Source organism: Triticum aestivum, chromosome 1B (assembly GCF_018294505.1).
Source record: "Triticum aestivum cultivar Chinese Spring chromosome 1B, IWGSC CS RefSeq v2.1, whole genome shotgun sequence".
Classification (NCBI taxonomy): domain Eukaryota; kingdom Viridiplantae; phylum Streptophyta; class Magnoliopsida; order Poales; family Poaceae; genus Triticum; species Triticum aestivum.
Genome location: NC_057795.1, coordinates 456,657,443 through 456,729,531, shown reverse-complemented (window position 1 = coordinate 456,729,531; position 72,089 = coordinate 456,657,443).

The window sequence follows — 72,089 nt, the reverse complement described above, 5'->3', positions numbered from 1 at the left end:
GCTAAACATGTTATGTGTCTGCTTGTTTCTTCTTTTAGAATGCTGACAGAATATTGGGGAATAGTGCCTTTTTAAGTAATGGTAAAGAAAGTAATGCAAATAAGGTTCAGGATAGTGAGACATCCTTGTTGGTCTCCAACAAAGCTGATAAAACAGCTAAGGAAGACTATCTTGAAGACAGTGAGACAACCCCAAAGTCCTGTCTTGGTTTAGTGTTCGAGTTACTGGCCACTACCGCTTGCACAAGCTATTCAAACTCGCTGTCTGGATCAATTTGGTTTCTTGAGTCTCAACTACAAGCTGAAAGACATCGATCAATTGTGCTGCGACAAGAAGCGGAAGGACTGCGGAAGTCCCTGGAGCATTCAGATGCATACTTTCGGGTACAGCAGCAAGCGTTGGAGGATTTTAGCGCCAAACAGGACAAAGATAATAAGCTTGCTAAGCTTATCTCCAGCATGGTGGATACCCAGGATAACGTTTCTTGAGCTCTTCTGAAGTTGTTTCAGTTATGAACTTGTTTTGCTGCCTCGTTTATTTGCACTGGTGGCCAATTTTGATGGCCAGTGTATGTAATATGTTGCTTTGTTCCCCATATTTGCACTGGTGGCGAACTTTGATGCCCAGTGGATGTAATATGTGAAATAGCTGTAATAGGCTAGCGTTAGTTGCTTGCTTATTTATCTCCTTATTTTCTTGTTTAGTTGTTTGATTGTAGTCACTGCAGTTCTTTTTCCGCGTTTTTCTAGTGGCCACAATAACCTATTTTTGGTAACTAGGTCACAATAATCATGGCAACACATGTACTGTTGTAACCATGGGCCTCTTGCGGGCCATAGGATCCATGGTCCTTCTACGGGCTGTAGGATCCATGGGCCTTCTATGGGCCATAGGATCCATGGACTTTCTACACGCCGTATCATCCATGGGCCTTCTACGGGCCATAGGATCCATTGTTATTCTATGGGATGTAGGATCCATGGGCCTTCTACGGGGTGTATAATCATTTCGCAAAACATGGGCGTACTATTCGTGTACCATAACGGGCCATTAATAGGCCGCATTTGATATCGCTATGAAAACAGCCCAACGGGTTAACGGGCCACAAACGGGCCGAATGTAACCACAGGCTGAATTTTGCCCACAAACGGAATAGGCCAGTAACGGACTATAACTAACCGAATTATAGAAATGAGCCTAAGAATAAATGGGCCCTTAGAAGGCCGAAAGTTAACACGTGCTGGAAACGGCCGACGGAATAATGGGCCATTAATGGGTATAAAGCGATACACTATGCATTATGGGCCAGTTTCATCTCGGGCCTTTAATGGGCCAAGAGTTACAGAGGGCCTCATATGGGCCAAAAGACATCATGGGACATACATGGTCCGGAAGTTACAACGGGCTGGAATCATATTGGATGGCCGAGATGAAGGTACTGGGCTTAATTCCGATAGGCCGTAACGGGCCGGGAGTTAGCGAGCCCTAAATGGGCTATATACGAATATGCGTTAACAGGATTTTCATGGGCCGGGCCGTTACCTTTTGACCAAGTCAAGCGGGCTAGCCTTTTCACCGAAATGGGCCTCTATTGGGCCATGCCACGTGTCGACATATCATAGGCGCCTCCTGTCCAATGAGTGGATGACATCTGTCCCAACGGTGAGGCAACACGTGTTTCCTCTGGCCAATGAGAATTTTATACGTGGAAAATCCCAATTGGTCCTGGCTGTTAACGGGTTATCGGATCCAAAATCGGACCCGATTGCTTAACAGCATCCCATTACGGTGGATGCCACGTGTTGGTCACCCTTGACAAAAGCACTTTTGTGATGCGTGATTTATCGTCAGGGAAGTGGACACTTCCCTGATGATAATTTTGGTAATGTCATGGAACACTTCTACGACAGCACAAGCATGACTATCTTGACCCTGTCATAAAATTGTCATGGATGTACATGCATGACAAAAAACGCGACCTATTGTGACCAACATGTATCATCACAGAAATGTATTTTTTGTAGTGTATGGACTTTTTATATAACTCAAAGCAATAGTATAGTTTTGACATGAAGACTTTGATACTCAAGCATACCAACAATTAACCATGTCTTTCAAAATATCAACATGTCGGTGTACAAAAGTAGGGGCTCTCCTTTTGACCCCTTTACTTGTGCACGGGCAGTCAGAGCCAAGCGCCACGACCACGCATATCAGGGCAAAGAAGGGAAGCCGGAGAGAAGCAGAAGGCACAAGACAAACAAAGCAACATCAAGGACCAAGGCCACAAAGATCGGATGGACGAAGCAGGTTTCCCCGGGAAGGATCCTTGCCGGGGTAGCCCCAGCAGCCCCGGCAAGACCCTTGCCGAGGCAGCTCGCCCGCACCAACAGAGCAGGCCACCCTCGAGCCCACGGTCTCCGACACCAACAACCACGTTGAGACAGGGTTCGGGAGGCACCTCCATGGTGGCATGCAGATCTTTGTGAAGACAAAGAATATTCAAGATCAGATGAGGATTGGAAGGCAATGATCCTCGGCAAGGTTCCTGCCGAGGAAGCCCACGAGACCCCTGGCAAGGCCCTTGCCAGGGATAATAGCACACCACGGCAAGACCCTTGCCATGGGCGCCAGCGGGGCCACTGCCAGGCCCATGCCAGCCATGTCTCCACTGCGATCCACATGCAACTGCCGACCCAACCAGCTGGGCTGGCACCTGTGTGGCAGCATGCAACCCTTCGTGGAGGCTCCACCACCACGCCACCTCAGCTCCTTGCCTTCCTACATGGCACCACATCCATTGCTGGCCAGGGCGCATGTCGAAGCGAGGAGGAGCGGCGACGGACAGGACGGGCCTCGCCCCCGCCCTCTATAAAGTGAAGGGACACCTAAGCCACACATTTAATGCGTCTTGTCCTGTAATACGAGCGATAAGATCGCAGCACTGTAGAACTTTCCACCTCCTGTGTGCCACTGTGGCAGCCCCTTTCGCCTATAAAAGGAGGCCCATGGCGCACTGGAAAAGGATTTGGCTCTTTGGAACCAGGCAGCACCCATAGCTAGTTCGGGAGCTCAAGAACACTGAATACAATCACCAAAGCAGGACTGTAGGGTTTTACGCATCCTTGCAGCCCGAACCTAGGTAAATCACCTTTGTGCTGATTACTAATCCTGCTCTTCTCACGATCCCGCGCCCCGCAACCATAGTAGGGATTCTTGTGATCCCATAGGTGTCGTTTCCCACCGACACAACACTAAAGCAAGTTATCCCTATCCCATCATGCTCAATCATTGATCCATTCATGAAACACACTCGAATATTAGCTAAACCCAATGCTCAAATACAATCATAGTGCCCCTTAGTTGGTGCTTTATAAGAGAAGATGGAGACTCAAATTCAAAATGAAAATTGCATAAGTAAAAGAAAGGCCCTTCGCGAAGGGAAGTAGTGATTTGTAGAGGTGCCAGAGCTCAAAGCTTAAATTGAGAGATAAAACTATTTTTGAGAGGCATACTTTTCCTATCAACGAAAATGACTTGGAGCATCCCAACACTTTCCATGCTAGATACATCATAAGCGGTTCCCAAACAGAAAATAAAGTTTATTCCTTTTTCCTCCATAACTTCCAGTTTCCATGGCTAGCAGTATCCATGGGTACCTTCCATACCAACACTTTCCAAGGAATTTATTGTTTGACAACATAAATTAAATTCATTTTTCATTTCGAGACTCTCGTGCAATGACAAGTGAATAAATACTCATCGCGAGAATAACACATCTAGCATGGAAAATATTGGCTACCCTTTACCGCCTCGCGAGTAGTCGAGCACACAAAAGAGAAATTTATTTTGAACATTAGAGATGGCACATGCAAATTTGCTTAGAACGGCATAGCAATACTGCATATAGGTAGGTATAGTGGACTCATATGGAAAAACTGGTTTACAGGGTTTTGGATGCGCAAGTAGTGATCATACTTAGTGCAAATGAAGTCTAGCAAAAAGATTTAGAAGCGACCAACCAAAAAGCGAAAAATCTCGTACCCAAGAATTAAGCATAAGTAACACCGAATAATGCACCATAAGTAGGATATAAATTTCATTGCATAACTATTTGACTTTCGTGCTTGCATAGGGAATCACAAACCTTAACATCAATATTCTTACTAAAGCACAATTACTCATCAACATGACTCACACATCATATCGTCATATCTCAAAACCATTACTAAGAATCAAGTTTATTTTGTCCAATGATATTCATGAAAGTTTTTATTATATCCTCCTTGGATATCTATCACTTTGAAACTATTTTCATATGTTGCTTTTGGTAAGCTCAAACAAATATAAGTGAAGATCATGAGCATAATTTCTTAATTTATCTCAAAATAATCTAAGTGAAGCAAGAGAGAATTTCTTCAAAATTAACAAAGCACACCGTGCTCAAAAAGATATAAGTGAAGCACTAGAGCAAGTCCATGGCTCTAAAAATTTAAGTGAAGCATAGGAGCAAGCATCGCATAATTTTTGCCTCTCTAAAAAGGGTGTGTCCAGCAAGGATTCAACACTAAAAACAAAAAGCAAAACAAGCAAAGGCTCACATCATACAAGACGCTCCAAGCAAAACTCATATCAACTGACGAATAAAAATATAGTTTCAAGTAAAATACCGATTGTCGTTAGAAGAAAGCGGGGATGCCACTCGGGGGCATCCCAAAGCTTAGTTGCTTGCTACTTATTTGAATATTATCTTGGGGTTCCTCGGGAATCCCCAAGCTTAGCCTTTTGCTTATCCTTATTCCTTCATCCATCATAAGATAACCCATAACTTGAAAACTTCAATCACACAAAACTCAAACAAAACCTTCGTGAGGTCCGATAGTATAAGAAACCAAACCACTACTATAAGTACTGTATCAAACTTATTCTTATTTTGTTTTTTCATTCCATCTACTGTATTCCAACTTTTCTATTGCAAAAACTTATCAAAGAAAACCATAGAATCATCAAAACAAGCACACAACGCAAAGAAAACAGAATCTGTCAAAAACAGAACAGTATGTAGCATTCTGAAAATTTCAAATACTTATGTTACTCCAAAAATTTCGAAACAAATTGTTGGACGTGTGGAATTTGTATATCAATCCTCCTCAAAAATAATCAACTAAAATCACTCTTCCGTAAAAAATGACAACGAGTCTCGTGAGTGCAAAATTTCTGTTTTTCAGCAAGATCAAATAAACTTTCACCCAAGTCTTCCCAAAGGCATTGCTTGGCAACACTAATTGAAACACAAGAAACACAATCATAATAGTAGCATAATTGTTCTAACACTCAAAAACATAAAGCAAAAAGCAAAAATAAATTTTATTCATTGGGTTGCCTCCCAACAAGCGCTATCGTTTTACGCCCCTAGCTAGGCATAAGATTTCAACGATGCTCATACGAAAGATAAGAATTGAAACACAAAGAGAGCAACATGAAACATATGACAAACACATTTAATTCTAACATACTTCCTATGCATAAGAATTTTATAAGCAAACGAACAAATTATCAAGACAAGAAACATCTAACATATGCAAAGAAGAGGAATAAAACATTGACGATCTCAACATAACGATAGCTAATTTAGTAGCATGAAAATTTCTACAACCATATTTTCCTCTATCATAATAATTACATGTAGGATCATAAGCAAATTCAACAAAATAGCTATCACATAACATATTCTCAACATGATCCACATGCACGCGAAGTTGACACTCTTCCAAAATAGTGGGATTAACATTAACTAAAGTCATGACCTCTCCAAACCCACTTTTATCAAAATATTCATAAGATTGAACATTCTCCAAATACGTGGAATCTAAAGTTGACACTCTTCCAAACCCACTTACAATAATATTGCAAACATTATTACCAATCTCATATTCATCATGGGGCTTAAATAAATTTTCAAGATCATATGAAGAAGCACGCCAATCATGATCATTGCAATAAGTAATGGACAAAGTAAAATTAGCATCCCCAAGATTGGGGTTTTGCATACTATTAGCACAATTGACATTAATAGAATTTATATTAAAATCATTGCAATCATGCTTTTCATTCAAAGAGCTATCATGAATCACTTCATAAATTTCTTCATCACCATTTTCAGATTCACGAATCTCAAGCAAAACTTCATAAAGATAATCTAGTGTACTCAAATCACTAGCAATTTGTTCATGATAATTGGATCTCTTAAAAAGATTAGCAACTAGATGAGGATACATATCAAGAGATATTTAGCAAGCAAATATGCAAGCAAATAGAAGACACATGGAACACAAGCAAAGAAGAGATCTGATGAGAAAACGGCGAACGAAAAAGAGGGCGAATAAAATGGCAAATTTTTGTGAAGTGGACGAGAGGAAAACGAGAGGCAAATGGCAAATTATGTAAATTGCAAGGAGATGAGATTTGTGATTAGGAACTTGGTTATGTTGAAGATCCTCCCTGGCAACGGCGCCAAAAATTCCTTTTGATGTCGCTTGAAGCTATGTTGGTATTTCCCCAAAGAGGAAGGGGTGATGCAGCACAGCGGTGGTAGGTATTTCCCTCCGATATGAAACCAAGGTTATCGAACCAGTAGGAGAACCAAGAAACACAATGTAAACAGCCCCTGCACACAAATAACAACACCTCGCAACCCGACGTGTTAAAGGGGTTGTCAATACCTATCAGGGTATGGCGCCTCAAGGTAGGCAAAGGGCGTGAGGTAAATTTGTGGATAGGATAAATAGATCATTGAACAAATAAATTGCAGCAAGGTATTTTTGTATTTTTGGTTTAATACATCTGAAAATAAATGCAAGAGAAAATAGATCGCAAAGGCAAATATGATGAAAAGAGACCCGGGGGTCGTAGGTTTCACTAGTGGCTTCTCTCGAGAAAAATAGCAAACGGTGGGAAAACAATTACTGTTGGGCAATTGATAGAACATCAAATAATCATGATGATATCCAGACTATGATCACTATATAGGCATCACGTCCAAGATTAGTAGACCGACTCCTGCCTGCATCTAGTACTATTATTCCACACATCGACCGCTATCCAGCATGCATCTAGTGTATTAAGTTCATGAGAAAATGGAGTAATGCAATAAGAACGATGACATGATGTAGACAAGATCCCTTTATCTATTGCGGCAGATATGGATCTCATCTTTTTATCCTTAGTAGCAACGATACATACATGTCGGTTCCCTTCTTGTCACTGGGATCAAGCATTGTAAGATCAAACCCACTACCGGGCACCTCTTCCCATTGCAAGATAAATAGATCAAGTTGGCCAAAAAAACAAATATCAGAGAAAAATACGAGGCTATAAGCAATCATGCATATAAGAGATCAAAGAAGTCTCAAATAACTTTCATGGATAAAAACATAGATCTGATCATAAACTCAAAGTTCATTGAATCCCAAGAAACACACCACCAAAAGACTTACATCATATGGATCTCCAGGAGACCATTGTATTGATAATCAAGAGAGAGAGAGAGAGAGAGGAAGCCATATAGCTACTAACTACGGATTCGAAGGTCTACAAAGAACTACTCACGCATCATCGGAGAAGCACCAATGGAAGTGGTGAACCCCTCTATGATGGTGTCTAGATTGGATCTAGTGGTTCTGGAATCTACGGCGGCTGGATGAATATTTCGTCGACTCCCCTAGGGTTTATAAAATATTGGGGTATTTATAGAGCAAAGAGGCGGTCCGGGGGGGCACCCGAGGTGAGCACAACCCACCAGGGCGCACATGGGCCTCCTAGCGCGTCCTGGTGGGTTGTCCCCTCCTAGGGACTCCCCCCAGGTGCAACCAGGGCCCAATATCTTCCTTTTGGTCCATAAAAAATCATCTGAAGTGGCCTGGCATTTGGACTCCATCTAATTATGATTTATTGCAATGTAAGAAACATGCAGAAAACAACAATTGGCACTTGGCACTATGTCAATAGGTTAGTACCAAAAAATGATATAAAATGACAATAAAATGATTGTAAAACATCCAAGAATGATAATATAACATCATGGAACAATCAAAAATTATAGACACGTTGGAGACGTATCAACTTCCCATTTTCCTTCTGGACCACCACTGGGTTTGCTAGCCAAGTAGGATGTAGCGCCCCTCTGACCAAACCAGCTGCCTCAAGCTTCTTGATCTCTTCTGCAATAAACTGTTACCTCTCCATGGCCTACTTCTGGACTTTTTGTTTAACATGTCTGGCGTGTGGGCAGACAGCAAGGTGGTTCTCGATTACCTCCCTGGGAACACTGGGGATATCAGATGGTTGCCATGCAAACACATCAATATTCGCCCACAGGAGGCAATGAGAGCGCTTTCCTGTTTGTCATCGAGGGTGGCATTGATAGTGAAAGTTCCATCAACGTAAGCCAGCCCTGCCGGGACCTTTTGCACTTCTGGAGCAGCAACCTTGGACCTCTTGCTGATGGAACACTCCGGCACATCATCAACGGGTGTCATGCACTCCGTGGGGGCACGCTTCCTTGACTGTTTGTCGGAGGTCCTACAATCCTTCTTCTTTCCTTTCCTTTCCTTGGCGAGAACTGCTGCCGTCGCTGCCTCTACCACGACCGCGTCCCGGTACATCTTGACCACACAAATGATGGCATCCTTCTCATCTCATGGGATGGTGATAACCCCCAGTGGCCCAGGCATCTTCAGGGTGTTGTAGGCATAGTGGGATGCCGCCATGAATTTAGCCAAAGTCGAGCATCCAAGAATCCCAATGTACGGCAGGGGGAGATCAACCACGTCAAACACAATCTTCACAGTCCGGAAGTTCAGTTCTCCCCCAAACTTTACCGGCAGCGTGATCTTCCCCTTAGAGGACTCCTACGAGGATTAACTCCTTGAAACGTGTCGATAACCTCTAGCTCTTCCTCTGCTATCTGGAGCTTGCTGATAACTGTTGGGGAAAGCAGATTCAGTCTGGCCGCACCGTCCACCAACATCTTCGTGACCTTGAGGTTGCGAATTGTTGGAGAGACCAACAATGGCAGGCACCCTACCGCAGTGGTACGGCTAGGATGACCCTCCTCATCAAATATGATGGGCGTATGGGACCATTTGAGCGGCTTCCGGGCTTCTGGCGCTAATTCCATGTCATTGACTTGTCAGGCCCACCGCTTGAGATGGCGGTGAGAGGTGTGCAAAGATGCACCCACATCAACGCACAGGGAGTCAATGGCCTTCTGACACTCTTGCTCACTAGTTTCCTCTTCATCCTCTCCATTAGTCTCATTATCACAGGCTTCCTTCTCTTGACCCCTGGCGGGTTTTCCTTTGCTATAAAAGGGTTTGTCGGGGCGACTTGCTTCACCGCCTCGGCCGTTGCCGCCAGCGGCATTCTGACCTTTGTCCTTGTCACGCTTCTCGTACTCAGCTCTCTGTCCCTTGACCAACTGCTCAACCTGATAACACTCTTGAAGGTCGTGGCCCTTGGCCCGATGGATTTTGCAGTATGGACCATCGCCCTTCCCGGCCTTCTCGTCAGCAGCAGCTTCCCGACAATCAGTGCACACGTTAGCCTCCTTGTCGGGGACCTCAGCCTTGGCGATCTTGCCAGTACTTGGGTGCCTGATCCTTCAACAGTCATTACTGCCTTATCCCTACGCTTCTTACTGCGCTTCTTGCTCTTCTTATTGGTTGATTCATTGTCATCCTCTGAATCAACATTGATGCAATCTTCCTCTCCGGGCAATTTCCTTCCCTCCTCCATCCGAGCACACTTATCCACCAGAGTGTACAACTCCTTCACAGTCTTGGGCAACCGCACATTCATCTTAGAACAAATCTGGCGGTTGCGCACATTGGATTGGAAGGCAGCTATCACAGTTGTTGGATGGATATTTGGAATATTTCTATGAACTTTGTTGAATCTCTATAAATACTTACGGAGGGTTTCTCCTTCCTTTTGTTGGAGAAGTTGCAGGTCACTGGGATGGCCCGGCTCCTGGTGGCCACCGGTGAAGGCACCGATGGACTCGTGGCATAGGTCTGCCCCCATGACGAAATAGAGTTCTCCAGCAGGTGCATTAGCCAAGACCTCACATTGTCCTTGAGGGACAAAGGGAAGTACTTGGTGAACACCCTCTCATCTCTTCCCCCGACAGCCTGAACATCGATGGTGTAGATGCTCAGGAACTCTACCGGGTTCAGCCTCCTGTCGTACTTCTCAGGTATCTCTGGCTTGAACATTCGAACGGACGACCAATGGACTTGCCGCAGCTCACAGGTGAAGGCGGGGCAGCCAACCTCGAAAGGTAGGGGGTCACCAATACCGAGCGTGGGCTCACCGACGTCGGGGCCGTCGCACCCGTTGGTCCAGAGGAGGTCATTGTGGTGCTGCTCGACGACACACACGTCTCCTCTCCACCTATCCTCCGTGTTCGTCGTTGGTCTCGACGTGCTCGAGGGTCAGAGGAGGCCATCAAGATGTCGTCGGGGTCTTGATTTGGTCGCGCTCGAGCTAGCTGCCATGGCGGGGACTACACCATGGAGACGGCTCCCTCCGTACAAGAAGCAGCATAAGCCGTCCCCATTGCTTGGGGAGGCCGTGGCGGGTCAGTTCATCATGAGTCCTCGGCTTCGGCGAATTTGAGCATATTTTGGACGGTGGCATGCCATTCGTCTATTTGCTCGTCCGCCGACGGAAACCTCAACAGTACCTGAGCCCACGACATGGACTCCGAGGTTGTGCTTGGCATAGACGATGATGAAGTCGATCACGACGTCACTTGGCTCCTGACGGAGCCAGCAGCGGCATCATTGCACCCACGTTGTTGCGGTGCAACCACCTAGATGGCAGGGTGGTGAGGCAGAGGCGCTCAAGGGCTAGTGGCTGCATTGGGCACAGCAGCTCGGTTGACCCGCCAAGGGGAGAGCGCACGCGCAATGGTCGTGCATGTGGTAGGGGCAACCTGTGACACTCCAAAATTTTTACTTTGGTTTTCAGCAAAAACTTTGTGGTTTTTGAAAAGAGGCCATTTAAAATTTTCCAGAAAACCTTCCTCTTAAGAAACTTTCTTTTCTTTGGCAAGGTTTTTATTCTGGCTTCAAACTTTGGTGTTTGACCTTTTGAAACTTCTTCTCTGTTGGTTCTCTCTCAAAATTATTTTTGGGAGTTTAATCTTTTTCTTTTAAAAAGAAACTCCAGGAAATTTGGGATTTTCATATCTTGGAACCACCATGACTTGGCATTCTTGCCCATGTGGTAAAACCCCTCCAAAACCTCCCCTACAACTTGTGATCAACCTAAATTCTCTGTCCCAACTAATCCAAACTGGTTTTGGATTTTTATTCCAATTATTTTTCCCTCAATTCAATTCTGAAAATTATTTGGAGCCTGAGAGATTTTCAAAGCAAGTGCCCTATTGCATTTGAGTTTTGACCTCAAACCAATTCTCCTGGATTGTCCTTTGAACCCACAACCCAGAACCATCTTGATCCACTCCTCCTCTTTTCAAATTTTTCAAAATTCAGTCTCTGCAAGTTTGGACCAGATTTGCCAAATTTGGTGAAATTCATATCTACACTCCTCCAAAAATTCCACCAAAATTCAGGCAGCCTATTTGAGCAAGGAGAAGCCACTCCACCAAAAATCAGCTCAAGGAAAAATCACCAGAGGCCAATTTCATTCGGTCGAACACCTTGTGGGCACTGTTACTCCTCATAGTTCAGAAAATTCAGTTTTCAGTGTCATCTTCAGTCCGTCAGTTTCAGTCACGCGGCCACAGTGCCCTTGGCACGTTCCTCGCCGCCTCTTCCTCTTGTCCGAAGCTGCACACGCGTGCGTGGAGCCTTCCTGGCGTCGGTAGCGCGCTGGCTCGCCCTCGCCGGCGTCTTCTGCGGCGTCGGGACCTCCCATGGCGGCCGACAGGAGGCACACCACGGCAGAACGCCGTTCCGCGCCGCCCATCGCTCCCTGGCTCTCCGCGTGGCCTCATGCACGCCAGCGCACGCCCGTAGCACAGCCACCGTGGCCGGCAAGCACGGAACGCGCTCTCCGCCGCCGACGGGCCCGCACCATCACCGTTCCGTCGAGCTCGCCCTTAACACCCAAACCCCGGCCAGTTCAACACCAAAACGGACCCGTTGGACCTCCGTGATGATGCTCGACCCCCTAACCACCCCGACCGAGCACTGCGCCACCGTAATCACTCGCCGGTGATCCTCGTTCACGGCAACCGCCTCGGACCGCCTATATAAAGGGGTCCCGAGCTCACTCTCGTGCACGCAGCACCTCCACTACTCACCAACACCCCGCCAGGCCACTAGGGGGACCTCGAGGAGGTCTCCTCCCCCAGCTCCGGCCGCCTCGCCCCGCCTCGGCCTCCAGCTCGATTCACTTCGGTGAGGCCACCTCCGGCGCCCAAACCTCGTCCGTAGCCCTCTCTTGCACCCAGTAGTCTAACCCCCACCTCAATTTAATCTTTGCAGCCCTCTCCGACGAGCTCCATCCACGCCCGAACCACCGTCCGCCGGAGTTGAGACCGCCGTCGACGTGCTGCTCACCGGCGACCAACACCACCACCCACCGTTGCGGAAGGACACGGTGAGCACATTGGTAACCTCTAATCCCCATGCCTCGCCATGGATCGCCGCCGGCGACCACAGCAGCTCTCGGGTGCCGACGAGCCTCGTCCCTCCCATTTGAAATTTAAACATGACAAGTGGGACCCGCTGTCAGCCTCTCTGTCCTTTCTAAACGAAGCGTTATCTGAAAACGCCTTCTGCCAAATACGTTTTCTCTTCGGGCTGGCGTAATCGCTACCGAAGCGTTTTCTGCTTTTATAAACTAGCCCCTGGAAATCCTCTGTTTCATTACAGATAAGTCCCTGGACAAAAACCCTTATAACTTTTAATCAGAAAAGTATTTTTGATTGATTCTTTTTCTGTTCTCTTTAAAATTTTGTCTAGTTTTTTATCAGATTTATTTGAAAAATATTTGGTTTACCTTATGTGCTCTCCTTGGTATTTACGTTAGCGCATATATCTTCTTTAAACGTAGATACCGAAGGAGGTGACGGAGCCGCGAACTTCACCGAGCTAGGCTCCGACTACTCTGAACCAGGCAAGCATGTTTGAACTTTTGATATGATGAGTGTCTTGGCATGTTTTGCATTTAGTTAGTTTCATGGCATGCCGGTGAGCATACCGATGAACGTTATTTTATGTGATAATGAGGTAAGAGAGTTCGATGATCCATACGTGGATGAATGTGAATTTGAATGGCCATGTGTTGGCATGAGGATGGGTACGGTGGCAGTGCTGTAGCATGCCAGTCGTACACCAGACCATGTGACTTTAGTGTCAAAACCATATCGGTCCAGTACCTATCATTTCCTTCCTTGTACTACCACATGTTTTCCGCAAGGAATATGGTTTAGTAAGTTCCAAACCGCTTTCATGGTACACACCAAAGAGGAGAGGCCGTGATGATGGTTCCATGGCCCTGGATTAAAGCCAGTCATCCGGTCAGGGGGCATGGGTGTTTCCGGTTGGGACCGAGAGGGGGGCACCCCTTAGAGCGCGCGTATATAAATTTGATCCCATGCTATTCGAGATTGTGATCTCCCCGTCTCAAAAGTTTTTCTTGGACGATGACTAGGGTGATTCCTAGCATCGAGAGGTAGGATGGGTGTGTACCGGTTAGCTGTGTTTTCTTCTGAAATACCGTAAACGGAACTAGTCCTTTGTGACTACGGAAATCCGTTGACTGTGGGAAAAATTTTGTACAAACTCTGCAGAGTCATATATTCCTCCAAATCATCTCTTCCATGTCAAGTTTCGTTCCATCTTATCCTAATCAATTGTCAGCTTTGATGACAGAGACTCCGGTGAATCGCATGAGTGCTAAGTCCGGTTAAATGATTATTCCTGTGGATGGACTAACCCATTTGTTTTCATGAATTGAATGTTTATTATGAGTATTATTTACTTGTGAATAAAAGCCCTTTATGTGATGTCGCTCAGATGTCCGACTGTGGCATTTCTTTTAAAGCCCTTTATGTAATGTCGCTCAGACGTCCGACTGTGGCATTTCTTTTAAAGCCCTTTATGTGATGTCGCTCAGACGTCCGACTGTGGCATTTCTTTTGAAGCCCTTTCTGCGATGTCGCTCAGACGTCCGACTGTGGCATTTCTTTTAAAGCCCTTTCTGTGATGTCGCTCAGACGTCCGACTGTGGCATCTCTTTTAAAGCCCTTTCTGCGATGTCGCTCAGACGTCCGACTGTGGCATTTCTTTTAAAGCCCTTTCTGCAATGTCGCTCAGACGTCCGACTGTGGCATTTCTTTTAAAGCCCTTTCTGTGATGTCGCTCAGACGTCCGACTGTGGCATTTCTTTTAAAAGCCCTTTATGTGGTGTCGCTAAGATGCCCGATTGTGGCATCATTTTCCTTATTTTTATTTGTTCACCTTTCGAGGCGTCGCTTCAGACACCCGATCGGTCCTTATTTATGTTCTGTGGAATTTCAGGCGGACTACCGCCGTTTTCCCATTTTACTTACCCATTATGCCAATTTTATTTATTGTGCATTAAGGAATTAATCATGTTGCAATCATGCATGCATTTGTTATATCTTACGTCCGAACTGTCTTGCGAGTACTTTCAAAGTACTCACTGGCTTGTTGATTTGGCCAGATGCTGACGAAGGCGATCTCATGGATGAAGAGTTCGATAGCGAGTCCGACACTTAGAGGAGTCCCAGTCAGTCTCGTGCGACCCTGGATTTGGCCACTGTTTTATATCCGCTTCCGCTACCAAATAAATTTATCGAGCCTCACCTTGACGTTCGATGAAATGATATTCTTAGAGTCTTGTATTTCCCTTCCCGCTGTGCTTTTCCACCACCAACCTATCCATGAGTCAGTAGCATGTCTCCACACCACCGTATCCTGTCCGCCATTATGTATGATTATTGGCGTGCTTGTAATAATTTGGTTGAGCGACCGCAGTTCAACCCTGTAATATATTTTATGCTACTGGCTTATTGTATCAAGAAATTGTCTACCAGTGAGGAGGATTTCTCTCATACTGGACTCAAAAGACGGGTTTATCAATAAATATTTTTATTGGAAAACCGGTCGTGACAAGCTTGGTACCAGAGCCAGGCTGACTGTAGGAAGCCACTAGGTGCGATCGCTAATTGGTTATTAGCCTGATAGAGCTAATTTATATTTTTGCAATGGTAGTCATTTTCTGTCAGTCAGCATAAATTTATGATCTGACCCTGCAGAATTTTGCCTACTTTTGTAGATGGCCGACGTCAGCTGCGAGTCTCAGACCTTCGCCAACGTACCCGATGGGTTCGTCAAGCTTCTTTCTTCCATCGTTCAGGTCGCGATGGGGCCATCCGTGCGCCCAGTCTTCACACTCTACCAGCACCGAGTCAACGACAGTCTGACTATGCACCAGGCCGCGGTGCAGTTCAGGGGAGGGCGTGGTGAGTTACGCCGCTTCCGGTTCGTGGGAAGAGCCATGCCTACGGAGAGGCATGCTATGCATATGGCAGCCCGCGAGGTGATAGCTCGTCTCAGGGATGTCCTTCCTGTGATGAAGACTCGTCGTTACCGTTATCTTCCGTGCCATGTGCCTTACACCTGTCACTACGCATACTCCTGCCCCAGAGGAGAACGAGACGAGGCTTTTGAGATGCTCATTGAGTATCTCCGGGCCCTGGAGGCAGCCTTCGACAACCTGGTGGACGACTTCGTAGCTACCCGCATGGACTCAGTCCATGGCTGTGCTGCCAACAGGAGGGAGCTCCTACCCATCGCTCCGCCACCGACTTTTGTCTCGTCATCAGCATCTTTTACGCCTACTCGTCGCCTGCCTTCTACCGAAGAATTTAACCAAGTCATTGCACCCACTCCAGCGCGCACTACACCAACCTTCGCGCCCACTCCTGTACGTGTTGCTCCGCCCCTGGCGACCGCTCCGCCCGCTCTACGCAACACTACACGTATGGAGCCCATTAGCGAGGAGGAGGTCGAGTCCCCAACCTCGCTACGCCTCGCCCTCGGCAGGGCGAGGGAGGTCGTCAACATTTCTGCCTGAGTACGCTTAGCTGCCGTGTGTTGTACCGCTTTGTAAGATATGTGCATAGGCTGGGAGTAGTAGCCTGTTTGCGCATCATGTAGGATCTGGAGAAGTGCACTAGCCTTAATAACATGTCAGGTTTAGGTACGCATATCCTGAGTGATGTACTGTATAATTACCGCCCGCGTGTAAGATGTGTAATGAGCAGTCCTTCTCCGTGCGCAAGTCGTTTTATTTTTCTTAAGTAAGCTGAGTTACTTAATTCTATTTGCCAGCTTTATGCATTTTATGGATTTATTTTTGCGACTCTTTCCGCTTTTCTTATGGGTTTTACAAAATATATCCCCAGAGTGAAAAATGTCTCGTCCTTGGACTCGCTCCATGCCAATTCCATCAGAGGAAAATTATGATGCACAACCCAGCAACGAGTTCACTCAGGGACAGACAAGCCAACCGGGAAATGAATCGGCACTTTCACAAATGTGCCGCCTTTATGAACAGAGTCAGCAACAACATCGTGAAATAATGAACCAAGTCATCAACATGGGAAATCACCATGGACAGTATCAGCAACATTCCAAGTTATCTGAGCTACAGAAGACACGTCCTCAAACATTTTCTCACACTGACAAGCCTCTTGAAGCCGAGGACTGGCTTCGAGATATGGAGAGGAAATTAATTATTGCAAAGTGTTCAGATCTCGAGAAAGTACTATATGCTCCACACTATCTCACAGGAGCAGCCGCATCGTGGTGGGAGAATTTTCTGCACATGCATCCCAACGAAAATGACATAACCTGGGATGATTTCAAGGAAGGTTTCCGTGGTGCACATATTCCTAAGAGTATTATGAAAATCAAGAAGAGAGAATTTGATGACCTCAAACAAAGGAACATGACAGTGTCAGATTACAACAGTCAATTTACCCTATTATCCCGCTACGCCAATGAGGAGCGTATGACTGAAATCAAGAAGATGGAGAAATTCCTTGACGGTCTGGCGCCCGCACTTAAATGCCAACTGGTCGTGCACACTTTTCCTGATTTTAAAACGCTGGTGGACAAGGCCATTACTCTGGAAAATGAGAGACGCAGTCTGGAAGATATCCGCAAGCGAAAAAGGGACCAGACTAACCACACTCGCAATCACCGAAGCAAGATAGATTTTAAAAAGGGTGGGACACCCAAATTCTCATCCAATGTCTCACGCCCAATCAAGAATTTTCATGCAAGGGACAAGGAATTCACCTATCGCCCCGGCGTTACTTGTTACGCTTGTGGAGAAGAAGGGCACTATGCCAAACAGTGCCCCAAGCCAAGGAATTCAACCCCAAAGCCGAACAACGACAGCAATAATTCAGCGCCCAAACGAAACAATTTCAATCCCAACAATAACCACAGGAAGGGTCATCTGAACCACGTAACCAAAGAGGAGGCACAAAATGCTTCGGATATCGTACTCGGTACGTTTCCTGTCAACACAATACCTACAATGGTTTTGTTTGATTCTGGAGCTTCTCACTCTTTCATCTCGAAAAGTTTTGCTTTGCAAAATAATTTTTCGATGCTTCCTTTGGAGAAATCCATAACAATCAAGTCCCCCGGGATTCAGCAAGTTTCTCAGAATTACTGTCAGAATGTGGTCATTGAGTTTGAAGGATTGGAGTTTTACGCAAATCTTATTGTATTGGAAAATAAAGGACTGGATGTCATCCTAGGGATGGATTGGCTAACCACCAATAAAGGTTTTATAGACTGTTTCAACAGGACCGTGATTCTCACACACCACCAAGGGAAGACAATAAGAGTATCAGCCAAGGAAGGAAAAAGTCCCAGGCAACCGAGATTAAATAAGGTGGACGTTCCTGAGCTAAACAAGGTTCCAGTAGTGTGTGAATTTCCAGATGTATTCCCTGAAGAGCTGCCAGGCATGCCACCGGATCGAGAAATAGAATTCCGCATTGAACTAGCACCAGGAACCACCCCCATATACAAGAAACCATACAGAATGGCACCATCCGAGTTGATCGAATTGAAGAAGCAGATAAAGGAATTACTGGATAAAGGATACATTCGGGCCAGCTCCTCACCTTGGGGATCACCAATTTTATTTGCCAAGAAGAAGGATGGAACGCTGAGATTGTGTATCGACTATCGAGCACTTAACATGGTCACAGTCAAAAACAAATACCCGATGCCAAGGATAAATGATTTGTTTGATCAACTTGCTCAGGCCAAGGTATTCTCAAAGATTGACTTAAGGTCAGGATACCATCAATTGAAGGTACGAACGGAAGATATCCCCAAAACAGCCTTCACCTCCAGATATGGACTGTACGAGTTCACAGTGATGCCATTTGGATTAACTAACGCCCCGGCATATTTTGTTCACCTCATGAACAAAGTATTTATGAAGTTTATGGACAAATTCGTCGTAGTATTCATCGACGATATTCTGGTATACTCCAAAACACCAGAAGAGCACGCAGAACATCTCAGGATTGTACTAGGAGAGCTAAGGAAACACCAATTGTATGCCAAGTTCAGCAAGTGCGAATTTTGGCTAAGACAAGTAGGTTTTCTAGGCCACGTGCTGACTCAAGACGGTATAGCAGTGGACCCAGAGAAAGTCAAGGCCGTACTTGACTGGAAGTCACCAGCCAGCGTAACAGACATACGAAGTTTGTTGGGAATGGCAGGGTATTACCGCAGATTTATTGAAGGATTTTCCACCATATCCAAGCCTATGACACAGTTACTCAAGAAAGATAAGAAGTTTGAATGGACAGAAGCCTGCGAGAAAAGCTTCCAAGAGCTAAAGCGGAAATTAACAACAGCACCAGTATTAATTGTACCCGATATACACAAGAATTTTGAAGTATTTTGTGACGCATCCAGAAAGGGTCTCGGATGCGTGTTGATGCAAGAAGGCAAGGTTGTCGCCTACGCTTCAAGGCAACTTCGCAAACACGAGGAAAATTATCCCACTCATGATTTAGAAATGGCAGCAGTTATTCATGCACTCAAGGAATGGATGCATTTTCTACTTGGGAATCGATGTGAGATATATACGGATCAAAAAAGCCTCAAATACATTTTTACGCAGCCAGAACTAAATTTACGGCAACGCCGCTGGTTAGAATTGGTAAAGGATTATGATGTTGGTATCCATTACCATCCAGGGAAAGCAAACGTAGTGGCCGATGCCCTGAGTCGGAACCCCAGCTCCGACGGGAACTATCTGCACAGCTTGAGGCCCGAATTCCATCAAGAATTTGTCAAGCTCAACTTGATAATGGTAGCAGAAGGCACCATATCAAACTTGGTTATACAACCACACCTTGTGGAGAAAATTAAAGAGGCTCAGTCCGGTCACCCCAGCATTGAAGGAATTAAAAGGAAGTTGAGTATGGGCAAGGCCTCGGAATTCGTCATAGACAATGAAGGAATATTATGGTACGGAGAAAGGCTATGCGTGCCAAACATAGAAGACCTTAAACAGCAAGTTTTAACTGAAGCACACACCACACCATATTCGATCCACCCTGGAGGAACCAAAATGTATAAGGATATTCAGGAAAGATTTTGGTGGCACGGTATGAAGAGGGACATAGCCGCTTTCATTGCATGCTGTGACTCGTGTCAACGCATAAAAGCTGAACATCAGAGACCAGCTGGACTACTGCAACCTAACAAAATACCTGAGTGGAAATGGGATGAAATAGGGATGGATTTTATTGTCGGATTACCTCGGTCACGACACGGGAATGATGCCATATGGGTCATCACTGACAGGTTAACCAAAGTAGGACACTTTATTCCAGTAAAGACAACCTACACCACTCAGAGGCTTGCCAGGATTTATCTTTCCCGCATAGTCTGTCTGCACGGTGTCCCGAAGACTATAATTTCCGACAGAGGCACTCAGTTCGTCTCAAGATTTTGGGTGCAATTACAACAGGCTCTGGGAACCCAACTAGCCTTCAGTACCGCATACCGTCCTCAGACTGATGGACAAACAGAACGCGTAAACCAAGTTTTAGAAGACATGCTGAGAGCACGTGTCCTCACCTATGGAACCAGTTGGGAGGACAGCCTGCCATATGCCGAGTTGGCATACAACAACAGTTACCAGGCCAGCCTGCAAATGGCTCCTTTCGAAGCCCTATACGGAAGGAGATGTCGTACCCCGTTAAATTGGTCAGAGACCGGAGACAGCCGCATCTTCGGACCAGATATGCTCAGAGAAGCCGAGGAAAAAGTCAAGCTAATCAGGGACCGACTTAAGACCGCTCAAAGTCGACAGAAAAGTTATTATGATCAGAAACATCATAGGGTCAGCTTCGAACCCGGTGAATTCGTATACTTGAGAGTATCCCCGATGAGAGGATTGCAACGGTTTAAGATTAAAGGAAAATTAGCACCAAGATTCATTGGACCATTTTGCATAGTGGCACGAAGAGGCACTGTAGCGTACCAGCTAGACTTACCCGAAGACTTGTCCGACATTCACGACGTGTTCCACGTCTCTCAATTAAGGAAGTGCGTAAGCAACCCAGAGAAACAAGTATCTCATGAGAACATTGACATACAGCCAGACCTCACTTATCGAGAACGTCCCATAAGAATATTAGAGGAGTCTGAAAGGAGGACCCGACAGAAAACCATCAAGTTTTTCAAAGTCCAGTGGAGCAATCACACCGACAGTGAAGCAACCTGGGAAAGCGAGGATTTTCTTCAGACAGAGCATCCACACTTATTTAAGGATCAGCTGAAATCTCGGGGACGAGATTTTTCCTAAGGGGGTAGGTGTTGTGACACTCCAAAATTTTTACTTTGGTTTTCAGCAAAAACTTTGTGGTTTTTGAAAAGAGGCCATTTAAAATTTTCCAGAAAACCTTCCTCTTAAGAAACTTTCTTTTCTTTGGCAAGGTTTTTATTCTGGCTTCAAACTTTGGTGTTTGACCTTTTGAAACTTCTTCTCTGTTGGTTCTCTCTCAAAATTATTTTTGGGAGTTTAATCTTTTTCTTTTAAAAAGAAACTCCAGGAAATTTGGGATTTTCATATCTTGGAACCACCATGACTTGGCATTCTTGCCCATGTGGTAAAACCCCTCCAAAACCTCCCCTACAACTTGTGATCAACCTAAATTCTCTGTCCCAACTAATCCAAACTGGTTTTGGATTTTTATTCCAATTATTTTTCCCTCAATTCAATTCTGAAAATTATTTGGAGCCTGAGAGATTTTCAAAGCAAGTGCCCTATTGCATTTGAGTTTTGACCTCAAACCAATTCTCCTGGATTGTCCTTTGAACCCACAACCCAGAACCATCTTGATCCACTCCTCCTCTTTTCAAATTTTTCAAAATTCAGTCTCTGCAAGTTTGGACCAGATTTGCCAAATTTGGTGAAATTCATATCTACACTCCTCCAAAAATTCCACCAAAATTCAGGCAGCCTATTTGAGCAAGGAGAAGCCACTCCACCAAAAATCAGCTCAAGGAAAAATCACCAGAGGCCAATTTCATTCGGTCGAACACCTTGTGGGCACTGTTACTGCTCATAGTTCAGAAAATTCAGTTTTCAGTGTCATCTTCAGTCCGTCAGTTTCAGTCACGCGGCCACAGTGCCCTTGGCACGTTCCTCGCCGCCTCTTCCTCTTGTCCGAAGCTGCACACGCGTGCGTGGAGCCTTCCTGGCGTCGGTAGCGCGCTGGCTCGCCCTCGCCGGCGTCTTCTGCGGCGTCGGGACCTCCCGTGGCGGCCGACAGGAGGCACACCACGGCAGAACACCGTTCTGCGCCGCACATCGCTCCCTGGCTCTCCGCGTGGCCTCATGCACGCCAGCGCACGCCCGTAGCGCAGCCATCGTGGCCGGCAAGCACGGAACGCGCTCTCCGCCGCCGACGGGCCCGCACCATCACCGTTCCGTCGAGCTCGCCCTTAACACCCAAACCCCGGCCAGTTCAACACCAAAACGGACCCGTTGGACCTCCATGATGATGCTCGACCCCCTAACCACCCCGACCGAGCACTGCGCCACCGTAATCACTCGCCGGTGATCCTCGTTCACGGCAACCGCCTCGGACCGCCTATATAAAGGGGTCCCGAGCTCACTCTCGTGCACGCAGCACCTCCACTACTCACCAACACCCCGCCAGGCCACTAGGGGGACCTCGAGGAGGTCTCCTCCCCCAGCTCCGGCCGCCTCGCCCCGCCTCGGCCTCCAGCTCGATTCACTTCGGTGAGGCCACCTCCGGCGCCCAAACCTCGTCCGTAGCCCTCTCTTGCACCCAGTAGTCTAACCCCCACCTCAATTTAATCTTTGCAGCCCTCTCCGACGAGCTCCATCCACGCCCGAACCACCGTCCGCCGGAGTTGAGACCGCCATCGACGTGCTGCTCACCGGCGACCAACACCACCACCCACCGTTGCGGAAGGACACGGTGAGCACATTGGTAACCTCTGATCCCCATGCCTCGCCGTGGATCGCCGCCGGCGACCACAGCAGCTCTCGGGCGCCGACGAGCCTCGTCCCTCCCATTTGAAATTTAAACATGACAAGTGGGACCCGCTGTCAGCCTCTCTGTCCTTTCTAAACGAAGCGTTATCTGAAAACGCCTTCTGCCAAATACGTTTTCTCTTCGGGCTGGCGTAATCGCTACCGAAGCGTTTTCTGCTTTTATAAACTAGCCCCTGGAAATCCTCTGTTTCATTACAGATAAGTCCCTGGACAAAAACCCTTATAACTTTTAATCAGAAAAGTATTTTTGATTGATTCTTTTTCTGTTCTCTTTAAAATTTTGTCTAGTTTTTTATCAGATTTATTTGAAAAATATTTGGTTTACCTTCTGTGCTCTCCTTGGTATTTACGTTAGCGCATATATCTTCTTTAAACGTAGATACCGAAGGAGGTGACGGAGCCGCGAACTTCACCGAGCTAGGCTCCGACTACTCTGAACCAGGCAAGCATGTTTGAACTTTTGATATGATGAGTGTCTTGGCATGTTTTGCATTTAGTTAGTTTCATGGCATGCCGGTGAGCATACCGATGAACGTTATTTTATGTGATAATGAGGTAAGAGAGTTCGATGATCCATACGTGGATGAATGTGAATTTGAATGGCCATGTGTTGGCATGAGGATGGGTACGGTGGCAGTGTTGTAGCATGCCAGTCGTACACCAGACCATGTGACTTTAGTGTCAAAACCATATCGGTCCAGTACCTATCATTTCCTTCCTTGTACTACCACATGTTTTCCGCAAGGAATATGGTTTAGTAAGTTCCAAACCGCTTTCATGGTACACACCAAAGAGGAGAGGCCGTGATGATGGTTCCATGGCCCTGGATTAAAGCCAGTCATCCGGTCAGGGGGCATGGGTGTTTCCGGTTGGGACCGAGAGGGGGGCACCCCTTAGAGCACGCGTATATAAATTTGATCCCATGCTATTCGAGATTGTGATCTCCCCGTCTCAAAAGTTTTTCTTGGACGATGACTAGGGTGATTCCTAGCATCGAGAGGTAGGATGGGTGTGTACCGGTTAGCTGTGTTTTCTTCTGAAATACCGTAAACGGAACTAGTCCTTCGTGACTACGGAAATCCGTTGACTGTGGGAAAAATTTTGTACAAACTCTACAGAGTCATATATTCCTCCAAATCATCTCTTCCATGTCAAGTTTCGTTCCATCTTATCCTAATCAATTGTCAGCTTTGATGACAGAGACTCCGGTGAATCGCATGAGTGCTAAGTCCGGTTAAATGATTATTCCTGTGGATGGACTAACCCGTTTGTTTTCATGAATTGAATGTTTATTATGAGTATTATTTACTTGTGAATAAAAGCCCTTTATGTGATGTCGCTCAGACGTCCGACTGTGGCATTTCTTTTAAAGCCCTTTATGTAATGTCGCTCAGACGTCCGAATGTGGCATTTCTTTTAAAGCCCTTTATGTGATGTCGCTCAGACGTCCGACTGTGGCATTTCTTTTAAAGCCCTTTCTGCGATGTCGCTTAGACGTTCGACTGTGGCATTTCTTTTAAAGCCCTTTCTGTGATGTCGCTCAGATGTCCGACTGTGGCATCTCTTTTAAAGCCCTTTCTGCGATGTCGCTCAGACGTCCGACTGTGGCATTTCTTTTAAAGCCCTTTCTGCGATGTCGCTCAGACGTCCGACTGTGGCATTTCTTTTAAAGCCCTTTCTGTGATGTCGCTCAGACGTCCGACTGTGGCATTTCTTTTAAAAGCCCTTTATGTGGTGTCGCTAAGATGCCCGACTGTGGCATCATTTTCCTTATTTTTATTTGTTCACCTTTCGAGGCGTCGCTTCAGAGACCCGATCGGTCCTTATTTATGTTCTGTGGAATTTCAGGCGGACTACCGCCGTTTTCCCATTTTACTTACCCGTTATGCCAATTTTATTTATTGTGCATTAAGGAATTAATCATGTTGCAATCATGCATGCATTTGTTATATCTTACGTCTGAACTGTCTTGCGAGTACTTTCAAAGTACTCACTGGCTTGTTGATTTGGCCAGATGCTGACGAAGGCGATCTCATGGATGAAGAGTTCGATAGCGAGTCCGACACTTAGAGGAGTCCCTGTCAGTCTCGTGCGACCCTGGATTTGGCCACTGTTTTATATCCGCTTCCGCTACCAAATAAATTTATCGAGCCTCACCTCGACGTTCGATGAAATGATATTCTTAGAGTCTTGTATTTCCCTTCCCGCTGTGCTTTTCCACCACCAACCTATCCATGAGTCAGTAGCATGTCTCCTCACCACCGTATCCTGTCCGCCATTATGTATGATTATTGGCGTGCTTGTAATAATTTGGTTGAGCGACCGCAGTTCAACCCTGTAATATATTTTATGCTACTGGCTTATTGTATCAAGAAATTGTCTACCAGTGAGCAGGATTTCTCTCATACTGGACTCAAAAGACTGGTTTATCAATAAATATTTTTATTGGAAAACCGATTGTGACACAACCGGAGGGCGGCGGTTCGCCCCAGACCGAGCATCATCATTGCGGCTGTGCCCGTCGGCGAGCGGAGTGTGGCCATCGAGGTGTTGCTGGTGCTGCTCTCCTCTGGCGCCTCCCGCTCCTGCGTCGACCGCGGGGGAAGTGGTGCGGTGCCGCCTGCTCCAACCATGTCCCCAACAACGTCCTCATTCTCGCACGGCTCTGTGCCCCTGCATTGCTGGAGGCCATGGGTGGCAGAGCCTTCAAGGTGGATGGATGAGCCTAAGAAGCGGGCTTCTTCTTATGCGCCATGGTCGGTGGCGCCGTCAAAGAAGCAGATGGCGATGAAGGTGACGCGCTGCTCACGTTTTCAGGTTTGCGCAAATGCTCCCCCTACCTGGCACGCCAAAGATGTCTCGGGAAACCACAACCACCTATGGGACTAGGATGGCCCCTTGCTGGTTCGACAGGTCGACGTCGCATCGCACAAAGAGCAGACCAACATGGGGCAGCACGGCAGAGATCACACGGGCAGTTATACCCAGGTGCAGGCCGCCGCAAGGCGTAAAACCCTACTCCTTCTTTGTAGATTGATGGTGGAAATGTGGTGGCGGGGCATAGTACGCTTGCCCGTCAAGGGTTGCCTCAGGGTGGTAGCGACTATGTGCATATGGGGGTGAGTTCTCCAACTTTCCAACCCCGCGAATTGTTGCCATGGGCCTCCCTTTATAGGTTAAAGGGGTCACCACTGTTGCGGAACGTAGTAATAATTCAAAAAAAACTCCTACATGTCACCAGGATCAATCTAGGAGATGCTATCAATGAGAGAGAGGAGTGCATCTTCATACCCTTGAAGATCGCCAAGCGGAAGTGTTACAAGAACGCGGTTGATGGAGTCGTACTCGCGGCAATTAAAATCATGGAAGATCCGATCCAAGCGCCGAACGGATGCCGCCTCCGTGTTCAACACAGATACAGCCCGGGGTTGTCTCCTCCTTCGTGTTCCAGCAAGGGGGAAGGAGAAGTTGAGGGAGAACTCCGGTAGCACGGCGGCGTGGTGGTGGTGGAGCTCGTGGTTCTCCGGAGGGCTTCGCCAAGCACTACTACTACGAAGGAGGCGTAGGAGGGGGGAGGGCTGCGCCTGGGGAAGGCTGCGGCTGCCCTCCCACCCCCTCTATTTAGAGGGTGAAGGGGAGAGGGGGCCGGCTCCCTAGATGCATCTACAGGGGGGCGGCGGCCAAGGGGGGAGCTTGCCCCCCCTCCCCAAGTTGGTGGGGAGAGTGCCCCCACCCCTAGAGTTTTAACCCTGGGCGCCTTGGGCCCTTTGGGCGGTACACCAGCCCACTAAGGGGCTACCTCCCACCCATATTCAGCCTACTTGGTCCCCCGGGGCTGGTGGCCCCACCCGATGGACCCCCGGACACCCTTCGGTGGTCCCCGTACAATACCGATAACCCCCGAAACCTTTCTGGTGACTGAAACTGGACTTCCTATATATAAATATTCACCTCCAGACCATTCTGGAACTTCTCATGACGTCCGAGATCTCATCCGGGACTCCGGACAACTTTCGGTAACCACATACAATTTCCCATTACAACTCTAGCGTCACCGAACCTTAAGTGTGTAGACCATATGGGTTCGGGATCCATGCAGACGTGACCGAGACATCTCTCCCGTCAATAACCAATAGCGGGATCTGCATACCCATATTGTCTCCCACTTGTTCCATGATGATCTCATCGGATGAACCACGATGTCGGGGATTCAATCAATCCCGTATTCAATTCCCTTTGTCAATCGGTATGTTACTTGCTCGAGATTTGATCGTCTGTATCCCCGTACCTCGTTCAATGTCGTTACCGGCAGATCTCTTTACTCATTCCGTAACGCATGATCCCATGGCTAACTCCTTAGTCACATTGAGCTCATTATGATGATGCATTACTGAGTGGGCCCACAGATACCTCTCTGTTATACAGAGTGACAAATCCCAGTCTCGATTTGTGCCAACCCAACCACTACAAAAAATACACTTCCATGATGATATGTGTTTGTCACAGTAGGTCGCGTTTTCTGTCATGCATGTACATCCATGACGAGTTTATGACAGCATCAAGATAATCATACCTGTGCTGTCGTATAAGTGTTCCATGACATTACCAAAATTATCATCACGGAAGTGTCCACTTCCCTGATGATAAATCACGTGTCGTAGAAGTGCTTTCGTCAAGGGTGACCGACGCGTGGCATCCACCGTAACGGAATGCCGTTAAGCTATCAGGTCCGGTTCTGGATCCGATAACCCGTTAATAGCCCCGACCAATGGGGATTTTCCACGTGTAAAATCATCATTAGCTGGAGGAAACACGTGTCGGCTCATCATTGGGACAGATGTCATCCACTCATTCGACCGAAGGCGCCTATGATACGTCGACACGTGGCACGGCCCAACAGAGGCCCACTCCTGTGAAAAGGCCGACCCATTTGACTTGGTCAAAAGGTGGCGGGTCGGCCCACGAAAAGCCTGTTAATGGCTTGTTCGCATATATCGTATTTACAGCCCGCTAACCCAGGGCCCATTACGACCTATCCGAATTAGGCCCAGTAGCATCATCTGGGCCGTCCAATATGATTCCAACCCATTTTAACTTCCGGCCAATGTATGGCCCATGACGTCTTTTGGCCCATATGAGGCCCTTTGTAACTCCTGGCCCGTTAACGGCCCGTGGTGAAACTGGCCCGTAATAAACAGTGTATCACTTTATACCCATTAATGGCCCATTATTCCATTGGGCCGTTTCCAGCCCACGTTATCTTTCGGCCTTCTCAGGGCCCATTTATTCTGGGGCTCATTTCCAGCATTCGGTTCCTTATGGCCGTTACTGTAATTTTTTGCTTGTGGGCCAAATTTAGCCCGTGGTTATAGTCGGCCCGTTTGTGGCCCGTTATTACGTTGGGCCCTTTTCATAGCGTCATCAAATATGGCCGATTAACGACGGCCCATTATGGTCGGCCCATGAACGAACGATTCCAACTATAGCCCGTTTACGGCCATAATGCGGTCTGTTATTGGCCAATGTTTGGCCAATAAATCATACGGCCCATAGAAGGCCCATTGATGATATGGCCCATAGAAGGCCCATTGTGTCTATGGCCCGAAGAAGGCCCATTGTGTCTACGGCCGGTAGATGGCCCATTGTTTCTACGGCCCGTAGAAGGCCCATTGTTTCTACGCCCCGTACGAGGCCCGTTGTTTCTATGGCCCGTAGAAGGCCCATTGTTTCTACGACCCGTAGGAGGCCCAGTGTCACTACAGTAAATATGTAGCCCATGGTTATTGTGGCCTAGTTTTAAAAAATAGGTTATTGTGGCTGCTAGCAAACCGCGGAAAAAGAACTACACTCACTACAAGTAAACAAATAAACAAGACAACAAGGAAATAAATAAGCAAGCAACTTATGCTAGGCTAACACGGCTATTACACATATTACATCCACTGGGCATCAAAGCTCGCCACCACTGCAAATATAGGGAACAAAGCAGCATATCATATACACTGGTTGTCAAAGTTGGCGACCAGCGAAAATAAATGCCGCAGCAGAACAAGTCCAGAACTGAAAACACTTTAGAAGATCTCAAGAAACAATATCCTGGGTACCCATAATGGTGGCAAGATGTTTAGCAAGCTTATTAACTTTCTCTTGTTTGGCGCTTAAATCCTCCAGCGCTTGCTATTGCACCAAAAAGTATGCATCTGAATTCTACAGGGACTTCCTCAGCCCTCCAGCTTCCCGTCACAGCACATCTGATCGATGTCTTTCAACTTGAAGTTGAGACTCAAGAAGACGAACTGATTCAGGCAGCGAGTTTGAAGATCTTGTGCTAGCAGTAGTGGCCAGTAACTTGAACACTACATCAAGACAGGACTTTTGGGTTCTCTCACTATCATCAAGATAGTTTTTATCAGCTTTCTTGGAGACCAACAGGGATGTCTCACTATCTAGAACCTTATATGCATTACTTCCTTTACCATTGCATAACGGGGTACTGTTCTCCAATATTTTGTCCGCATTCTAAAAGAGAAACAAGCAGACACATCACAGGTTTACCATGTTGTATATGAAACTCATTTTGGTAAATGAGTTCAGTAGTAAAGTGCACAGGATAACATCATGAAACAAACATATATCTATGTACCATGGTCACTTTATGGTCTATATCATTCTAGTTTTTGTTGCCAAATCAAGATAGAGACACTATTCAAATAATATTTGTTCAAGACAAAGCAGAATAGACAGAATATAAGTGTGGAAACTATAGAGCAATAACAACACTTGTAATGTGCATGACATGAGAACATAACTGTTTATTCAATTGGAACTGAAATCAACATAGAGAAACTTACAACAGCAAACTAGTTAAAGAAATAGGTTTAAAAAATACCTGTTGTGCCATTGGAGTTTCAATTCCATCCTTCAAATTTGAAAATAGTTGGTATGAGTAAATACAGTGATGCAAGAGCAAAGGAGTATGAACCATAGCTACAGAACCTCACCTGAGAACAAATTTTCTTCTCCTTTAAGTGTTGAGTTGGGATTCGGGGTGGTGGTCCTCTTGCTTTGGGCACTGCAGTTCCCTTACTAACTTCTCGTGTTTGGGTGCTCTACGGTGGAGACGGTGCTGTGTCAACTAGAACTGGGTTACTATCTACCGGGGTTGGGGTTAGAAGGGGTGTAGCTGGTTCTCTGTCCAACTGGGTAGGGCTACAATCTGTGAGAGTCTGGGTTATGTGTGGTGGGGCTGGTTCTTGGGCAAGTACAATCGTGGTTCTATCTGCATCAACTGGTAGCACTATCTTTTCTGAAGACCGTGTTGTTACATCACCCTCTCCAATTCAAATGGCTGATAAACAAGAAAAGTAATTGAAAGTACAGACATTGTATGATAGACAGGTGCAATGGATAGTGGGTAATAAAAGAGGGCATGAAATAATTAACATTTATCTTGTCTAACCAAACAGGATAGCATGACACAATTTCACATATATGATAGCTAACTAAACAGGATAGCATGACACAATTTCACATTATGATGGCTAACTAAAAAAGATGGAAAGACATAGTTCAAAATATGATGACTATGCAAACAGGATGACATGATATAACTATATAATGTGTCTGTTAAATAGGTTGTCATGCCATAATTCACATACATTACGGATAGAATGACATAATTCAAAATATGATGACGTAAACACTAAACAGGATGAGATGATATAACTGTATGATGTCTTTATTAAATGGGTTGCCATGCCATAATTCAGATAGATGCAGTGTATGTAAACATGATGGAATGATATAATTCAAATATATGATTTATATAGTAAGAAAGTAAACAGATGTGTCGAGGATATACCCCGTGGTATGACCCGGCCGGACTTGGCGTTTCATTGGTAACCCGCCGGAGGATTGGCGACTCACGGATGGCCCTGAAGGCAGGTATAGAAGACTAGGCCCAAGGCCCAGAAGGCCGGCTCATGTTATGGTGGGCCGGATTAAGAGGAAAGCATAAGGAATATTTCCTTATAAAGGAAGCAAGACTAGGACTCCACTTGTAATAGAGTAATCCTAATCCTACTAGGACTTGTCAAGTAACCCGCCCCTTCAACTTATATAAGGAGGGGTAGGGCACCCCAAGAGGGATAATAAGAAAATAATTGTTAAGGCTAGACACAACTAGGGGAGAGCCGGAGATACGACGTCTCCCTCATGAGCATAATGAGACCTAGCCTCAAACAACATGTAGGGTTGTTACCGGAGGATGTTTCCCGGGGCCAGAAGCTGTCTAAATCCTTGTCTTGTGTTGCGTCTCTCGATTATTCTCAAACCCTCTCAAGCTACCACATAGATGCGTTGGCCTCGCGACTAAGTCCTCACGCTAAGGACATCTGCCGTGACAATTCCACGACAGTTGGTGCCCACCGTGGGGCTCGTGCATGGTGGTGTTGAGTTCTTAGAGGGATCTATTCAGTGATCTGAGGAGCTAGCGATCGCCGGATTACCGCACTGGCTTGCGCCCCTAACTGGCCGGCTCCGGCCTCCCCATTGCCAAATTCGCTCCGGCCCCATGCTCCCCTGACCCGCGCCTGCTACTCCCGGCGATGGCTTCACGCCTCGGCCGGCTGCTCCCCGTGTCGGCTTATTGTTCCGCCCGCCTCTCTACTCGTGCGCGGCAACGCCTCAACATGCATGCGTCTAGGTATGTGCCCGTGCTAGCCGGCTGCAGCTCCGGCCGCCTCGCACCAGCTCCACGCGACCCGGCTCGTCCGGCGTCCCACTCGTACGGCTTCCTTCCACGCCTTCACAACGGCCGGTTCTGGACCCCGCTGTCGTGCGCCTCCACAGCCGTAACTCGCCATAACCGGCTTCGAGCCATCCCGCCTCATTGCCAGGAGCTCGCCTCTGCTGCAGAGTCGGCCCTGCCATGTCCGCGGCGGTGCGTTGAGCCGGCCACACTTCCTGAGCTAGCCACAGCTCCACTCCTGTGGCCTTGGTAACCCGCCGGTCTTGAATTGCCATCTCCGATCGGTCTTGGATGGAGTCACCACCACAACACTGAGTTGCCATGATCGATACAACCCACCGGCCTTGAATCGCCGCCTCCACCGTCGGTTCAGTCGCGCCTTGCTTCCTCCGCCGCGCCAACGGTTCTGCCATGAGCGCCCTTGCCGGCTCCGTTTCCCCGTGTGTTCGACCTGCCTTCGGCCGTCTATGACTCGGGCCAGTTCATCACTGCACGAGGCTACGCCCGCGTGTCTCTGCTCCGATTTACGTGATGCTGCCCTGCTCTGCATCATCCGCCCGTGGCCCGGCTCCTGCGTCGCCCTGGCTGCCTTGCACCGCACCTCACCAGCGCGCCTGCGCGGTCAAGCCGCATCCGCTGGTCACCTCTGACCCGGCTGCGGCCCGCTGAACCGCCCAGAGCAGTTGCCTCTCCAACCTACCAGCCTCCGCAAAGAGCTATTGCCTCGCGAGAACCGCCGTATCTTCTACACCGGGTCACCCTCGCTGGTGTGGTCTCGAGCCAGACTTGCTCACACTACGACCTGCCTCCGCCAGGCGCCCCTTTGACGCGGCTCGGCCTCACCCGCGCACCTCCAAGTCGCCCTTGTTGCGCCAAGAGCCGCCGCTCCGAGCAGCAGGCCTCATCTCCGCCCGCTCACCTCACTACCTTCACGCCTCTGCGTGCCTCAACGGCGCCTGCAGCCGGTTGCTCCTGTACGCTGCTCTGTTGGCAAGGAGAGAAATAAGAAAGAGAAGAAGAGTGTGTCGGAAACAGGAATATGATGCGACGAGATAAGTCTCCGTGGATGAATGGATGGAAGGAAAGCCGTGCATCTGTCCAGTTATTTTTTGGTCAAAGCACGTTCAGCGTCCGTGATCGTCCAACGAAAAATACCAGGTGCTATCTTGTCTATTTATTTTTTGTGCATATTATTTTTATCAAAGAAAAATTACTCTGGTCTTTGCTATTTTTGGACAGGACTATTATTTGTTACAAAGGTGTAGCAAAGGGGCGTGTGCTAAGATTATCGCGCTAGGGATGGTCCGTGCCATGCTGCTAGACGGCTATATGGGTGACTCATCCGTGGTTGATTTTAGCTTCACAGCGGTGGATAAATTTCGGCCTAACATATCAGGTGACATCTATCTAAGTCTATTTTTTGCCACATATTGTTTTTTGTTAAAAGAACAATTACTTTGGACTGTATATTTTGATATGCAGGACAACTATTCATTGTAAACGTGGTCTATACCATGGGTACGGAGCACGTGTTAGCAATGTTCTGCACTGGCGTTTCGTCCATGTCATACCACCCGGTGAATGAACGTGAGCAAGTCGCCGCCCCTGTGGCCCAGTTTGCATCAGCTTGCCGGGACCACACCTGCGATTACTTCACCCGTCCGTGCCGGTTTACAATGATGCGGCCGACTCTACCGTCCGCACCGTCGTACAATGCCGCGGCCGACTTATCTGTCTGAGCCGTCTCTGATGTTGCGGTCTCTCACGGCCTGGTCTACATCAACATACCGGGCCGCACCTGTCTGCACGAGCTGTTTATTGAGTATGAGCAAGTCACAGCTTGGGTAGCTCGGTTTTTCTTCCAACAAATTGGAGGCAAATTCTCATTCAGCCACCATCTGCGCTAGAGGACTCGATGAACATGCGCACAAGTCGCTGCCATTACAGTTGGTGAAGTTCAAACAACCAGTTGGAAGGAACCATTGGCCGAGTTGCTGACACGGTTCATACGGGATCATCTATAACCTGCTCTGTGGATTCACATTTATCAACACCAATGACATATATATTTTTGCTATGGTCAAGTACGAAGAATCTCAAGACAACTCCCTGAGTCATCTTAAGACCCGGGGGCTACGATGATATGATTCAGCAAGTCTTGCCAGTTTAAACAAATTCAAGTGCCCCAGGATGATGGAGGGAAAGATAACCCGGTCTCGGAGGCTACTGCTATATTGATGATAATTTAAAGGCCGTCAGAGAATTTCCGGCTCAAAAAGTATATGACAAAATCCTGGCTCAATGAATAAGTTCTGGGTCATCAGAAAGGATTCTGGTTCAGAATCTGGTTACAGAGACATCTCTCTCCCATAAAGTATTGAAGGTCTCAAATATTTGGTTTAAAAATCCGGCTCAAAGAAAGCTCTAAATATCCGGTTTACAATCTGGTTCAAAGGAAATTTATCTATCACGAAGCTTTGAAGATCTCAAATCCGGTTCAAAATCCGGTTCAAGGGGAAATCTATCTCCCACAAATCTCTGAAACTGTCAATATCCGGTTTAAAGTTCCGGTTCAAAAAGAATTAATCTCTCGCAAGTTTGAGTTCTAAGAAAAATTAAAGATTTCCAAAAAGAACTTCCTGCCATGATGCGCGGTTCAAACATAGGAATCCTGCCTTACGGCTTATCTTATTATGATCACTTGGGTGCTTCCTGTTCAAACATAGGTCGTATTCGAACCAAAGAGAACATAGCTGTCGAAACCCTTTTGATTGGCAGACTGCCAAATTCACTAGGGGGCTTCTTGATCGTATCCGAATCATAGCTTAACCTCTTTTGGGTCCGACGTGGATCGTATTTGAATCAGCGTCATTAAACAACACTCAAGGTCATTTGGGGGCTTCATGTTCAAACATAGGTCGTATTCGAACCAAAGAGAACATAGCTATCGGTACCCTCTTGATCGGCAATGCCAAAGCCACTGGGGGCTATATGATCGTATTCGAATCTTAGCTCAACCCCTTTGGAACGGTTTTCTGATCGTATATGAATCAGAAGCCTTAAATTTTTTAAAGTCTTTTTTGTGAACAATTTTGGGTTTGACTTGAGACCTTTTTTGGATTATATCTCAAATGTATATAAGTGTTTTATGCTTAACCCGGCTTGACTTTTGACTATAAGTCGCCAGCTTATGACAATCATCATCTATGTGGAAGCATTGGCTTCTAAGGATTGGGTTATCACCCTTACTGCACAGGTTAGGTAAACCGGCAGTACAAATTCAATATCACAGTGGTTATATGTGAGGTATTATGACCCGCCCTGCGGCAAACCGCCAAGGGTTCTTGTGATCTACTTGTGTGCATGGTAAGACTACATTTGGGTGGTTACCCGCCCTGGCTCTTGACGTTAAGTCGCCAGGGCATATGTTGTTTAAACTCTGTGCAGGATTTGCAGAACTATGATTTATATAAATGCTTCAGTCCAAGCTCATCACTGAAATTGGTGTCTCAAAAGGGTTATCAATTATTGATTTTCTCAAGGGCTATAGGCCACCGGGTTATAAAAATTTCGGCTTACAATGAATGCGTATTAAGTCGCCATCGGCCAAGAGCCGCCAAGTATTTAAACTTCGGATCTACTTGTCAACCGATAAGGTATTCAAATTTCTAATAGCCAAACTTGGTTGGATTTTCATGATGATATTAAATACTTGGTAGTTCTGTCTCCTAAATTTTGGGTTATCACCTTTACTACATTGATATGGTTTTCAAAGTCGCTTTAGCACAAAGGCTATTATTTATCAATGGATATGATTATTTCTAAAATAAAAGGAATAGTCCCGAGTCGCCGTAGGCTTACGACCCGGCACTTGGGGGCTACATTATTCAAATTGAGATTACATCAAATATGCAAGTCCCACGTCACTACTAGAATGCACCATGGCACTTGGGGGCTAATACAAAGTCAATTTTTTGCTCACTTTATTGAAGTTCCGACTCATCACATTATAATGAGCCGGCCCTTGCCAGCTACCAATTGCTCCTATCAAAACCTCAAGGTACACAAGCCTTAATCCATTATATTGAAAAGGTCCACTACTCAGTTGGTAGAGTACAAAGCTCTTAACCTTGTGGACGTGGGTTCAGGCCCAATGGTGGAGATCACATCATATGATGTTATTATCAATGAATTATATACAAAAGTCCCTGATCATTTTTGCATAATGACCTGGCCCTCGGGGGCTACACTGGTTGAAGTTTTTATGAGCATAAGGTAATTACAAGTCCCAGGTTGCTGCAAGCATGACAACCCGACACTTGGGGGCTACAGGTGATATACAGATAAGGGAGGGATAACTTCAAATTCTTAGTTTTGAGCAAAACAGATCTACATCTTTAAGCCGGCTGAATATCAGTTGAATATTTCAAGACCAATATTTTTGTCGAGTCAGAGCATTGAAGGCCGACTCAAATGGATTATTTCTAATAATATTTCTCCACAAGAGCCAATGTCAGCAAATTGGTTATGAAGCTGGCCTATTAACCCGGATTTTTCAGAAGAAGTGCCCGGATTTTTTGCATTGGTAATGTTTGAACACATCTGCTAAAGGAGATTTGATATGAGATCATGAATGCGCAGCCAGGAGGAAATGACAAGGACTTAAGGATGATCAGGTGCCGGTTCAGGAAAATATTTAACCCGGAGCACAACCTATCAAGTTTGTTCTTGTGTTTATTTTACAAGATCAGTTTAACATGGATAAATCCAAATTAAACTGGGGGCTAATGTCGAGGATATACCCCGTGGTATGACCCGGCCGGACTTGGCGTTTCATTGGTAACCCGCCAGAGGATTGGCGACTCACGGATGGCCCTGACAGCGGGTCAGATAGAAGACTAGGCCCAAGGCCCAGAAGGCCGGCTCATGTTGTGGTGGGCCGGCTTAAGAGGAAAGCATAAGGAATATTCCCTTATAAAGGAAGCAAGACTAGGACTCCACTTGTAATAGAGTAATCCTAATCCTACTAGGACTAGTCAAGTAACCTGCCCCTTCAACTTATATAAGGAGGGGCAACGCACCCCAAGAGGGAGAATAAGAAAATAATTGTTAAGGCTAGACACAACTAGGGGAGAGCCGGAGATACGACGTCTCCCTCATGAGCATAATGAGACCTAGCCTCAAACAACATGTAGGGTTGTTACCGGATGATGTTTCCCGGGGCCCAAAGCTGTCTAAATCCTTGTCTTGTGTTGCGTCTCTCGATTCCGCTCGACCCCTCTCAAGCTACCACATAGATGCGTTGGCCTCGCGACTAAGTCCTCACGCTAAGGACATCTGCCATGACAATTCCACGACAAGATGGCAATCCATATATATGATGTAAGGACTAAGCAATGCAAGACAACATGCATGACATGGGTAATATAACCCTGCCAAGTTTGAGCATAGACCTCAGGGGGGGAAATAGGACTGGTCATCAGTCTCTGAATCCTCCTCTGAGGAGCTCTCTGTAACCAGCAAGATGTCTGCTTCAGCGGGTAGCATTGTCTGCTCCCAATACCTTGTTTTCACTCCAGATACTTCCATCACCGCTTCAAATGGCTGATGCATAAGAAGAGTAGTTGAATATACAAATGTTGTCGACAAATGGAATACGTAATACAAAAAAATGATAGCATGATATAATTCACATACATGATGATTGGCTAAACAGCATGGCATTGCATAATTCACATATATAATGCCTTTGCAACAAGATAGCATTGCATAATTCACATATATAATGTCTTGCAACAAGATGGCAATGCATAATTCACATATATGGTAATTAGACACTAAACAGGTGGCATTCACACAAAGCATGTCTAAACTAATCAAATGACATAGCAATGCAAGACACCATACGCATGATATGAGCAACATAACCCTGCCAAGTTAGAGCATACACCTTGGGGGTGGGGCGGGTATGACTGGTCATCTGTATCTAAATCCTCCTCTGAGGAGCTATCCGTAACCAGCGAGGTATGCGCTTCGTCAGATAGCATATCTGCTCTGAAGACCTTGTTTTCACTCCAGAATTTTTCATCACCGTGTCAAACGGCTGATGCACATGAAGAGTAGTTGAATGTACTAACATTGTTGACAAATGTAATACATAACGAAAGAAGGATGGCCTAATATAATTCACATATAAGATGACTAGCTAAGCAGGATGGTATTGCAAAATTCACATATATGATGCCTGGCTAAACAAGATGGCATTGCATAATTCACATAAACGATGAATAAACTAAACAGATGGCATTCGCACAAAGGATGTCTAAACTAAGTAGATGACATATTTGATGTATAAAGTAAGCAATGCAAGGCACCCTATGCACGATATAACCAACATCAGCATGCCAAGTTAGAGAAAAGACCTCAGGGGGTAAATAAGAGTGGTCTTCTCCTTCTGAATCCCCCTCAGAACAGATACCTTCCTCTCGATTACAATCCGAAATGGGTGGAGGGGGGCTGCCTTTGCGCCTACCATGGAGTGACGTCTACATGAAATTTTATTGCCATGCAAGGCTCGTCTCTTTTGCTCTACATGTGCAGTTCCATTGTTTATAATAACCATCATGCATAGGAATAAAACATAGTGAGATTATGTAAGGAGTGCATGCAGAAATCCAGAGTGATGGTAGCAACATGTGGATAGACCCAAAACCAGTAATAGCAGGTAGATAATGGCTTCAGTTAAAAAATACAGATAATGGCTTCTTTACTATTTGTTTCCCACCCAACATGAAACTCATAGTAGACAATAGAGATTAACCAGATAGTAGATAGATACTATTGATTATGGCCCCGATATGTACCCCACAACCATAAACTCAAGTTTCAGCATTAGTTTGGACCTGACTCGAAGTCTAATAGGTGAACGTGAACACGATGATAAAGTAGCATGTCATCATATTAAGCGATGCATAACATAAGCAGACACGGAAGAATGTGACCTCTCTTGCGGACCCGTGTAGTCGTCAAGGTCATCTGCTCATTTGATGATGGTAATGCGGTTATCGTGGCTGCCGACAGCGGGGAAGAAGATCTGAGGCAGCGAAAGACAGACTGGGGAATGGATCCCTGCTGTGGTGAACCCTTCCGTCGTTGGTGCAACTGAGCTGGGGTGGAACACAACGCCGCAGGAGCAGGAAAAACCACACAAGGTTTTCTTTGACATATCTGTAACATAAGTAATTGTGTAAGGGCTTGTTTGAATTTGAGGACTCCAACGATGCAGGGATAGGAAATAGACGGGAATAGGATAGGAAAGCACGTGCAAAATAGAGAATTTAAAAACACAAGATTTCTGCCAATCTAGGTGTTTGGTTCACAAGAATTAAAGATCACAGGATGCAAAGAAGCATGGTGAGATTAATTCAAATCACAAGAAAATGTACGGTTATAATGCTATTATGCTACTATCTCTTAGTCTTGTGCTTCATTAATAGGAATTTGAAAAGGAGGACAAGTGGAAATTAAAATTCCTATGGTTTTTCTTTCAAGGAGACACTAAAGGAATAAATCCTACAGTTTTCCTTTGCTCCATTCCTTTGAATCAAATTCATGAATAGTAGTACCATAGGAAACTTTCCAATTCCTATGTTTTTCATTCACTTTTCCTTTCAAGCACTGGTGATTCTGGTAGGCAGGCTTGAGCAAGGAAAATCCTACACTAAAAAAATGTTTTTGTGCTACTTCTATTACTTTGGACCCATGCCACTGCCCTACTAGCTCAACTCCCAGGCCCATCGACAAATGCACAGCTCAAACGCGTAGAGATAAATAATCATGGCGTTCAAGAGAGTACATCACAGATAGCTAAGTTGCCTGGTACCTCCCGGCTTGTCATATAGTAGGATAAAGTAATCGTATTTCACGTTACTACGTGTGCTCAGTGGACAATATATATAACATGTAGAGTAAAAAAGAGATGCAACAAGTGTACAACCTCTTTGGCGAAGCCATGTCGATCTCAGCGTGATTGGGTTGGCTGGTGAAGATGCTCCGACTGACTTGGATGTCGGAGGAGGGGAAGAAGATCTTAGGCATCTGGAGATGGAGCCCGAGGTACTGCTGCGCTGTGATGGAGGGTTTTGTTGTTGGAGCAGCTCCAGTGAGTTGTACGACGCCGAGGCTGAAGCAGGACAAGAGAGACAATGTTAACCTGAGTGGAATTCTAATAGCATCTCCAATAGATGACGTAAAATACAAAACCACAAAGTGCGAGATGTAAAATACATCAGCCGCTCATCTCTGAACTTAACTGTCGAAACTGAATTTCACTGTCGAAACTGAACTTAACTATCGAAATTGAATTTTGCTGTCGAAACTGAATTTTATTGTTGAAACTGAACGCACTAGAGGTGAGGCTACACGTCAGTCTACTGACTTTTTCATCTCTGGTCAGTCGATTTTGTAGCTGTTGGATATGAAATCAAGGGCCTGCAGTTCATCTTCAACCTCCACCCCCTTGAGACGCCATCCACCGCCGGCCAAACAGCCGCCCCCCACCACCCGCGGCCAGCGGTGCGCCACCCTGCCCGTCCCGAAAACACTCCCCACCGCTGGTCCACCGCCGCCCCGGCCATCCCTCTAGGCCCCCCCATGCCAAGCTTTTTCTCCGGTGATCCCCACGCCACAGCTGGCGACCACCGCCCCCACCCTGAACCCTAAGATAGATAGTGGGGTACCTCTCCCTCCCCGCTGCGGCTGGTTCTTCCTTAACTCCGGCAAGCCCCCCCCCCCCCCCCACCCCCTAAAAATCGACTGACCAAAAATTCAATTCAATCGACTAAAGTGTAGCTAAATCGGAGCAGCATCGCAAGCAAGAGCAAGAGCGAGAGCAGCAGCGCGAGCAAGAGAAATAGCAAGAGTAGACCAGGCAGGGGACCAAGAACAAGAGAAGAGCAGCAGCGCGAGCGAGAGCTAAAGCAGCAGTAGCTCCTACTGATGTGGACGTCGCCGCCAAGGGAGCTACGTCGTGGAGGGAGTGGTCGATGACGTCGCCGTGGATGGAGTCGCGCCGTGTCGGCTCGGGACCGAGCGCCGGCAGCATCAAGAGATTGAATCAAGAAGAAAATGCGGCGATTAGTGTACAACCTCTTTGGTGGTGCCGATTAGGCCACAACTTCATCCGAGGAAACAGTGATGATGATGCTCTTTTGGTGGTGCAGGTGAAGACGGTTGTGTGGGAATGGAGGTGGCGCGAAAGACGAGGGAAACATCGGGGCAGCTCCTTGGAGGTGGAGGACGAGGTGGCTGAACCAGCGGGATGACGAGATCGATGACGGATCCTCATCTGGTACGGTGGATGAGGAACGTCGAGGTGTTGTTGTGGACGATGTCGTCGGGGAAGAGGCTCCGGCTGGTTGGCGGATGTAGGAGGGTGTGGGGCTTCGCGGGTTTTTGCGGCCTCGGTGTACGAATGAGTGGGTGGATGGGATGGGAGTGGGGAACCATGGCTTAGGGACGCGCTTGTCCGAATTGTGGGGCAAGTTATGAAAGTACCCCCACCGATTTGAGGCGATTGTTTCGGTTCAGGGGTATCACGGGAATTTTGCATGTCGGGATTTCATAGGAGGTGCGAGTTTTCACGAGTGTTGTAATTTTGGAATAGCAAGGCATGGGTTGAGATGGAGGGAGTTGTCGGAGCACAACAAGACAAAGATATATATTAAATATTTTGGGCTAACAAGGCGCGGGTTGAAATTTCCGAACAAACCTAACGTGTACTGTACCAAATCAATTCACTGTACCAAATCAATTCGCACTACAAATGTCATCCAAAACTTTGAATTCATGTTATGTTCAATTAAAATATTTCTCTACGTGTATAATGCATGCAACCTACTACTCAAATGAACATTTTAGTGCATTCCAAACGTATATACTACCGCTTCAATATGAACTAAATTTGAATTTGTTTCTCTATTTGAATAAGATCTACAATAATGATTGTTGTGAAGTCAAACCATTTGAATTCGTTAATCTGTTTTAATAAGATCTACAATCATCATTATTGTCAAGTTAAACCATCGCTTGTGTATTATCATCACAGCACACCACATGATTAGTCTCGAGTTACATAGGAACTATGTGTACTATATGAACTCGAACTCGATTTTTTGAATCCACTTTATGTTGATTTCAAATCACAGTACATTTCAAGCTCTAGCTAGAGCTTCATAATCTAAACCATGTCTCATATGTATAATGTGTTTATCACATAATGTATGGTGCCCCGCCCCCTACGCCTACAAGTATTTAGATGTGAGTTGCAAACACCACACATTACCACAAATTCAAATAAAATGTGAGAATGTTCGACATACAGTATTGTTTAGATTGTTCGATATTTAGTTGTAAGCTGCAAACGCCACACATTATCACAAATTCAAAGAAAATGTGAGATTGTTCGATGTATAGTATGGTTTAGATTATTCGACATTTAGCTGTGAGTTGCAAACGCCATGCATTATCACAATATGGTATAACATGTGCAAAACCACAACACGCGTATCACCGGTATATTCATGCATGCATATGTTTATAACACTATGATCTCCTATTCAAATATATGAATCCACTTTCATATCAAATTATGATCTTTGTTAGTCTCTTACACCCACACAATCCTCTAACCTTTGTAGCTACCACTAACTTTCTCTCGTGCATGCACACGCCCTCCTCGCCCTCCCCCTCCCTCAGCATTCTATCCATCACGCACATTCATTCTTTTTATTTAGGTCTTTCTCCCACAGTCTCCACAAGTCCTTTCCGACACACACCGATCGATAAACCTCTCCAGCAATGTCTGCCTACAACATACACACGCACCTTCCATCTCCTCCTTTATGTGTCCATGCCTCGTGTCTCTCATACGGTCCCACACACATGTAAACTATTGCCCCTCTTTTCATCGATCTCACAACCGCACACTCCTCCCCCTATCTAGCTAGTAGCTCGGCCTCTCGCACCGCCTCCTAGCTGCATTCTCTCTGTCTATCCGTCTCGCTGGGCCTTATTTGCCTCTAACAAATGGATGTACACCGACTGATCTCCCGCTATACATATAGCTAGCTAAGTCCTTATAACTCGTTTTATCCCACGCGTCGATCGATCTACCTCATTAGTTATGTCTCTCTCTTCCTCTGACAAACAACAATTGATGTACTGATCTAGTTAGGTTTGCTTACCAAACACATGGTTCCCCTTCATCATCCATGGATGCGCCCCGACAGATCTATCATGCACAGGCACACACAGAAACACATCCCCACTCTTATCGATAATATTGCAGTTCCACCCTCAGTTTGTCTAGTAGGCCTCTCCCACCATCTTCGAGAAGGAACTCCATCACCCATCCAGCACTCTACCCCTCTCCCTCCCTCTCTCTCATCTCTCTCTCTCCCATCCTATTTCCCGTCCTTCAGTTATGTATGGATGTCGACTGATCTCCCTCAATACATAGCTGGGTCTCTCCTTCTCAACACATATACGAGTCATTCTACCCCTATAGTTAGGCCTCTGCCTCCCCCTCCCCCCCCCCCACACACACACCGATACATTGAGCGATCTAGTCATGTCTCCCTGCCACACACAAACTTGACATGTGCCCTCTGATGTTCCGGTAGCTCAGTCGCCCTATATCTTTGACTTGCACACACACACGATTTCGATGGCTCTCTTCATCGATCTCGCACCCACCCACTTGATCCTCTCTTAGACTCTATCGATATCTATGACCCCTCCCTCTCTTCTCGTGGATCGCCCGACCCTCTATATATGATATGGTTAAGCCTCCATTTCACACACATTGCATGCAAAATTTTGTTTGAGTTGCCATCGACACATATTCCCACAAATACATTCATGAAATCAACCCCCCCCCCCAAACAAAAAACACTCACGAATGCACATGCCATCTATCTAGGTTTGTATCTCTCACACACACACCCACGCAGGTGGGGGACTTGCACGATGAGAAGAGGTGCACACCCGGCGCATGTACTCATGTCTATTTCCCAACCACACCCGCGCGCGTACACGATGGATCTCATTTCTATACGAAAAGGCAGCCGACGTGGTAATTTGACACGTGTACTGGTTGTCCAATTTATGGAGGGATCATCGTCTACCACAGGTGAACAAACAAATTGTGACTTGGCGCATTATGTTAAAGAAAGAGGCAAACCATGTAGGGCCTACCTTAGAGGCAAGGCTCTATACACTGGAATACTTTTGATGTGTCTCATCAACTCGTAGAACAAGGAGAAGCTTGCTTAGTACGATGACTCCCCCGCCCACGGGTGCGGTGGCTCACAGGATGAGGTGAAGCTTGCTTACTAGTAGTATTGTACGCCTTACGCCCGCTCCCTCGCCCACGCGCGCGGTGGCTCGCAGGACGAGGAGAAAATTTTACTACTCCCTCCATTTACTCCTCGTCCCTACCTTGCTTAGAGAGATTATCATATAGTTTGGCATATATATGTCCTTTAGTAGATTTCAATATGAACTACTAGTACATACTCCAAACACTAATGTATATAGACGTATTTTACAGTGTAGATTCACTCATTTTCCTCTGTATGTAGTCCATATTGAAACAAATGTAATAGTACGCACTCTCCCTGGCCCCTAGACCCTTGCCCGCGTGGTGGATGTGCAGCAATTCATTCGGTCTCATATAGCCCGAACGATATATATTGCAGTACCATTATTGCTCGACTTCCCGAAGAGGCGAAGAGCTAGTCGCAAGGTTAATATTTTGGAGATGCCAAGCGCAAGGTTCATAGGAGATGAGTAGTAGGTGTCGCGCCATTTATAAATAAAGTTTTTTCCTTCGCTGGCGCGTACGCAATATAATAAGTTCATATTGAGAGAAAAGGAAATCGCTCCACTATATACATAGTCAGGACGGGCCAGCCTACACGGTTGCTTGATGGGGGTTGCTCTCTTCACACTCTCTCACACAAAATGACTGTGGCCACATCTCTAACATCCCGGCGGATCACGTCTGCCGGGGGAAGGGGTGGATGCTTAGTGTAGATGCGGTCGCCGTCGCCGACGATGAAAACCCACTATCGGCACGTCCCGATCAGGGGTCCCCGCCGTTCTCTCTCACAAAGCCGGTGAGGTTGCCTTCGTCCCTTGCTCACTGCCGCAACGTGGGCAGTTGCCGCCTCCTGCCGCCCTCCTCAAGGTAGAGCTACGTCCCGACATCCCTCAGGTACAACTCCCTTTACACCCGGCTTGCACCACTGCTCCAGGTGCCCACATCACTCCATGTGGATATTTCTCTACTTCTTTGCCCCGCACATACCTCTACTGGCTTCTTCGTACTATATTTGTGATGAGTTTATGTCTCATCAACTAGTCCCAGTAATCTTATTCTAATCACGCTTCTTCAATTTCTTTGCCACAGGGATGCTCTTCTCGATTTTGGTGAAGCTGCACAAAATGATCCGATGGTCAAAGGGTTGCAAACTTCATTTCTTGGGAAGCCCCAACATTGTCGCAAATTAAAGCATGGTTAGGGTTTATGGTTCAAGGGCTCTAGGGACTGCATGGATCAATTTTTTTCTTTAGCTATCTCTGTTCCAAAATAAGTGTCAACTTTAGTAGTAGTACAACTTTGTACTAAAGTTTGCATAAAATTGAGACACTTATTTTGGAACAGAGGGAGTACATATTGGCTATGATCTGTCAATCATTGAGATGCAATAGCATGCATGTTAGTCTCCTTTGTATTTGATGAAATGTTGCAACGGGCAACCTTGGACGCAAGATACATGAAACAGAAGCTGGAAGCTTCATAGCATTGTACAAATTTATCTCGCTGATAAATTACAGTGCGTACTATACTAGTACTATGTAAAGAGTTAGGTGTCGCCCGGTGTACACATCGCTGCTACACGAACGACAGTTTTACAGCCGACGTCTACACGGTCCTACTTGGTAGCAGCAAAAGCAAGCGTGCATGCAGGAAACACTATTGGGGAGGGATACATCGTTTGCAGATCGTGCGTGTATTGTCGTGTGTAAGGCAATTTCGGTCCAGAAAATATGGTGATAGTGTGAGGCGGGCCATGTAATCACTGAGCCTGCGTGTTTTCACTGCTCTCGCACTCCTCCGCTATAGGAATGGAGAAATTTGTAATCTAGTAGTACCTCCTTTTGTCGAAAGCATGGGACATCCAGCAGCCCTACCACCTCAGTAATAATGACCAATGAGCCGTCAAATCACATAGACCCAACAATAAGTTCGATGGACGAAGCAACCATCACTCTTGAATCCACTTCTCCCTTCATCGCAGGCGCCAGTGCGAGGTCACGTCCACTCTGCTCGGGCATGAATGCGGCACTGATTCTTTGGAGCGGCGCTGACCATTTTAGGCGGGAAGCACGCGCAGGCGATGGAGGGGCTTTGGGTGGGCCAGGCTGGTCAAGAGCGGGCGTGGCAGCTGTCCGCCTATCCCGACCGGACGCCCAGAAATGAGAGGATGCACCGAATCTTGCGTCTAAAATCATACACTACACACCATCTCTCTGTAGGAGTAGGTCAATATTTCGCTCTCTCTAACACACACATGTTGTTAAACACACACACACACGCGCGCGCGCGCGTTCATAGAATAGGAAAATCGTGCAAGTGCGAAGCGACAGGAAGTGAGATACAAATGGAGTATGTACAAGAAGAGAAGAGGTGAAGAATATTCCATCGAACCTGGACTGAGGAGTAGTAATCCCTCCATCTAGGTGTTAAGTCATCTTACGGAAATCAGATATTCCCAAAATGTTTAGGCGTCGCCCATTAACTTCACATCTCAATCCCATCTTGCCCTCATTGCTAGCGAGCGCTGTTACTTAGGGAGCGTTTGGATCCTTAGCAAGAATGGCTTATAGCCTAACCGGGCAAGGTTAGGCATTTGGAACTGTTAAAATATGTTAGCTTTTGTGGCTAGCTAGCTTGGGTGGGCTAGAAAAACCATGCTAACTCAGGAGAGCCAGATCGGCTCGCTTCTGACGGCAAAAGTCGCGTAGTAGTAACATTGACTAGTAACATATGCATGTTACTAGTCCAAGTTACTCACCACTATGAATAGCATAATCACTGAGCTTGTGTGTTTTCACTGCTTTCACACTCCTCCACTATAAGAATGGAGAAAATTGTAATTACCTCCTTTTGCCGTAATGTGGGACATCCAGCAGTCGTACCACCTCAGTAATAATGACCAATGAGCCGTCCAATCACATAGACTCAGTAGTAAGTTGGACAGACAAAGCAACCATCACTCTTGAATCCGCTTTCTTCAACGCAGGCGCCATTCAGAGGTCGCGTCTGCTCTGCCCGGGCATGAATGTGGCACCGATTCTCTGGAGTGGCAATGACCGTTTCGGGCAGGAAGCGCGCTCGGGCGATGGAGGGACTTTGGGTGGGCCAGGCTGGTCACGAGAGGGCGTGGCAGCTGTCCCGACCGGACGCCCGAAAACGAGAAGATGCACCAACTCTCACGGCTAAATCATACACTACACACCATCTCTCTGTAGGAGTAGGTCAATGTGTCGCTCTCTCTAACACGCACACACACACATACACGCACACACACACACACACATAGGTTCATAGAATAGGAATATCGTGCGAGTGGGAAGCCACAGGAAGTGAGATAAATGCAGTACATACAAGAAGAGAAGAGGTGACGAATATTCCATCAAACCTGGACTGAGGAGTAGAGTATTACTCCCTCCGTCTAGGTGTTAACTCATCTTATGAAAATCAGATATTCCCAAAATGTTTACGCATCGTCCATTAACTTCGCATATCAATCCCCTCCTAGCCTCGTTGCTAGTGAGTGATGTTACTTACTCTGCCTTGTTATCTCCCCCGGAAACCCAATGCATGGAGCGCAACTACGCGTTGATCAGTCAAGAAATCAAAGTCGGCTTGCATGAGAGTAAATATGTGGCCCTGCATGGTAGTTAAAACGGCATCTCTTAGTTGTTTGGATTAATTGTTGCGTTTAGAGACATAAATCAGGGCTTTGATTGGAGGAAGGACCGGTCAAGTTTCTCCTTCTCCTCCAATCTGCTTGCACCTTAGTCCCACTGCACCTTCTAACGTGACTTATTACACCTAGACGGAGGGAGTAGTACAAGATACGATGGCACACTAACTTAGGTCGAATACAAGTGCCCAAAATTGTGTGCATGTTATAATAATGATTCACTTAAAATAGTACGTGAGTGAACAGCGGGATCAATTGGACAGTGTTCACGAGCAGTAGCGAGATGTGTGAGGTAAGATACACCGCTGGTGCTTTTAATTTTTCTTATTAATTTGTTTGTTTCACCCTCTAACTAGTGGGACCCAATGTACTACATGGAGAGAGGTAAGGTGACTAAGGCTGCATTATTTCTATACTACCAACACTGCTTTAAATCCCAAAACACCTTAGACTAGTCACAATGGATAGTAACTTAGACTAGTAGCATGCAAATATTACTACTCCATGTTACTACCTCTATAGTTGGGAGTAACATTGGGTGGTATCATGCAACACTTCATTTATTAGATTGTAGACTCATCTTGTCTTGGTATGTGTGATGCTACAGTAACTAGATATGTTACCACTTGCCTCTCTTTCCTCATTAATTACTCGTCACTTCATCTATTTTGCCTAAAGATGTTTGAGGTTACCACCAATGTTACTCCCACTGTGGATAGTCTTACCACCAAAGTCACATGACACGATTATGATTTAAATCCCAATGACTCCCACGCAAAAAAAAACACGGCATGCTTTTCACAAGAATGTAAGAATGTATAAAAGATTGTTTTCCTCTCGTTGAACATAACGGGAGGGTTGTGTAGCTGGTTAGCCTGTTCGTTCATCAAACTTGAGGTCTCGGATTCGATAACTACACTTGAGCATAATTTTGTTTTTGTTCGACTTCTTTCTTCCACCCAATGACACGTAGGCCCCGCATGACAGAGAGAGAAAGTGATTTGGGGTGGTGCTAGGAGGATTCTTTGACTAGTCAAAATGGATGGATACGATGCTATACAATCTCGTAGTGACCGTATAATCACCTCATCACATATAAGTTGCAGCCTCGGCACTTGTTTTCTAGGGTTTGCACTCTTCACACACTCTCTCTCCAGTATATATATATACACTGGAGCCTCAGCGCTTGTAGTTGATCTCTTCACACTCTCTCACCCACTCCAGATCTAAACAAGACTTCGTTGGCCTCTCTCTCTCTCTCCCCTCACTACTGATCAAAGAGTCGGCACGATCTGTCCACCGGGAAGGGAAGGAGGCTTAACACTGTCGCCGTCAGTGAGGGAGGAAATCCACTAGTGGCACAACTATTCACTTTCACCCAGCGGCGGCGTGGGAGGGCCTCCGACCCCTTCTTCTTCGTCGTCGTAGATAGTGTGGGCCAAATGGCCCCCGGTCGCCCACCAAACCACACCCCAAGGACCTTAAGGTATAATTTACTTATTCCACATGCATTGCTCTAGCTGCATGTGGGCTTTTTCCGCTTCTGCAGTCGAATCTAGGTGTTGGATCAAACAGAAAAGTAGTGGGGAAAGTTGTATAGCATGAATCTAGGATGTGGTTCAAAGAGGAAAGGAATGGGGGAAAGTAGTGGGGAAATTTGTATAGACTGAATCTAGGACGTGGTTCAAAAAGGAAAGGAAGGGGGGAAGTTGTGGGGAAAGTTGTATCACATGAATCTAAGACGAGGTTCAAAGAGGAAAGGAATGGGGGAAAGTAGTGGGGAAAGCTGTATAGCATAAATCTAGGATGTGGTTCAAAGAGGAAAGGACGGGGGAAAGTACTAGTATAGACTGGCTATCCAGCACCTACGTTGGTCGAAAAGGGAAAACAATGACAAACGCAGTACACACATCTGTAAAAAATTGATCTTTTGTTTTGGGGGACAAGGCTGTAGAGTTTGAGCAGGACTAGATTTGTTGCGCTCACATAGGGAAAGGTGTCTAAAGATAACAAAACTCGGACCAACACAAATATGCTCCTTGGTTGTTTGTTCTTTGTTGCAATAGACTATGCATCACCCTAGTACATCGGTAGATGCACATGGTGATGGTGCATCCACTATCCCGTGCAACTCTTTAGTTGTTGTTAATCTAAGGCCATGTTTGGTTAAAAACTCCCTAGTCCCTACCTGCTTGGTTCCAGGGACTAAACATGGATAGAGGTTATTAAATGACATGCTAAAAGACCATGTTACCCCTAGTAATGAACTAATAGAGACAAGGTGTGATGCGGGGCAGGGACAACTGTTGGAGAAAGTCCCAAAAAGACTCTCCCTCGGGGTCATCTTTCTTTAGTCTCAAATGCCCACTTTTAGTCCCTACAAGTCCCTCCTGTTTGGTTTAGATGGGACTGACACGGAGTTTTTTTAGTCCCTACACCAAAATGTCCCAGTAAACAAACACCCTCTAATAATGCTACTGGAAAATTGATGCAATGCCACAGTTAAAACTAAATTACATGTTTAACGACTTTTATTGTTAATATAATCTCTCTGTTAATATTAATCAATGCCACTGTTTGAGAAATGCTATTGTCTTGCTTTCTTTCCCATTTAGAAAAGTTAGATGCTTCTTATTGTTGGCTTCTGTGTCATCCACCGTTATTGACCACTAGTTGTTTCCTTTGCACCTCTGTGTAAACAGGGTTATCTACTTCACCTCGTTGCCATTGTGACCTTTTCTTGCACTACACAAAACACTTTTTTAAGAGTGTCTTGTGCAGTTCAACCAAAATGTCACACCGACAATGTTGCTTGATTGCTTAATCTTAGTGGAACTGCACAAGAGGAGATATTATTTCCTATCCGTGTTGGCAAATTTGGTTCAGATCTTCTTCTTCTAAGTTGTTTGAATTCCGCATCATGAGAGGTCAGTACTAGCCTTCTTTCACATAATTCTGCAGTGTGCTTTCATATGTTGTGCTACTTGTACGGTAATGTTGCTTGATTTTAGTGAACTGCAAAAATGGAGACAAGACTTCCAATCAGTATGTGCACCGTAATATACCATTGAGGTAAGATAAGGATATTTCACAATTGTTGGCCTATATTTTGCCACTTTCATCAGAAAATTAATGTCATTATTTAGTGCTATACTTGTGCTCCCTAATTGACATGCCAAATCTTACATTGAAGGCGATGCTTGTCTGTTATTGAACCAAGTGATTAAGGGTAAGAACAAGCGGAAGAAAAACAAAAATCAACTCCCGGTGCTGTAATGAAGCACTGGAACTGTGATGACACAAGTAATGATATAGTGTTGCATCTTAATTTATTGCTATGGCTGGAACGAGCAATTGTTTTGCCACTGATTTGATGCCACTCGTAATGTAATATGTAAATATCTCTACTTGTGCAAACAAGGATCTTCTTTGAAGATACCATATATTTTAGCGGAACTACACAAGAAGATGTTGGAAACATTAAACTAATCAAGGAGTATATAGTAAGCACGACCACCATAGTAGATAGCAACAGATGGTTCCGAAGAAGTGTTTCATCTGTCTGCTCTACACAATAAGCCTCCTGACAAAGGTTGGTACTCGCCCACGGAATTCATCCATATGATTGAGCTTTGTCATATATATTGGTGTCATGCTACTGTTTAGATACTGTCATGAGAAAGTGGTATTGTCCTTGAGAAGTGCTTCATCTGTGTTGTTTTAAATATTTCCTTTCCTTTTTTCGAGCAAACGGGGATGCTAGCATTTAGTTGTCCTCTTGTCTTTGCACAACAGGATCATCCTCCTCTGAAGAAGAATATGGAGTACGTGAAGTGACTAGTTCCGATTATGCCAGGATGAAGAAGCCTTGTCTATCTTCTCATCAGAAGGAGAAGTTAAAGGATGGTTACATTACTCCCCACAAGACCAAACTAACTTCAGCTAAGAAGGACTGTCAAAACTCAACTTTCTTGTTATGATGCGCAAGTACAATGTTGTTCTAGGATTCTTTCCGGTGAGTTCCATTTTTCTGAAAGTGTGCTCTACATGGACCATGTAGGTGCTTGTTTAAACTGTCAATTCATAGTACAATTTGCTTTATAGCACTTTTTTGTATTTGTGCAAACAGGGGTTCTCAGCTTGATTTCCATGGGAACTGCACAAAATGTTCATGAATACATCGAATCATTCATTTCCACCACAAGAAAGGAGGTGCCGATAAGTTCAAGGCGTTGCAATTTCTAAGGGCGAAATCATACAAGCTACACGCGATTTGGTTGATTTTGGCAGAACTGCACAAAAAAGAAAAGCTGGTTTATTTAGCACAAGGTGCCATGTCAATGTCCGAACTGATGACAAACCCTGCCCATTCCACAATCGTAGGCATTTGATATTTTGGAATGGGACAACCTTGTCAAATTTTGCTCATTGATGTTAGCAAGAAGACATGAATTTGATATTTACTCATTGATGTCAACAGCGTCGATCAATTTTTCTTTATTCTTTAGTTGTGAAGTAAATATTGGCTCTGACATGTGAATCACTGAGATGCATAATCATCGATTGTTTTGAATGTTCTCTATGAATTGCCACGCCTGTGTGTTTGATTGCAATGTACAGAAACGCTAAAAAGCTGCTCAAACTCTTTGTACTCCTTATGTTCCTTTTTACTTCACACATTGTGAAAGTGCATACTTCTTTCTATAAGATTGGTCAAAGTAGAGATACTTTGACTGCAGACAAAACTTGTATGCAGACTAGAAAGGACCGGATGGAGTACATGTCAAACTGCTGCAAACGAGGTGATCACCCTGGGAATAATGCTAGTACATATTGTTTTGCATGTTCTTCCAATACCAGTGATACAAGAATTCAAACTAATCAAAATAAATTCATTCATACACGGTTGGATTTCATAAAAACATGCCGGATTTCATTACATTTCATACATTCTTCTACTAAAAAGGGGTGCGCTGGAGGTATAATTAATTAACCAAAGCTACCCACTTGTGTCCGACTGAGCCAAAAAGAAGCTTCTTCTCCAGCGGACTGAGCTTCAGTGAATTAACTACAGGTGCAGCTGCATAACTGACATGTGGCCTAGATGCCTGTTGGCCCACGTGTCAGTCAGCCAACTGCAACAGCAGTTAAGTAGAAGCAGCGTCCTTCTCCAACATAGCTCTCCGACTCCACGTCGCTGCCAAGAAGCTAATCGGCCGTCAATGGTCAACCCGCCTAGCTTGGCTTCAACTAGAGGGTAGCAGTGGTGGCCTTACTTGGACCCGAGCGGCGGTGACCTACCGTGTTCTAGTCTTCCTTGTTTTTTGTGTGGCGCGGCCTCGTTGGCAGCGGGGCGGGGCCTCGACAGGGCCGGCGATGTCCTCTGTCTCATTACCGGCGGGGCGGCACCTCAGCGGAATAGGGGAAATCCTCCCCCTCGTTGCCGGTAGGGTGGGGCCTCGGTTGAGTCGGTGATGTCCTCTGCCTCATTGTTGGTAGGGCGGGGCCTCGTCGGAGTAGGGCCCCTGCCTCGATGCCGGCGAGGCGGGGCGTTGGTGGAGCCGGCAGTGTCCTCTGTCTCGTTGCTAGTGGGGCGGAACCTCGGTGGAGCGGGGGAAATCCTCCCCCTCGTTGCCGGCAGGATGGGGCCTCGGCTGAGCTGGCAATGTCCTCTGCCTCGTTGTTGGTGGGACGGGGCCTCGGTGGAGCTGGCGATGTCCTCTGCCTTGTTGTTGGCGCTGCGGGGACTCGTCAGAGCCAGCATTGTCCTCTACCTCGTCCTCGGTCTCGCCAAACAGTGCCTCGCCCGCTTCATCGCCCTCTTTATAGGCGGCCGCAGCCTCCGCCACCCGCATGCGGTACCGCCAGCGCTCGAGGCGGCCCTCGCGAGCGGAGCGGTACGAGTCGAGCAGCTCTGCCCTCTCCGAAGTGATCTGCTCCTCCGCCTACAGGTGCTCCTGGAGGAGATGTTGGTTGTAGGTGGCGTTGGCCTGCGCCTCCCGGAACTACCCCTCACGCTTCTGCCTCACCATGTCCATGTATTGGGCACGGGGCTCGCCGATGGTCATGGTGCAAAGCACCGGCGAGGATGGCGCGCAAGAGAGGGTTGGCGCCGGATCATCGACTACCATGTTCTCCATTGGGACGTCGCCGTCCTCCGGCTGGCTGCCGGCGAACTAGTCGGCAGCAATGGTTGCCATCTCCTTGTGGTCCGTCGTCTGCCCGTCCTGAAGAGCGCTGGAGCGTGAGGAAGCCATGTTGGGCAGTAGTGGTGTGGACAGGAGAAAGGGAACGAAGGCGTATGACTGCGGCTATGGTCGGCACAGTAGTTTATATAGCAATGGTGGGTGGCGGAGGGATGGACGTGTGGCGCCGGAGTAGCCGCCTCGGCAACCTGTATCATTAATGTGGGAGGTAGATGGACGGACGGACAACACTTGTGTCGTTTGAAGGCGGAGAAATCGCCTGCACCGAGAAGCGCGGCTGGCAACATTGACCGTTTTGGGCAGAAAGCGCGCGCAGGCGAGGGAGGCGGTCTGGGTGGGCCAGGGCAATCAGACTCGTGCTTGGCAGTGGGTCGGTCCAATAGCCGAACATGCTGGCTCGCCAGCGAGCTCGCCGAGCTGAGCGATGACAATCAGACGATGGACATATCTTCCGACCAGGAGGCCGGCGCCACTGTCCAAGCCGGTTCATGCCGTGTTCACCATAGAGCAGGTGCGGCCGCACTTCGACGCCCTAATGGCGGAAGAGCTACCAGCGTAGGAGGAGCTGTGTTGCAACCTTCGTCTCCTCAACGAGCATCGGTGAACAAGCGAACGACAATGTCGTTGCAGACATGTGGCCCTATGATCATGGCTTCCCGAATGAGCAGTGGGCGCTGTATCAGACCATCCATAGGGCCCACGAGGCCCTCTCCGTCGTCCTTTGAGTTGTTGCGCTCACCGTGGCACCGTCGTCTCGTGTTGTCAATATGGTCAACAGTCATGAGGAATGAGGAGATGACTTAACTTGGAGAGGATGACAGTGGGGACCCACCAAGGCCATACCCGCACGTACGCAAGTGCCTCCTTATTATATGCAACTATAATTTTTTTTGCTTCCTCCTGGTATCCTGACATCACGGTCCCACACCATTGTCAACCTATGTAGTCAATAATTGAGAGAACTGCACAGGGAGCGGCCAACAGCTAGGACCAAGCAGCTCGAGCAGTATTTGTGTTTTTGAGGTGTGAGCACTGCAGAGTTTTTCTTGAGGGATGTTTTTGTTGTTGTTCAGAGGAGAGCAGGGTATTAACTGGGCGGGTTGTGGCCCGTCTAGCCCAGGCCAGATATCCAGCCCAGATATTAAAGTTTTTTCAAGCTAAAAATGGCTAGCCCAGCTATACTTTTTTTAGAAATACCTAGGTGTAGGATCGAAAGTATGTCTAGAGGGGGGTGATTACACTACTTGACCAAATAAAAACTTAGCCTTTTCCCAATTTTAGTTCTTGGCAGATTTTAACAACTAAGCACAAGTCAAGCAATCTTAACACAATTCAAGAAAGCATGCAGTGAGTATATAAGCAGCAGAAAGTAAAGCATTCAACTTGCAATAATGTAAAGGGAGGGGTTTGGAGAGTGCAAACACAATAGGAGACACGGATGTTTTTGGTGTGGTTCCGATAGGTGGTGCTATCGTACATCCACGTTGATGGAGACTTCAACCCACGAAGGGTAATGGTCGCGCGAGTCCACGGAGGGCTCCACCCACGAAGGGTCCACGAAGAAGCAACCTTGTCTATCCCACCATGCCCGTCGCCCACGAAGGACTTGCCTCACTAGGGTAGATCTTCACAAAGTAGGCGATCTCCTTACCCTTACAAACTGCTTGGTTCAACTCCACAATCTTGTCGGAGGCTCCCAAGTGGCACCTAACCAATCTAGGAGACACCACTCTCAAAAAGGTAATAGATGGTGTGTTGTTGACGAACTTCTTGCTCTTGTTCTTCAAATGATAGTCTCCCCAACACTCAACTAACTCTCATAGGATTGGATTTGGTGGAAAGCTGATTTGACTGGAAAGCAACTTGGGAAGGCTAGAGATCAAGATTCATATGGTAGGAATAGAATGTCTGGGTCTCAACACATGAGTAGGTGGCTCTCTCTCAGAAAATGGATAATGGAAGTGTAGGCATAATCTGATGGCTTCTGTCGGTGTCAAAACCGGCGGATCTCGGGTAGGGGGTCCCGAACTGTGCGTCTAGGCGGATGGTAACAGGAGACAAGGGACACGATGTTTTTACCCAGGTTCGGGCCCTCTCAATGGAGGTAAAACCCTACTCCTGCTTGATTAATATTGATGATATGGGTAGTACAAGAGTAGATCTACCACGAGATCGAAGTGGCTAAACCCTAGAATCTGGCCTATGGTATGATTGTTGTTCGTCCTACGGACTAAAGCTCTCCGGTTTATATAGACACTGGAGAGGGCTAGGGTTACACAGAGTCGGCTACAATGGGAGGAGATCTTCATATCGTATCGCCAAGCTTGGCTTCCACGCCAAGCAAAGTCCCATCCGGACACGGGACAAAGTCTTCAATCTTGTATCTTCATAGTCCGGGAGTCCGGCCAAAGGTCTTAGTCCGGCCATCCGGACACCCCCTAATCCAGGACTCCCTCAGTAGCCCCTGAACCAGGCTTCAATGACGACGAGTCCGGTGCGCAAGTTCTCTTTGGCATTGCAAGGCGGGTTCCTCCTCCGAATATTCCATAGAAGATGTTGAACACCAGGGTAGTGTCCGGCTCTGCAAAATAAGTTCCACATTCCATCGTAGAGAGAATAATATTTGTATCAATCGGATCTGCTGATGTATTCTACGACGTGACATCATGCCATGGCCAGGCTTTTATTCATTTTATTGTTCCACCTCAGCGCGTTTAGCGAGGCGGTTTCCTTGGCACGTCTTGTCAAAGCAGAGATCGTGTCCCCTTATTCCGGGGTTCTCATCAATACGGGTGTGGGTAACCCAACCGTGACTTAGGTATGACTCCCTGATTGAAAGCGAGTCTCAAACGGTCACAGGGAGGGCTCTTGGTATTCACCTCCTTTATAAAGGAACCAAGGCCTGGCCCCCTTCTTCTCAAACCAATCAAATCCTCCCCTCGCTTCGAGTTCCAACACCCAAAGCTCTAGTTTTAGGCGCTTCGGACCTTCGAAGATGTCCGGCTCCGACCTACAAGGCCGGTGGATGCCTTCCTCCATTACGGAAGAAGATGTGCGAAAGCTAAGAGATGCCAGGTATCTAACCAGCGAAATCTCGCATAGACTGCCTACTCAAGGGCAAGCGGTTCCCGCTCCCCTGCCCGGTGAAAGCGTGGTGTTCGCATCTCACTTCCTTTGGGGGCTAGGCTTCCCGATTGATCCCTTTGTGAGGGGCTTATGTATTACTACGGGCTGGAGTTCCACGACCTAGCTCCAGAGTCCATCCTCCAGATCTCATCATTCATTATCGTGTGTGAGGCCTTCCTCCATATCACCCCTCACTTCGGATTGTGGCTAAAAACTTTCAAAGTGGAACCGAACATGATCGAGGGGCAGCACGCTGAGTGCGGAGGGGCTATAATAAGCAAGATGGACGACGCTCCATGGCCCGAAGGCTCTTTTCAAGAGGAGCTCGACTTATGGCAACAGGACTGGTTTTACATCACAGCCCCTAGGGGTACCACATGGGTGGCACCACCTACTTTTCGCTCGGGTCCCCCACCACGGCTGGCGTCATGGGTTAACAAAGGACTTATCTGGGGGCCGCCCAAAGACGTGCCCTTGTTGCAGGGCCGTATTCGAGATCTTCTAGAAAGAGATATCAATTTGACCGTAGTGGCACAAGTCATGGTGATTCGCCGCACACTGCCCTGCAAACGTCGACCTCTCTGCCTGTGGGAATGACACCCATGGAGATGACACCCATGGAGATGTACAAATTGTTCTTCGGATCACAACATTTCATGAGTCCTACAACATTTCATGGGAATGACACCCATGGAGATGTACAAATTGTTCTTCGGAACACAAGCAAGGTGTCCGAATTTGTCCGAGGACACAGGTCTGAGCTGCAATCGCCCGGATGCTAAAGTAAGTAGCCCCGTATTTGGATACACCATCCATATTTTTATCAAATCTACCCTTTAGCAGAGTTGTCCTTGGAACAGGAGTGGATGGCGAAGGCAAAGCTTATCAGGTGTCCAGCCCCCCTGCCCGAGACCGTGCCGAATCCCATGTTGACCAGGATGCTGGAGGTCGCGCCTTTGGTGGAAGGCAAAGGAGGGACCCAAGGAGCTACCGCCTCCACGAAGGAGGCCGTTAGGAAGGGAAGAATCGATAATTCTCCCGACCAGGGAAAGAAAAGGACTGCCTCTGAAGACCCAGAGGTGATAACCTCAAAACGGGGAAAGAAATCTTCGCCAGAGGGTTCGGCACCGGAGAACGCCCCAGCCGAATCGCCCCCTAAAGGGGACCCGCTCTCCCCCGAGACGTAAGTGAAGGGAGGGGTTCCATAATGAATCACACTCATGTTTTATTCCTGAGGAAAATAACCGAAACATTACCTTGCAGTTCGGATCTCAACCCTTCTCAGCAGAGATCATCTTTAGGGGATCTTCGTCCAGAGATGATAGAGAGCGAAACACCTCCCCTTGTTCCACCGTCTCACGAGGCTGGCGACCCCGAGGTATCGTCCCGGAGGGTTTTTTCTAGTCCGTACCCTGCAAAAGGTCGTCATACTAGTCCGGCACCCACTTGCGCGCTGGCGGAGGTGCTGAAGGATCTTCTTGGTAGGGCGTCCATCTCAGAAGAACACCGTATGTTGATGGATACGGTGATTGGAAGGATTTCATCTGCAGAAAGCGGATTGTACGAAGCTGCCAGGAGTTTACTAACAGGCTTTGAGGTATGTAAAAAGGTGTACCTTTTGGTAGAGCCGCATATTAAATGTGCCCTGTATGAATAGTAGCCCCTAAGACTCTGTGTGTCGTCACGAGTGATGGCGCACAAAGGATCATAATCCCAGGTATAATATGCCGCCTATTCCATGAAGGTGGCGAGGCGTTCGGTGGCTAGCCGGACTGATGAATCTGCTGAACTAAAGCGGCAACTTGACGTAGCAGATGCCGACATCGTGCTTGTAAATAAGCGGCTAGACGAGGCTCAAGGTATGTTCGAAAGACACCCAGTAATAGGAGCTTGATGCTCGGGCCTTATATATATATATATATATATATATATATATATATATATATATATATATATATATATGATGTAGATGGTGCTGCTGCCATGGAGAACCTTTCGACTGAACTTGCCCGAGCCAAGGAGCAAGCAAGGAAAAGTGATGCGGCTGTCGTTAGAGCGGCTGAAGAGCTAAAAACCGAACAGGCTGCTCACTGCCAGAGCAAGAAGGAAATGGCCGAGATGGCCATATAATTGAGGGATGCTACCGACCGTTGTAGATTGCTTGAACAAGAAGATAGGGCGGCTCGGAAGGATCTTGAAAAGATCACTGCCAAAGCCAAGGATACTCGCTCTGCCATGAGAGCGATGAAGGAGGAGCTGCGTCAGGCCGGAGATATCACGGCTGGAAAGCCTTATATGCTGCGGATGAAGTTCGGAGACCCCAAGTATTCTCCATTAGACCGGAAGTGGAGTTCGGACAACGCTTATCTGGATTTGGCCGCAAGTGCGGCGGACGCGACCGAACACTTCCGCAGCCGAGGTGACCATAAATTGGAAGAGCTTTTTTGGTCGCAGTACCACAATCCAGAACGCCCACTGTCAGTCTCCGACCATTTAGCCACCTGGGCGGAGCTGAACAGATTATCCGGACTCGCCATGAAATATGTTGCGAGTCGTCTATGGCCGGAGAAGCCGGAGCCGAAGAGTTATTTTGGCTTGGTGCAGCAATTTCTTGGTTCGGTGCCGCATGCTGATGCAATGAAGAGGTCGGCGTGCATAGAGGGCGCACAGATGGCTCTTGCCCGTGGCAACACATACTGGGCAGATATGAAGGCTAGTATTGTTGCGTCCCAAGATTCGGACGAAAGCCGAGTACCTGCCAAGCACTACTTTGAGGAAGTTCTTCCTGGCGCTCGTATAATAGAGTCGTAGTGCTCGAAGGATGTTGTGTTCGAATAGCTTATACTATTTATAAAACGAAATGTGTTTTTATGAAAAAAGCTTTTTTTATACTTGTGCTTGCAAGAATCATGATGCCTCCTGTGCGGCCGTTTAATGTATATATTTGTATATAACCTGAAAGATGGCAGTCGTTGGCTTCAGCCCCCATGCATAGAATGCGGGGGTGTTCGCAAAAAGGCGCCTGTTCACACTTAATCCAATGTCTTGGTCCTATAAAGGAGGTGGTGGCGCAGCGAACTAGGCAACCGGACTATAATGCTTTATCACTTTCACTTAGCCATAGGAGTTTGACAGTGGGACTACTGAATAGCCCCTAGGGGCACCGCGCTCGGGGCGCGAGTGTGCCTGACCGGGAAGCGTCCCTTCGTTAATGCGGGGGAATCCTAAAGATTCCGAAAGTTATCGAGTGGTTGACCAGTCTCTCGCTATATCATGACAGTCAGTTTTCGGCTTTCTCTACTAAGGTGCTCACCCGGCCGAACCGGGGCACAATCGCAGTAGTTCTCCTGGTGCCGCGTTAGCCGATATAACGGAACGTAAGGCAGCAAAACACAGGAGCTAGGCAAACCCAACATTTGACCAAAGACATGATTCAGAGCTGATGCATATAGGGCCAAACTCGCGACGCCGAACAATCCCTAAGGTGTTCGGTCTTTATGAATATGGGCCGAAATAGAGCCCTTGGTAAAAAAGCCCCTAGTGTCCAGGTATGTGCAAAAATTCTGGTGTGGCCACATGCCAAGACGCCAGCCTCCTCCTGGGCTATAGAGAAAATCGGGGGATGTTATCAACAAGAGACAGTAAAAAAGGTTTACGCACGGTCTTAATCTGAAAAGAATCCTTGGAACGGGTCCCTGCTGCACGTCTGCGCCTGTGTCTCCGTCGTGTCGTATCCTGGACGGGCGTAGCATGAAGCTCGTCTGCAAAAGAGAGGAACTTAGTAAAAAATAAGCATGCGAGAAATCTATATCGAAATAAACAAAATATAGTTGGAGCAAGAGTTGGGCCGTATTGTCTCCGGGCGTGAGCACACGGAGCCCCTTGCACGAGGGTATGTAGTAATTTAAGCATATTGACGCCGGACTCGTCGAGGCGTGTCCAGGATAGTAGGGCTGGATTTGTGGGCGGCTGTCTAGGCAACCGCACCCCTGCCCGTACTTTGGGGGTCAATTTATGTTCCCTTGTAATGAGATGATGCCCTTTGGACCGGGCATTTTAAGTGTAAGGGATGCGTAGTGCGGTATTGCGTTAAAGCGGGCGAAAGCTTCACGTCCCAGTAGCGCTTGATAGCGACTTACGAATGGGGCGATGTGGAATGTTAGCTTTTCGCTTTGGAAGTTGTCGGGTGATCCGAACGTGACTTCTAACGTAAGGGAACCCATACTTGGGGTATCCGAACCTGGCGTTACTCCTTGAAAGGAAGTGTTGCCGAGGTGGATTGCGACTGGGTTTACCCCGAGTTTGCGGACTGTGTCCTGATATAACAGGTTCAAGTCACCGCCGTCGTCCATAAGGGTGTTTGTAAATTGGAATCCGTTAATGATTGGATTTAAGACCAAGGCAGTCCAGCCTGCGTTCTGGTCTCCTCTAGAGTAATCCAGATGATCAAAGGTGATTGGTTGTAACAACCAGTGGGGTTGCTCCTCCGGGGCTGGCTGTACGGCGCGTGTCGTTGTAGGTGTCGTTCTATTCTTCCCCTTCGTCACATGAAGTAGATTTACTGTCTTGACTTCTTGTGGGAACTTCTTTTGTTCTCCGGTGATCTGCTCGTGCGGTGCATTGTCATCTTCGCTTGGCGTGTTGAGCCCCTTGTGTTCGGCGTTGAGCTTGCCGGACTACTTAAAGACCCAACAATCTCTGTGGGTATGGTTTGCAGGTCTCCCCGGAGTGCTGTGGATTTGACATATTTTGTCCAAAATTTTGTTGAGGTTGGATAGCTCGTCCCTATCATCTTTGGGGGCATCTCTTTTTGATTTTGCCGAGAGCTCTTGAATCCGGTGTTTACTGCCGTGCTCATCGGGCTGTTGTCCTTTATCCGGCGCGGTTCTTTGTTACGGCGCGGCTTCTCGTTCCCATCTCTGAGTTCGGACGTATTCGGGTCGCTGGTGCTGCTTCTTGCCAACCAGCTATCCTCTCCTGCACAGAAGCAGGTCATGAGGCTTGTTAACGCGGCCATTGTTCGCGGTTTTTCTTGGCCGAGGTGTCTGGCGAGCCATTCGTCTCGGATGCTATGTTTGAAAGATGCTAGGGCCTCTGCGTCCGGACATTCGACTATCTAATTCTTTTTGATAAGGAATCTGTTCCAGAGCTTCCGCGCTGACTCTCTGGGTTGCTGAGTTATATGACTCAGATCATCTGCATCCGGGGGCCGGACATAGGTCCCTTGAAAATTTGCCCGAAAAGCATCCTCAAGCACTGCCCAACTTCCCATGGTGTTTTCGGGAAGGCTTTTAAGCCAATGCCAGGCTGGCCCTTTGAGCTTAAGGGGTAAGTATTTTATGGCATGGAGGTCGTCTCCTCTGGCCATGTGTATGTGGAGGATGTAGTCCTCGATCCAGACTCCAGGGTCTGTTGTTCCGTCGTATGGTTCTATGTTCACTGGCTTGAATCCGGCTGGGAATTCATGATCCAGCACCTCATCGGTAAAACATAGGGGGTGTGCGGCGCCCCTGTATTTAGGCGTGCCGCGATTTTCAGGTATTTTTTGCGTTGCATCACTCATTGGAGCTTGCTTTCTTGGCCTATAGATGGATCTGGTAGGGCCAGTTTTCTGATGCGAATTCTTGGACGGATCGCGCGCTATATTGAGTGCGGCGTCCTTTGACGCGTGGGATTGATCGTAGGGTCGTCTATCCGACCTTGTGGCTTCCTTATTTTTTTGACTGTGGGGGATTTATGGCCTCTTCGTCAAATTCCGGTAGTAGTTTCCGCCTCGGATAGCTCTTTGTGTGGCGACTACTGCCGTACTTGTGTGCGGTATTGAGTAATTTGCCCCATCTGATCCTGAGTGCATCCTCCGCTGTCTTGAGCCTCCGCTTCTGCTTCTTCAGGCTACGTGTAGTGGCGATGAGCCTTTGGTGGAGGTTCTGATGTTCCAGCAATTTGTCTGGTGTGAGGTCGTCCGGGCTATTATCCTTCCCGGGGATTGGTTGTTCGGATTGTCCGCCCTGCTTGGACGGATGCTCGACAGCATGTTCATCGTCCGTTGAGTCACCCTGCTCTATGACTGGCTTTTTGTCGAGGTGGGGCTTGACCTTGCGCTTACGCTGTCGCTTTGATTGTTTTTCGGGGGAGCGATCCCTGGCCGCATCCTTTTGGTCCTCATTGTCGTTTCTGTTGTGTGTGTCCACCATGCATACATCGTATGATGAGGTTGTTTTCCGGAGCCCTATAGGTGCTGGTTCTTGATCGTCTCCTTTATCGGCGTTCATACCGTCGATATCTTCGGGGTCGAAATCGAGCATGTCGGTTATATCTTCGACAGTGGCTATCAAGTGGGTGGTGGGTGGGGTTCGAACTTCGTCATCCGCATCCCAACCATCCCGACCGTAGTCTGGCCGGGGTTCTTCCGACAAAGAGAGGGACTTTAGAGAATTTAGGATATCGCCAAAGGGCGAGTGCTGAAACACGTCCGCGGCGGTGAACTCCATGATTGGAGCCCGATCGGGTTCAATCAAAAGGGGTGCGGAATATTCAGAGTCCGGAACGGAGTCCGGCACCTTGGAGTTACCGGCCTTGCGAAGGACATGGCAGGTATTCGGCTCTATTGCCGCAGAGATTGCGGCTCCTGGGGTGGCGTCCAACCGTCCGTCCCTGGCTAGCGCAGTTGGCTCCGAACTAATGGTCGGAGTGAACACCTGAGAGGCGCTCTGGTCGCTGTCCGGTGGCAGAGCTAGATCATGCCCATCGAGATAGTGCGGCGCGCCCGGTCGTGGCCCGAATCCGTCGAATATCAAGTCCCCGCGGATGTCGGCCGTGTAGTTTAAGCTTTCAAACCTGACCTGATGGCCAGGGGCGTAGCATTCGATCTGCTCCAGATGGCCAAACGAGTCGGCCCGCAGTGCGAAGCCGCCGAATACGAAGGTCTGTCCGGGGAGAAAGATCTCATCCCGGACCGCGTCGTGATTGACGAGCGAAGAAGCCATCGGGCCTAAAGGCGACAACACAGAGGAACTCTCAATGAAAGCACCAATGTCGGTGTCAAAACCGGCGGATCTTGGGTAGGAGGGCCCGAACCTGGGTAAAAACATCGTGTCCCTTGTCTCCTGTTACCATCCGCCTAGACGCACAGTTCGGGACCCCCTACCCGAGATCCGCCGGTTTTGACACCGACAGCTTCCCCCACGAATGAGGAGAGGGTGGAGGGGTATATATAGCCTCCACACAAAATCTAACCGTTACACACATTACACCAAACTCGGTTGGACCGGATCAAAAATCTCGATCGGACCGATTCAGTTCATATGTGACCGTTAGTCAATTTTAGTGGGATCGACATGCATCTCGGTAGGACCGATATCATTAGGGTTAGGGCATAATGTAATCTCGGTTGGACCGATTACTCAAACTCGGTTGGACCGACTTTGGTAATAAGCAAACCAGAGAGTTGGTCAGGCAAACTCGATGGGACCGATTCGCTCATCTCGGTGGGACCGAAGTGTTACGAAAAGGAAACAGAGAGTTTGCATTGCAGGCTCGGTGGGTTGATCGCTCATTTTGGTTGGACCGAGATGTTACAAAGGAAAACAGAGAGTTTGAAATCCCATCTCGGTGAGACCGAGATCTCTATTGCTAAGACCGAAAAGACTAGGGTTTCTGGCAGTGGCTATGTCAAATGAACTCGGTGGCGCCGGATGGATTAAATCGGTGGGGCCGAGTTTGACTTTGGGTTTGGGACAAATGTGGATATGAGAAAGTGTTTGAGGGCTTTGGAGCATATCACTAAGCATTTTGAGCAAGCAAGCCATTAAGCAACACCTCATCCCCTTTTAATAGTATTGGCTTTCCTATAGACTCAATGTGATCTTGGATCACTAAAATGGAAAGTGTAGAGTCTTGGACTTTAGAGCTTGAGCCAATCTTTTGTCCTTAGCATTTTGAGGGGTCCACAATCCTTATCCATGCCATGCCAATCATTGGACTTTCCTAAAATATTCATCTTGTAATGGCATTAGTCCAATGAGCTATATGTTGTTAATCATTACCAAAACCACCCAGGGATAGTTGCACTTTCAATCTCCCCCTTTTTGGTAATTGATGACAACATATAGATCAAAGCTTCGACAAATGATAATAAGATTGAAATACATCATCGCTTTGAGAAGTATGTAACAAGCAAGAGCTCCCCCTAAATTTTTGCATTATTTAAAAATTTGCTTTGGACTACAAATGCACAACTTGTTAGGATCATGGGTCACTCTTCCATGTCACATACATCTTGGTGGAGCGCTCAAAATGATAATAATTGAAAACATGCACTCATCACCAAGAAAAGTGAATGATCATAGATAGATATCAAGTATAATGTCATTCAAGCACACATTAAGGGTAGCATATGATCAAACACATGATCATCCAAGAATCTCACAAAAGACATAGTGTATCTAGCAAACAAATAATAAAGTTCAAGCAAATAAAGCAAAGATTAAAAGACATAGGAGTACACCTAGTAACTTGCCCAAGGCAGCTACTAGAACAAGGAAAAAAGCAACACTCTCTCTCTCTCGAAGACTATGATCTATACATATTTCTCCCCCTTTGGCAACAAGTTACCAAAAAGTGATAACTATGCATAGTGCTATGCGTCTCTCAAGCTTGGTCTCCATGAGGTGGTGTAGAGATGACTCCAAGGATGAAAGCTTCTGTTGAAGTAGCTGGAGCTGGTGGAGCTGAAGCTGGAGCTTGTGGCACTGAAGTTGTGGCTGCTGGTGCAGATGTAGTAGCTCTTGTGTCTAGAACAGGCACTGCAGTAGTCCTTTGTCACGCCCAATATGCGACCCTATCCAAAAGGAACTCGAAGGTCCCACCAAGGATAGACCCGCATATTGAAACGCTTTTGCAAGGTGGATATCATTACATCAACATTACATAATAGATGGGGATACATACATAAGGCATACAATGCCGCATGAATACAGCATCACAAAACATCAAAGCATCATCCGACTACGGATGAAACACAAACATAAACTCAAACGACATCCACCCTGCTAGCCCAGGCTGCCGACCTGGAACCTATCCCCTGATCAAAGAAGCAGAAGAAGAACTCAACGCAAGCAAGCATCGCTCTCGCGTCATGATCATCGCATAAACCTGTACCTGCAACTGTTGTGGTAGTAATCTGTGAGCCACGAGGACTCAGCAATCCCATTACCATGGGTATAAAAACTAGCAAAGCTTAAAGGGAAAGGAAGGGGTAAAGTGGTGAGGCTGCAGCAGCGACTAAGCATATATGGTGGCTAACATACGCAAATAAGAGCGAGAAGAGAGCAAGCAGAACGGTCGTGAAGCTAGCAATGATCAAGAAGTTATCCTGAACTCCTACTTACGTCAATCATAACCCAAAACCGTGTTCACTTCCCGGACTCCGCCGAAAAGAGACCATCACGGCTACACACGCGGTTGATGCGTTTTATTCGGATCTGGTGTCAAGTTATCTACAACCGGACATTAACAAATTCCCATCTGCCAATAACCGCAGGCACGGCTTTCGAAAGATTATACCCTGCAGGGGTGTCCCAACTTAGCCCATGACAAGCTCTCGCGATCAACGAAGGAATAGACCTTCTCCCAGGAAGACCCGATCAGACTCGGAATCCCGGTTTACAAGACATTTCGACAATGGTAAAACAAGACCAGCAAGACCGCCCGATGCGCTGACAATCCCGATAGGAGCTGCACATATCTCGTTCTCAGGGCAACACCGGATGAGCAATCCATACAACTAAAACCAGACCTCAAGTTTCCTTGAGGGGGCGCTACAAAGGGTTCTAGTTCGGACCAACACTTAGACAAGCACTGGCCCGGGGGGGCTATAATAAAGATAACCCTCGAGAGAGCGACTCCCAAGGGAAAAGTAGGTGGTGGTGAGGCAAATGGTAAAACCAAGGTTGGGCCTTGCTGGAGGAGTTTTATTCAAAGCGAACTGTCAAGGGGGTCCCATAAATCACCCGACCGCGTAAGGAACGCAAAATCCGGGAACATAACACCGGTATGACGGAAACTAGGGCGGCAAGAGTGTAACAAAACACCAGGCATAAGGCCGAGCCTTCCACCCTTTACCAAATATATAGATGCATTAATAATATAAGAGATATTGTGATATCCCAACCAAAATCATGTCCACCATGGAGCAATCTTCAACTTCACCTGCAACTAACAATGCTATAAGAGGGGCTAAGCAAAGCGGTAACCTAGCCAAGCAATGGTTTGCATAGGAAAGGTGTCAAAGGTTAGAGGCTGACATGGCAATTTGGGATGGCTTGAATAAACAGGTGATAGGCAACGCAGCATAGAGATAGAACAAAGCAACTAGCATAGCAATGATAGTAGTGAGATCCAGGGTAGCGGTCATCTTGCCTGAGATCCCGCATGGAAGAAGAACGAGTCCATGAAGAAGACAAGTGGACGTAGTCGAACGAATCCTCACAATCGCAACATTACCGGAACTAAGAAGCAACACCGGAAAGAAACAAACAACATGGTAAATGCACAAGCATAAACATGGCATGATGCAAAATCAAGTATGATGCATGTCCGGTTTAATGAGGCATGGCAAGGCAAAATGCAACAACCAATACTACAAGTTAAGTGGAGCTCAATATGCAACGAGTTGCATATTGACGAAACACCACATTCGAGTATTTAGTTCACTCTCGTTTAGGTACACAACAATATTAAATGTTGTTAAACATGGCAAGAGGTGAAGCATATGAAAAACTACCTATCTAGACAAGTTTAAATGAGGCCGGAACAACAAAACAACAATTCCGAAAATCCCCATGTGCATAAAATGAATTTGGTACTGTTCTGTCCTAAACCACATTTTAAGGTTGTTAAACAGGAAAATAAAGTGGACCATGTTAAACTAGGCATTTTTCCACCCCATTTACATATAAAGTTTATTTAAAACGGAGCTACGATTATTTAGTTATGAAATAAATCATTTTAACGTGGCATTTATGCAAAAATAATGCAAACAGCAATTTAAACATTTTAAACATGGATGAAAATGGCATATTATTAATCTACACAAAATTCTAAGCATTTTACATATATAAATTATTTACATCTGACGCACGGTTTGCGAGTTATTAAATGCATGAACTAGGGGGGTTTTTCTGTAAAACTGTAAATCCTCGGATAAATAGCTAAAATCGTCCAGAGGAAAAAAACATGCGTTGGGCCGAAACTGGCTGGCCCAACAGAGCAGAGGGGCTGTTGGGGCTGCTCACCCATGGGCTGAGGCCCGACTGGTGGTGAGGCAGGAGCTGGGCCTTGGAGGCTGCTGGCCCAGGCACTGGAGAGGAAGGCCGGCAGGGGCCGCTGGGCTGGGCCTCGAGGAGGCCGGCGCGCTGGGCCGGGGCGCTGGGGCCCACACGCAAGGGAGGAGGCAGCCCACGAGCGGGCGCTCGTCCCCGCTCCCGAGAGGGACGAGGACAAGGCGGCGGCGGGCTTGAACTCTGGTGACGACTCGAGGCGACGGCGATGTAGGGGAGGTCGAGGTAGGCCGTGATCCATCAGATCCGGTGGAGGATGAGGCCTAGGACCCATTCCCGGCGACGGCGGCGCTCGGGGACGACTCCGGCGAGGTGCTCCAAGGCGGCGAGGATCCTGGAGAGGGAGAGACAGAGATCTGAGAGAGAGAGAAGCGAGAGGGAGAGGGGCAATGGGGAGGCGCGACCTGGTGGCGGAGTTCACGGATCCGAGGCGGCGGCGAGGTCCTCCGGCGACGAGGACGAGCCCAGGACGGCGGGGCGCTCGGGCGGTGGCTCGGCAGCGGGCGCAGGAGGCGAGCGCTGCGGGGCGGCAGCGCGGAGTGGGCCTCGGCCCAGATTGGGACCCGGACGGGCCGCGGATGGGCTCTGATGGGCCCGCGCGGCTGGAGGCGTGGGGGAGGACGCGCGGCGCACTAGGGTTGGCCGCGAGGCGCTGGGAGGCGACGTGTCGCGCCCGGATTGGTCCGGGACGCGGCGGCGGCGGCGACAAGTGGCGGAGGTGAAGTGGGGCGGCACTGAATCCGAGGAGGGTGGTGGAGGCTGCGGCAGGAGGTAGGTGGAGGGCTAGATTTAGGCTAGGGATGTCCAAAAATGGATTAGGGGGTCTATTTATAGCAAAAGCAGCTAGGGTTTGGGGGGTTTCAGGGCTTTTCGAACCCTCCGATCTCGATCGAGTGGCTCCGGACAGAGGAGGGACTAGGTGGGCTGTGGAGAGAGGCCTCGGACTGGGAGGAGAGAAGAGAAGTGAGGCCCGGCGACTGTTTCGAAAACCGAAACTTCCAACGAAGATACCGGCAACGGTACCGCTATGTTTAACAGTTGGGCAGTCAAACGGACTCCGAATGCGACGAAACTTGACAGGCGCTCTGTCTACACTATAATAAGAACGCCCGACAAGTTGCAACCGATTCCGAGAACATTTTTGTGCCACTTATAAAATAATATTTCGGAGGTGCCGCGGGCGCGTGCGAGTGTGACTGGACTCCGAACGGACAACGGAGAGAAACGTCGGAACCCGAAAGGATGCAAGTTTTATGAAAACGATGCCGATGCAATGCGAATGATGACATGAGACGAGATGCATAACAAGAACAAATGCAAAACAACAGACAAAAACCCAAACATGGAGGAAATAACATATCGCATCTCCGGAAAAGGCAAGAGTCGGAGTTACGAATATGGAAAGTTGTATCCGGGGCGTTACATCCTTTGACTCCTGGGCACTCTTGTGAAAGCATCTATAGTAGACTTGCCCTTCTTCTCCTCCACTTCCTCCTGAAGTTGCTCAACTACTGACTGAATCTCAGTTACCTTGACATCAAGATCATAGAATTTTTGCTCAATTATCCTCTCCAAGCTCTCTTGGTTTTGAGTCAGGGTGGCCAAGCCTGTCTCAATCCTCAAGGTGGAGGCAATCAGATATCCACGTTGATCTTGCTTGCTCTTCAAGAACACTTGAGATGCCTCTTCAGCTGTTGGCATCTTTGCAGCTTTCTCTGCCCTTGCCTTCTCTCTCTTCTCATGTGCTTGCACTGATGATGGATCTTCTTCATTCATGACAATAGTGTTGTCCTCAAAGTCTGGATAGAGGGGTAAGTGCTCCTTGTCCAGAAAATATGTGCATGTGCCCATCTTGGAGTTGATAAGCACCTGAATGTGTGGAGCATACCCACAAGATCTCTTCTGATCTGCAGTTGTCCTCTTGATTGTTTCCACAATGAGACTCATCACTTTGAACTTTTGAGGGACATCAAATATATGCAGCAAGTTGATGGTGTGTCCTCTTATCATTCTATGATCTCTTGATTTTGGCAAAAGTGTGTGCCTCATAATGGTATTGATTGTAGGCAGTCCTGCCAGCACATGCTTCACTGAGCCAAACTTGTGAGTCTCGAGATCTTCATCTGGAATCTCCTTGTACATGTTGGCCATAGAGTTGTGATCGTTCTTCTTCTTTGCATAGACATCTAGGTCATCCTCATGAGCTTCTGGAGCATTTATCAATTTGGCCCACTCATCAACTGTGGATTGGTGCCTTGTACCCTCACACATCCATACAATTCTACCATCTGGATAGAAGTGAGCAGTGGAGTAGAATTGCATGATCAGCTCATCATTCAACTTGGCAAGCTTCTGGCCAACAAACTAGTCAACCTCACAAGCCTTGAATCTATCAAGCACACCTGGGAAGTGATCTTCATTTTCCTTGATATATGACCAATCAATCCATCTCATGTCACATACTATAGGCTTGTTGTCAAGCAAAACAGTTTCATAGAAGTCCTGCTGTTCAAACCTGTTCTGGCTGTCACTCTGGTCAGACATCTTGCAGGAAACTGTCAGCAGACCCTGTGAATGGGTTGCAGATGAGGTAGAGTAGATGAGCATCACAAAGTACAGAGGTTTTTGCAAAACAAATTGAGTCAAAACTTAGTTTTAGTTCTCTAAAGAAGTGATCTCGGAGCTACCGAATTGACAAACTCGGTGAGACCGAACCAACACTGGGAACCTAAACTAGTGAACTCGGTTGGGCCGAGTCACAGTTTGGTGGCACCGAGATTGCTAGGGTTTCACAGAATCCTGAACTCGGTCACACCGATTTGCACGTTTCGGTCAGACCGAAAAGCGCATGTGCAATGGCCTAAGCCAAATCGGTGAGACCGATTTCTACAGTTCAGTCGGTCCGAGATGAATTCTGCGGAGAGCTAAACCTAAATTTTTCGAATCAATCTAGACCTAAGGATGATTTAGTTGGATAGATTAATCTCATTGATGGCAAGAATCATGGCATTGTCCTTGTGCTAGGAATCGGAGTGGAAAAAGACATCACAAGGGGTCGAACATGTGCCCTAGAGCGGCGAGTGTTCGCTACGGTGGCAACGGCGGAGCAGATTCCGTCGACGGCGGCAGATTCCAACGGCCGGAGGTCATTGTCGGCAAGAAGACGATCCAGAGACCCGAGGAGGAGAGCAGGACACGCGCGAGCTGAGGGTTTTTGAAGAAATTTCCAAAATCTCACCCGTGGGTATTTATATCCCGACCGTGTCGGTGTGACCGAGTGGAACAACTCGGTGGCACCGAGATTGCAGAATCGCAAGCGGTTGCTGCAACTCGGTGTGACCGAAGTGTTCAAATTGGGATGAAAACCTAGATCAACTTAGTGACGTTGGTGTGACCGAAATGGATTTCTTGGTCAGACCGAATTTCACAAAGAGGTTTCAGAAGTTTAAGTCTATGACAAATCGGGGACTCCGAGTGCTCCTCACACAGAGTGGTTTGAATCTGACTTGATCAAACTTTGTGATATAGCATGAATAGAGTTTGAGATGAGAAAAACATAGATAGCTAGAGAAGGTTCTTAGGCATTCTTGTCCATCCACATGGTCAAAGAAAAAGGAGGCCAAACATACAAAACAACAAATGGATGTCCTCGGATGAGTAAAATATGCAAACGACATGCTCACACAATAAAATGACAGATGAAATATGTGACAAAGCATGCACAAGCAATTCTAGCATCTATTAAACAATTGGCGATGACTAGGTCATCTATATATGAGTATATTGACATAGGAGTCAAATGCGAACATTTGATCATAGGTCATACTCATCGTTTAAGCACAAGTGGTGTTAGCACTTCTACATAAAGCATTGTTGTGTTCACACCTTTAGAGTTTCTTTATCTCAATTCTTTAGAGTAAAGCTCCCCCTAGATGTGAGATCCCCCCATTAGAGGGATGAACTAACTTTGGGT